This window comes from Miscanthus floridulus, chromosome 3 (genome assembly GCF_019320115.1).
Source record: "Miscanthus floridulus cultivar M001 chromosome 3, ASM1932011v1, whole genome shotgun sequence".
NCBI lineage: Eukaryota > Viridiplantae > Streptophyta > Magnoliopsida > Poales > Poaceae > Miscanthus > Miscanthus floridulus.
Genome location: NC_089582.1, coordinates 151601834 through 151673541, shown reverse-complemented (window position 1 = coordinate 151673541; position 71708 = coordinate 151601834). Strand labels below are relative to the sequence as shown.

The 71708-nt window shown below is 44.4% G+C and overlaps 3 protein-coding genes and 1 long non-coding RNA gene across 8 annotated transcripts; 1 reads left to right on the top strand and 3 right to left on the bottom strand.

The window, feature by feature from the left end:
• Positions 1-47867: 47867 nt before the first annotated feature.
• LOC136547573 (uncharacterized) lies at positions 47868-49272 on the bottom strand. Its single transcript, XR_010781590.1, has 2 exons — positions 49001-49272; positions 47868-48101 (listed from the first exon to the last, which is right to left on the bottom strand). It is a non-coding gene; the product is annotated as an uncharacterized lncRNA (long non-coding RNA).
• Positions 49273-49482: 210 nt separating this feature from the next.
• LOC136547572 (protein FAR1-RELATED SEQUENCE 5-like) lies at positions 49483-55141 on the bottom strand. Of its 5 annotated transcripts, none has more exons than XM_066539524.1 (8): positions 54816-55141; positions 54557-54707; positions 54081-54188; positions 53863-53985; positions 52583-52693; positions 52105-52272; positions 51457-51736; positions 51208-51357 (listed from the first exon to the last, which is right to left on the bottom strand). In XM_066539524.1, exons 2-7 carry the CDS (start codon positions 54595-54597, stop codon positions 51475-51477), a joined length of 813 nt encoding a protein of 270 aa, XP_066395621.1. In that variant the 5' UTR covers positions 54598-54707; positions 54816-55141; the 3' UTR covers positions 51208-51357; positions 51457-51474. The 5 variants fall into 5 exon arrangements, with proteins under 5 accessions (XP_066395620.1, XP_066395621.1, XP_066395623.1 ...); XM_066539526.1 differs by having other exon boundaries at positions 52105-52263; XM_066539527.1 differs by lacking the exon at positions 54816-55141 and adding an exon at positions 54291-54450 and having other exon boundaries at positions 54557-54695.
• Positions 55142-55789: 648 nt separating this feature from the next.
• On the bottom strand, positions 55790-62265 carry LOC136547571 (aldehyde dehydrogenase 22A1-like). The gene is made up of 14 exons (XM_066539522.1): positions 61941-62265; positions 61782-61810; positions 61182-61283; positions 60845-60972; positions 60641-60763; positions 60126-60279; positions 59263-59366; positions 59102-59180; positions 58232-58327; positions 57998-58135; positions 57356-57571; positions 57082-57273; positions 56565-56708; positions 55790-56463 (listed from the first exon to the last, which is right to left on the bottom strand). The coding sequence occupies exons 1-14, from the start codon at positions 62050-62052 to the stop codon at positions 56299-56301; spliced, it is 1782 nt and encodes a 593-aa protein (XP_066395619.1). The 5' UTR covers positions 62053-62265; the 3' UTR covers positions 55790-56298.
• A 960-nt stretch (positions 62266-63225) lies between these two features.
• On the top strand, positions 63226-64603 carry LOC136544715 (uncharacterized). The gene is made up of 3 exons (XM_066536778.1): positions 63226-63367; positions 63725-63981; positions 64382-64603. Exons 1-3 carry the CDS (start codon positions 63226-63228, stop codon positions 64601-64603), a joined length of 621 nt encoding a protein of 206 aa, XP_066392875.1.
• Positions 64604-71708: the final 7105 nt, after the last annotated feature.

Sequence of the window (71708 nt, the reverse complement as noted above, 5' to 3'; positions counted from 1 at the left end):
CCTGGCCTCCACAGCTCCGGCCGTGTTCACCACCGCCACAGCCACTGTGGCGCCCTTGCCTGCGCAGCAGCCTGCACCTTCCACAGGCGCCTTCGGTGAGTGGATGGCGACCTTCGACCACCTGCAGCGCCAGATGGACGTCCTCGCGACCCTCATGCATAATATTGGCGCACAGCCGGCGTCGGTGCCCTCATCCGCGGGCGCGCAGTCGGCGGGCCTCGTCCTCGGTGTGCCGGTGCCTCCATTCACAGGTGCACAGCCAGGCGATCAGATCGCCACTGCGGCAGCAATCGTGCAAGTGGCGCTTGCGCAGAAGAGTGATTGTCAGTCTGCGATGGTGCGATTACAGGCTGCAGCACGCGGCCTCCTAGTGCGGCGCCGACTGCGGGAGATGCGCCGGCAGATGCATGAGGCGGCCTTGACGGCGATCGACCTCGGCAAAGGGGGGCACGACCTCGCCCCGTCGAACAGCCAACAACAATCGCGCCGACCCGTTGCTATCTCCAGGCGCGAGCATGGTGCTGTTCCTGTAGGCGGCACACTCCAGTTCTATGGGAGTGATGATAGAAGAAGCGCACTCCTCGTTGTCACCGGTGGAGACGCACTGCCTAGCGCTGCCGCGTTTCGCTGTCGGCCGCCACGAGGTCGTCTCCGCTGGTCGCTGTTGCGATTGATTCCAGACAGCCGTACCCGTGCAACCCTCTCGTTTCGATGGTCTCCATGGGATCCAGGCGGCTACACGAGCCTGTCCAGCACGCGGAGGGTGTCCGCCGCATCTTCATGATTCAAGAATAAAGAGTCGAGTTTATTTGAAATAAGCCGAGATATAAAAGGCTTGTTCTTAGGTGTTCAGTTTGTGTCTAGTGAAGCCATAGTTAGCATCATTGTTAGGTCGCAGCTCGAGGACGAGCTGCATGTCCGGGTGGGGAGTAGTGTTAGAGGAGTCAAGGGCCTATTGGGCCTTAGCCCATTAGGGTTAATTAGTCGCTTGCTTAGGAGTCAAGTAAACCTCTTTATATAAGGAGAGGAGATGTATCAATCTAATCAAGCAAGAGATTAGAAGGAAATCCCTTTTCTCTTGCCGGCCGTGGGCGAAGCCCCGCGGCCGGCCTCCCCCTGCGCCCCTAGCACTAGCCGCCGCCACCACCACATGAACAGTACCCGTGGATAATGTAGCGTTGTGGGTACTGTATCACGCACATCGCCGCCACTTCCCTCAACTCGCTCCTCTCGATCCCAACAACCCCAACACCATCCATAACAACCTACCACCTCAGACATAACTTTCCAACATTGCTTAGCTACCTCACAGTCAAAGAAAAGATGGTGAATGGATTCTTTCTCTAAACAGAACAAGCAATTTTCATCTTCCACTTTCCTTCTTTTTGTCAGATTATCTCTAGTTAAAGCTCTATTATTAATCACTAACCACAAAAAGAAATGGACTCTGGGAGGGATTTTTAAACTCCAAACAGCCGAGACATGAACTGTTTTGATACCTCTAAAATTAATAATTCTATAGAGAGACTGAGAGGAGTAAACTCCAGAAGTGTTAAAATTCCAGATCATCTCATCCTCCTCCTCATAGAACTGCACAGTAGCTACAAGCTCTACAATATCCAACCAAGACTGATACATCTCATCAGACATGGTCCTTCTAAATGTACATTTCAAATTTACTCCATCCCAAAGATCAGCTAGAGTTTTACCCTTTTCATTGACTATCCTGTAAATGGGCCAAAATTGAATGGTCAGGCTAGAGGAGCCAAGCCAATTATCCTCCCAAAATCTAATTTTTCTCCCATTGCCTACTTTCCATCTATAACCCATCTTAGCAGCTTGAGCAGCCCACATGAACCCCTTAAAAAAGCTAGAAGCCCCTACTGTGCTAGATTGGAAGATGTTGGGGTTGGAAGTGTCATACTTATAATCAATGAGCTCTTTCCAGAGCTTTTCTTTATTTAAATTGTACCTCTTAAGCCAAGAGGCCAGCAAACTGATATTGAGATCTCTAAGACTTGGTAGACCTAACCCCCCATGTTCCTTACACATAGACACTAGTTCCCAATTAGCTAAGTGGTATTTGTGATTTTCCACAGAGTCATTCCACAGATAGTTACCCATATGAGTGTTGAGAATCTTTATAGCCCACTCTGGGAACTTAATGAAGGATAGAAGGTACACTAGAATACTTGCTAGACATGTCTTAAGTAACATGGCTCTAGCAGCTAGGGAGAGAAGTTTACCCCTCCATCCTGAAATCTTCTTTAGGATCTTGTCCACCAGAGGCTGGATATCATCTCTTGTTAAATTATCATAGTGAAGAGGTACTCCTAAGTATTTAATAGGAAAAGAACCCAAAGAGCAGGAAAACAAGTGTGCTAGCCTATGTGCTTCAGATGATTCTAGATTCAAAGGAACCAATTCACTCTTATGGAAGTTAATCCTCATACCAGAAATCTGCTCATACCACATAAGAACCCCTTTAAGATTTCTCAAAACTACATCATCTGCTTTAGAAAAAAAGAATAGTGTCATCTGCATATTGCAGAGAAACTATGCCACCAGGTCTAAAATCTTCTAATAGGCCTTTAACTAGCCCTTGGTTAGTTGTCTTAGCTAACATTCTAGATAGGCCATCACCCACCAAATTAAACAGGAAAGGTGACAGAGGGTCACCCTGTTTGAGCCCCTTCCCAGTCTTGAAATAAGGGTTGTCTTCTCCATTAAGAAAAATGCTTATAGATCCACCAACTACTACTTGCTTAATCCATTTAATAAACTCTGGGGCAAAGTTTCTAGATTCTAGCATTTCAAAAAGGAAAGACCAGCTGACTCTATCAAAAGCCTTTTCATAGTCTAATTTCAGAACAGCTCCTTGTTCACCTGACTTGTTGATACTATGAACAATTTCATGAGCTATAACTACACTTTCAAGAATATACCTACCTTTAATGAAAGCAGATTGGGTAGGAGCTACAATCCTTTGCATGATAGAGCTTGAAGGGAACATAATACCTCTGAAACGTAGATCAGGGGATAAACATCTTACTTAGATGGAGAAACTGATTCCTCTACTTCACCCTGGCGCAGTTGCGCCGCAGCCGCGTGGACGCCGGTGTCGTGGGAGCTCGGCGTGGTGGAGTCCAACGTAGTGGTGGCGATGCAGAGGCGACGGTGACGCGAGGTGCTGCGGTCCGGTGGTGACGGCGAAGTCAGTGGGTCTTCCCGTCACTGGCAGCACCCTCTTTAGATCAGGTTAGGTTTTAGCTGTTGGTGGGTCACGGCCGCTCAGGACAACCTCGTAGTTAGAGCTCTGGTCCCCACCTCTCTTTATAGTGCTGTGCGATAGGAGCCCACCAACAATGGAATGGTTGAACGCCCCCGATCAGGGCGTTGATCCAAGGGCCCAATTGGTCGTTGAGCCAATTGGTGGGGATCAAACTAACATTCTCCCCCTTGATCTCACCTTACATCTTTCAATTTCATATCATTTACTTTTGTTCATTCCATTACAGATTAGCGCATAGAGTATGTTTCATCGTCACGGTCAATTGCCGATAGATTTAACAACTATAGTACACCACTCTGTTCTGAAATAGATACTTAACTTTGGGCCTTCTTTTGTCCAGGAATTATAGGCTTTCCCTTAAACCCATGCCGACTACATGTTCTCTGAACACGTTGGGTGGTAAGCCTTTTGTAAGCGGATCCACGAGCATCTTTTCGGTACTTATATGCTCAAGACTTATGACATGATCCTGGACTTTATCTTTCACAACATAATACTTTATGTCAATGTATTTGACAGCACCACTTGACTTATTGTTGTGAGCATACTATACTGCTGGATTATTATCGCAGTATAACTTAAGTGGTATATAGATGTCGTCAACCACCTTCAAACCGGGTATGAACTTTTTTAGCCAGTTCACCTGCCCCGTTGCCTCATAACACGCTACAAACTCGGCATACATTGTGGACAATGTAGTGACGGGTTGCTTTGAGCTTTTCCATAAAATAGGCTCCCCCTGCGAGAGTGAATACATATCCAGACGTGGATTTCCTCATCTCCCGCATAATCAGAATCTGAATATCCCACTATATGGAGTAATCTGATCTTCTATACGTCATCATGAGGCTTTTCGTTCCTTCGCAAATAATGCAAGACTTTCTTTACTAATTTTCAGTGTTCTGTTTCAGGATTGCTCTAGAATCTGTGCAAGTAACCCGGTAACAAATGCTAAGTCAGGGCACGTACATACTTGAGCATATTGCAAGCTTCCGACATCTGAAGCATATGGAACCGTTTTCATTTGATTGATCTCATACTGATTCCTGGGGCATTGAAAATCCCCATATCTGTCGCCCTTGACTATAGGAGCAGGTGAGGGACTATATTTATGCATATTGAATTTCTTTAAGATCTTTTCTATGTATGCCTTTTGTGACAGTCCTAATACCCTTTTACTTCTATCTCGGTGAATCTCGATCCCTAGAACGAACGAAGCTTCACCAAGATCTTTCATATCAAATTTTGAGGACAAAAACTTCTTTGTCTTCAATAGTAGACTGACATCACTACTAGCAAGTAAGATATCATCCACATACAGGACAAGAAAGATAAACTTCGCATTCTTAAACTTTGCATAGACACAATTGTCCTTTACATTCTCTTTAAACCCAAAATTCCTTATTGTCTGATCAAACTTTAAGTACCACTGTCTTGAAGCTTGTTTTAATCCATAAATGGATTTCTTTAGGCGGCATACCATTCGTTCTTTTCCTTACATGATAAAACCTTTTGGTTGTACCATGTAAACATTTTTCTCTAAGTCCCCGTTGAGAAATGTCATCTTTACATCGATCTGATGTAATTCTAAATCGTAATGTGACACTAATGCCATTATAATTATGAAGGAATCCTTACATGAGACTGGAGAAAATATATTATTGTAATCAATGCCTTCTCTTTGCGTAAAGCCTTTTGCCACAAGTCGCGCTTTATATCTCTCTATATTCCCTTGAGAGTCAAGTTTTGTTTTGTAGACCCATTTACAGCCTACTGTTTTGGCTCCTTTAGGAATTATTTCCAAGTCCCAAACTTTATTGGCATTCATAGATTTCATTTCATCTTACATACCCTCAAGCCACTTTGATGAATGATCACTTCTCATGGCTTCTTCAAATGAGGTGGGATCATCCTCCATTTGAAATTCCTCAGTGTTGTATACTTCATAGTCAGCAAGGAATAGCTGATTTTCTAACTCTTTGAGACCTTCTAGGGGCCTCCACATTTGGCACATCTTCTGTTTGAGGCTGTTGTTGCTCCCCTTCATATGTGGCAATAGATTCTACAGGATCCTAAAGAACAGGTTCCTCATCATCATTCATAGTTGTCACAGGCAGAATAACAACAGGTGCTGGCACCACAGTATCTTGCACTGTCGGTGCAGCGATAGCAGGTAGTGAGAAAAATGGCTCAAGAATCATCGGAGTGGGTGCATACACCTGCTTCTCTTCAAGGTCAATTTCTTGAGCTACCATGCTCCTCCTCATCATTTCATCCTCTAGGAAGACAACGTGTCACGTTTCCACAAACTTTATATGTCTGTCTGGATAGTAGAAACAAAAACTTTTTGACTTTTCTGGGTAGCCAATGAAATGACAACTTATTATTTTGGGATCTAGCTTCCTAATGTTTGGGTTAAATACTTTAGCCTCAGCAGGACTCCCCCACACACGTAAGTGGTTTAGTGAGGGTACTCTTCCTGTCCACAACTCATACGATATTTTTGGCACCAACTTACTTGGTACTCTATTGAGAATATGAATGGCGGTTTTTAACGCCTCCATCCAGAGGCTCAATGGTAAGGTAGAGTAACTTATCATACTGCACACCATATTCATTAGGGTACGATTGTGTCTTTTAGCTACTCCATTCTGCTGGGGTTCGTCCGATGTAGAATAATGGACTACTATGCCATTCTCCTATAAGAACCTTGCAAAAGGTCCAGGAACTTGGCCATATGGGGTATGCCGACCGTAGTACTCCCTCCCATGGTCGCACCTGACTATCTTAATCTTTAAATTGTATTTGTTTTCAACTTCTGCCTTAAATATCTTAAATTTATCAAATGCTAATGTTCTTTCTTTTATTGGATAAATATAGCCATAACGGGAGTAATCATCTATGAATGTTATGAACAAATCATAACCATCCACACTCTTTACAGGAAATGGACCACAAATGTCTGTGTGAATAATCTGTAAAATTCCTATGCTTCGTTTGACATCTTTCTTAATTTTCTTTATATACTTTCCTTTTATGCATTCTCTGCATTGTTCTAAATATGAAAACTCTAATGGAGGAAGAATATCATTCTTAACTAGTCTTTCTATTCTCTCCCTCGAAATATGGCCTAAACGGCAGTGCCATAATTTTGACGACGCATCGTGAGCTCTCTTTCGTTTCTGTTTACATCCACAGATGAGGATACATTCTCATTGTCACACACAACATTTTCATCATCGCATACAACATTCACATCGTCACGTAGTGATAACAAATAATATGTGCTATCTTATACCACCATTTCTAGAGTACCTCTCTGTCACCAGCTGCTTTATCAGCTGGGTAGCATATGTCTTTGAAGAGCCAGTGAACTGACTCTTTATTCTATTGAGGTACTCGATGACCGTGTCACACTCTAGGATTGAGCCTACAATTACAGGCTCAATCGTGTTCTTTATCACAGTCAAACATTTCTTATTGGTAGTGACCCACTTCCTATGCACAAGGTATAGGACATCTTTTGGGATTCAAAATCCCTCTCTTTAGTTGTCCAAGCGGCATCAGCCTCGTTTGTCTCCCTCACCAGGTGCCATAGGACTCAGTGGGACACGGTGAGGTGACTACCCAAGTCCACCTCAAGCCAAGATGAAGGCCAGGTCAATATTTTTCTTTCCACTCCTGTGTAGTTGTCACCTTTGAGAGTGGGGATCTCTTTGATACAACCCATCAAGTTGTATCCGCCTTAGAAACACAATTCATATAGAGTGAGAACATAACATAATAATAACAATTGCATGCCTTGATTCCAACGTTGGTCAAAATTAAAACATACAATTATCCTCTACACTAATTCTACAGTCACCGTTGGGCAGAAATAGAATTAATGCATGAAATCATTAAAATTACGATATTATTATTAACAACGTTGGTCAGAAAATAACAACATCATAATCATGTCAAAATATCTTTTTCTCAATTAAATATCACGTTGGTTCAAAATAACTAGAGAATAAACAATTTCTTTAGCAGCGGAAAAAACTAATTCAATTTAACTAATTTTGCCCACAAGGAAAATCTCTTTTCTATTTTCTTTGAGCCATTTATCCATTTTCTAGGAAATAAAACTTTTACTGGAAAAGGAAAAGAAAAAACTGACTCATTTCTTTCACTGTCTTCGGCCCAACTGGCAAAGCGGCCCACGGGCCGCGTGCGCGCTCTCCCTCGCGCTCCCCAGCGTCTCCAGGCCACAACCTAGGTCTGGACTGGGAAAGTGGCCCAGCGCTCGTGCTCGCCTGGGCCAAAAGCTAGCCCGACGGTTCACAGCCGCTCGATCAAGATCGACGGCTCAGCTTCTTTTTCGCGTGAACAAAAATAGCGGTTGCAGCTGGCTCCCCCAAAACCTGAGCTCGATCTCACTCCCTCCCTTTCCTCTCTGATCGCCGCGACGGAGAGCAGAGCGTAGTGTTAGAGACCGGAGCCGAGAGAGAGAGAGAGAGATGGCGCCGTCGTTTGCGGCGGCGAGACCTCGCTCCCCCCACGTGGCCAGCCCCCTTTAACCCTAGCCTCACTCTCCTCCCTCCCCTTCTCTCACTTCAGCGGCGACTGAGAGCGAGAGCGCAGTGGAGTATGGCGTCGTCGTCGGCCCCCTCGCCGGCGTGCGCGCTCCCCAATGAGTGAGCGTGCCTCCGTCAAGCGAACTAGAGGCGGTGCCCTTCGTCGGAGCTCGCACGGCTCGGCCATCTTCACGCGTGCCTGTGAGGCGGCAGCGTGGTGAATAGCGAGGTAGGCCCCTTCCCCTTTTTCCCCTTTCTCCTTTTCTTCATCTATTTTTGGATCTTCTTCAATGTTCTTCTCGGATTTCATCCGATTGGGGGTTAGGGTTAGGGTTACATCAAGTTAGGGTTAGGGTTTGACACACTGGAGTCATTGTTCATCTTCCCTATCGAGTTCTTCGTGGGTTTGAGCTCGGATTCGGGTTCTTCTTGAAGCCGAGTCTCTCTTCTTACTCCTTTCCTTCACCCAGTTAGGGTTAGGGTTTCACTAAGGTTAGGATTAACCCAATTCATTTTTTCTTTCGGTTTGGGTTCGGTTGAACCCTCTGATCTTTTCTTGCCACGTGCCGGCAAAGATGGCGGTGCGGCACCTTTCCCCGCGCGATGGCGGTGGTGACCGAAAGTTGAGTGATGCCCGCCACCCCCCGGTCTCTTTTGATTTTCTTTTACCCGGTTAGGGTTAGGATTTCAATCCGAACCAGATCGAACCCTCTGTTACTCTTCGATTTCTTTTAATTCTCTACCCCATACTAGATCTACACACTGGCAACCTGGCTCTGGTACCATTGAAGGGAACAGAGTACCTCTAAAACATAGATCAGGGGATAAACATCTTACTTATATGGAGAAACTGATTCCTCTACTTCGCCCTGGCGTAGTTGCGCCGCAGCTACGTGGACGCCGGTGTCGTGGGAGCTCGGCATGGTGGAGTCCAGTGTAGTGGTGGCGATGCAGAGGCAACGGTGACACGAGGTGCCATGGTCCGGTGGTGATGGCGAAGTCAGTGGATCTTCCTGTCGCTGGCAGCACCCTCTTTAGATCGGGTTAGGTTTTAGCTGTTGGTGGGTCATGGTGGCTCAGGACAACCTCGTAGTTAGAGCCCTGGTCCCCACCTCTCTTTATAGTGCTGTGTGACAGGGGCCCACCAACCATGGAATGGTTGGACGCCCCCAATCAGGGCATTGGGCCAATTAGAGGAGATCAAACTAACAGAGCTAAGTCTAAGTGTAAGAATTTTGAAAAAAATCTTAAAGCTACAGTTAAGAAGACTGATTGGCCTGAATTGCTTCATGTTAGAAGCATCACCTACTTTAGGAATCAAGGTAACTAAAGCACAATTCAGTCTATATAGATATAGCTATCCTTTGTGAAAAATCTTCAAACATCTCCACTAAATCTTTTTTAATTAGCCCCTAGAATTCTTGGTAAAACAGGAAAGGGAGGCCATCTGGTCTAGGGGCTCCCTCAGGGTAGCAACTGAAAATAGCCTCCTTGATCTCAGTCTCAGAAAAAAGGAGCTACTAACAACCTATTCTCTTCATCAGTTACTTTATCCCTCTCATCCTACAAGTTTGATCCTAGCCTAACACCTACATCAGGCTCCTTAGCAAACAAGTTTTTATAAAAGTCTACTCCTATTTGCATCATACCCTTCTGATCATAAACTATTCCTATAGGTCCCTGAAGACATTCAATTCTCTTTTTCCTACTTCTTTGGTTTGCCACAGCCTAAAAATAGACAGTATTCCTATCACCTTCCAGGAGATTCCTCTCCCTAGATCTCTGTCTAGCCTTTATCTCTTCCAAAGCCCAAATATTCTCTAGCTCCTTCTCTACAGCTCAAATTTCTATAGTTTTTTCTCTTGTAAGCTCTCTAATTTCAGGAAGGTTCTCTAGTTTACTAATTTTTTTCATAAGTATAGCCTTATTTTTGTTAAGGGCAGCAACCTCATTAGCTGCCCAGCCTCTGACCATTCTTCTTCTAAGCGTTCTAATTTTAAACTACCATCTATCAATGTTTTTATTGCACCCAAATGGGGTGTTCCAAGCTTTTTCTACCATCCCCCTAAAGCTTTCTCTAACCACCATTTTTCAAATCTAAATCTCTTCTTCCCAAAGCTAACATTATCTCCTAAAGTAAGTGTAACAACCCAAAAATCCATACACTAAAAATACCAACTACAAAATTTTTCTTAGAACTCCCATGTGATGATGAGTGTCATGTATAGTAACCCAACCTAAGAGATACATTAGGTCTAACCCCAACCCAAGTTAACACATAAGCATGGCATGTCATTTGTTAATTGTGTTTATTTAAATGATAACAAATAAAGTGTTGCATACCTTGATTGATTAAAAATGTGATTTGGATTTGCATTTGAGTTATGATATGCTTAACAACTCCAATGAATATGGTGCACCAATTTGGAAACCAATTTAAAAATCAAAATGGAATTCAAATAGAGAAGAAGGAAAGAAAAACAAAATAGAGAAAGGATGTAGGCCTCGCAAGCCGCCTCGGCCTGCTCGGCCCGCGCCAGCCAGCTAGCCCAACTGGCCTACCAACCCTTCCTGTCTTCCCAGCGCGCGCGTGGCCCATGAGCCGGCCTAGCGCGTCGCCCACGCCCGCGCACCCGTCTGCCTCACTCGCAGCCACTGCCTGCTGGACCCCGCATGTCAGGCACCCTCGTCTATAGTGTCATCTTCCTCACCCATGCCTTAACCGCCTACGCGACTAACGCTCGACAGCGGTGGCAGTGGCGGGCCAGGGGGTCACGCCCGAGGCATGGCCCTGTCCCCTTGGCGCCGCGCCCATGCAACCACGCACGGCCGTTGGATGAGATGCACGCCTCCGATCCTCCTCAATCTCTAGCCGTCGAACGCTGGGCTCCATGGCCGAGCTCGGCTATAAGAGCCCTGATCCTGGTTGCCCTAGCGCTCGTCCCATCGCCTCGCCGCCACTTGGTGGCCAACCACTATACATTGAGAGTAGAAGGCTGAGGAGGAGTTCAAGAGAGGAGAACGGAGCCACTGCCAGGAGGAGGACCGGGAGCACGCTGAAGTTCGGAGCACCACCGCGGAACAAGCCGGAGCGGACGACACTACACGGCACTGCTTCCGGAGCTACATGGCCGTAACTCATCACTACACCGCCATCCTCTCTTCCACAGCACCCATGGTGAGCCCCCGATTCTTCCCCTGCTCGCCGCTGGACCTTGCTACTTCAGCCATGGCGCTCCATACCATGAGCGCGTAGGCCAAGGCCATCCTCGGTCTCTAGGCACACAAGCACAGCACACTCACACGCACGTCGCGACCACCCCCGAGCCCTTAGACGCTGTAGACCTCTCCAAGTCCCACGGACGCCGTAGCTAAGCATGCATGCCACGCTCACGACGCTGCCACCATGGCACAGCCACCATCGGAGCACCAGACCACCAGTCCAAGCACCAGACCACCAGTCCAAGCACCAGACCATCGGTCCGAGCACCAGACCACCGGTCTAAGCACCCGACCACCGGTCCGAGCACTAGACCACTGTCTAGAGCACCGACCACCATGGCCAGTACTGCTGGGAGCGCCTGGCGCCTCCTTGACTCACCGTCCTGATCATTGAAGCCACGGGTAACTCACGCGCACGCCGTGACCACCCCGCTGGAGCCCCGTAATGACCTACGCGCCTCACCGTCTTCACCAAGTCGCCATGGCCGCCGGGAAGACCCTACCGGCCACCTAGAAATCGGAAGTCCTGCCCTGAGCTTTGGACACCCTCACCGCGCCCGCATGGATCCGTAGGAGCCTACACTCCCCACTGTGACGCCCCTCCGAGGCCATAGCCCCCACACTAACACCGCCGACGTGATCAGAAGACCGCCACCATGGCCAAAGCCACCGGAGGCCCTAGAGGACCCCTTGACCTGCCCAACATGCCCGCTGGAGCATCATGACGCCCATGCACACCACAGAACCGGCCAATGCCGCTGCACCCGCGCCATTCCCGCACGCCGATTGTGCTTGAGCCACCGTTCGCCGTGACCAGTGACTTAGGAAGCACCATCCGTCGCCCTAACCCCACCGTTGCAGTCGCCATGGCATGGGGAGGCTTTTCCCCACCTCAATTGGATGCCTGAGCCATTGCGGGAGCTCGCCGGTGAGCACGTCGCCGGCGGGAGCGCGTCGTGGAAGAAACAGAGGAGAAAGGGTGAGTTGAGCAGTGCAGCCCTACACCCGGTGCACATGAGCCGAGCCAAGGGGAAATGACGATGGACTCGGACCACCATGGACCCTGCCTTAGGTCCATGAACCGTGAACTTAGGTCCACCGTGAGCCGCGCTCACGCCCACAGCCAGGAAACGAAGCCTAGTAAGAGCCCAACTGCGCCACATGGCAGCGCCACAGCACGCCACGTGTCCGAGTCAGCTCGGCCCTAGACCGGCCCAACCCGAGCCCACCAAGGCCCGTTTGAGACCCGGCCGTATTGACTGTTGACCGGTCAACGTTGACCGTTGACCTAGCCCCACATGTCAGTGACACGGACACTCGGGACCCACATGTCAGCAGCCCTGGCCCCACACGTCAGTGACCCTGACCGTTGACCATAGACCGTTGACCATTGAATCGACGTTGACTGACGTTGACTTTGACCGGACCCACCTGTTAGTGACCCAAAAGCCCTGGTCCCACCTGCCGGACTGATGATGTCATGCTGACGTCAGCTGGACCCCACCTGTCAACTCGGAACCGAGACGATGACGTCATGCTGACATCATCATGCCGCGTGGACCAGTCACAGCGTGACACGTGTCAGCCCCGAATTAATTCAGCCTTTTCCATTTTCAGAAATGAATTAAACTTTGGAAATTCATAACTAATCCATACGACCTCAGAAAAATATGAAACCAGGACCAAAATTCATCTAAAATCGAGCTCTACGCAATGAACCCATGTTTGAGTGCATTTGGCTCTTTTGAATTTTCAATGCTTTCTTGTGCTACTCTATAGATGTCGCTAACACGACTATAATGCGAACGTTGCAGACTCGGAGGAGAACCTGACGGACGAGGACCGTGAGTACCGTGAGGAGAACGGAGATGACTACACTGAAGGTGCCACATCCCATCCGATCTCGTAGCACCTATTACGCATGGCTAACATAGAACTGCTATCGCTTTACTTTACTGCTACAGTCATATTATGATAGGACTTGCATGGTAGTATGCTTGCTTGAAAGCCTTTACCTTGATGCAACCTTACCCCTGCATACCCGGCTATTAGGCTAGACACACGCTTCCTGCTTTATATTTCATTACTTATACTTCTACTACGCTTATACTATGGGCGTGGTGGAAATTGGTGTTATCTGGATTACGAGGAGAGAGTGCTGCGTGTGTGACTTGGGTGTGTGGAGGGTGAGGGTTGTGTCGACCAAGTTGGAGTATACGATGAGCCTGGGGCAAGTCTTGCCATGGGGTGCTACCTGGGCACCCCTAGAAATGGATACCTATGGTGGGTAAAGTGGTATATGAGGTGGTCCTAGGTGTGAACCTGTGATGGGAGGAGTCCGGGATGGAGGTGCTGTGGTGGCACGATAAATGGAAACCCTAATGAAGACATTCTAGCTTGGTCGCCCCTAAGGACTTACTAGTACTCAGATTCACCGGGAAGCCTTACGTACCACTCGCCCTATATGGTGCGGGACGGTCGGACTACTTGGTAGGATATTGCCACTACTGCTAGGTTGATAGCAGACAGTGTAAGGAGGTATGAGGCGTGGGGATTCCCCCACACCCTTCCGAGACTTCATGGAGACCTTGTGGACCCGGCTCATGACTCATAGTTTCAGCCACCCTAGACTAGACTTGGGGTGTACCAGGGCTGAATGGTAGGGTGGCATTATCCTAGGCTAGCAAGCGGTCGGAATCAGCCTAGTTGACGATGGTCAGCGAGGAAGGCGGATCTTGTGGTTATGTAAAACCTCTGCAGAGTGTATGGTTGATCGATCGATACATGTGCTGACTTATCGGCTATGGACCTTTCCTGGGTTTCGCTTAAACTAGATAATGAGATGAGTCATTCTTTCTCCCCCTGTGAGAGAGTGTCGGTCGTAGCCAGGGGCTGCAGGCCTTGAGACAGTGCCGAGAGGGAGTTGGCCTATCGACTGAGCGATGGTATGGTATGGTGATGATACGGAGTTGGTGGTATATCGATCCCAGGATCAAAACATGGCTCGGAAAAGGGAATGGGGTGGAATGTGTGTGGGAATGGTGTTAAAACTTGACAAACTATTACTATTTACTTGATATGATAAATGCATAGGAAACCCCAGCTTTATAGGTTCCTTTGACTATGTCCAACTTGCATCCAATTTCCACAAAGCAATGCTCATAGGGATGGGAGTGGCCAGTACAAATCGTACTGATAAATTTTGGCACACAGGTTCTGCTGAGGAGTATAGCTCCGAGGAGTTTGACAGATGAGGGGTTCGTGCCTACGCTCGAGTTTGGCGATCTTATCCTCAAGCTGTTCTGAATGAATGCTACATATTGATTTCGCCAATGCGGCGATGTAATAAATTATGTAATTCTACACTATTTGTACTCTGATATTATCGTTGTATGGATGTGATATTCGACTGGAATTTGGGTAATATGATCTTCAACGGTCTTATTACACTTCGATGCTGTGGATTTCCCTTCATGGAAATCGGGGTCGTTTCAGTAAGAAGAAGAGGATTATGATCACTAGGTAGTCTATCTAAATCCTTAACACTAGCTAAAGGAAAAGCAACCTCCCAAGCAATTGAGACAGATTCTACCAATCTTAGCTAAAATAGGAATATCCTGATTATTAGTCCAAGTGAATCTCTTATTACTAGCACTTAACTCAATGAGACCCCATTTATCTACCCAACTATTAAAGCCATTAGCCCATCTATGGTTAATCAAGCCATTGCTCTTGTCACTAATGAATCTAACAAGATTAAAGTCTCCTCCAATTAAAAGTGGACCCTGCCAACTATTCATACCAAACTCTAATTCATCTAAAAACTCCTGTTTATGCTCATCATAAGCAGAGCCATAAACCACAATGAACTTCCAAGAGAACCATGTTTTCTTACAGGTCAACATGACACTAACCGAGTAAGTGAGAACATCTCCTACTGACAGGGTGAATAAATCTGCATTAGTTCCAACCAGGATTCCTCCTATAGAACCTTTAGCTTCTAAATGATACCAATTAAAGGAAGTGTTCTAGGTCAAAGAATTTAACAGACCACTGGATAGCTTATCTTTCTTGGTTTCCATAATCCCCACAAAGCCAACATGATGGTCCCTATTCCTACTTCTAAGAGCAGGAATTCTATCAATTTTGCCTAAACCTCTAATATTCCAAAGTAAGCCTATCATTTTCTATTCTTCTTCTTTTTTCCTAGGGCCTACCTTGGACCAACCCTGTTCCTGGTCAGATCCATGATCATCAGGATTTCTAGCCTGACATCTTTCTAGAGAAATTATGATAACACTACTGCTAGAAGCAAGATCAGAACACTTCTCTTTTCCAGGAGCATTGTCCTTGCTACAACTAGAAAAATTACAATTAAGCTCACTAGAAGCATTACTACTGCAGTCAAGCTCTAACATATTATCCACTATATCATGATTTCCATCCCCTACTTCTAAGCCAATGTGCTTGGTAATGGAAAGTAAGATAGGTTTAGAAAGAGTTGAGAATTTTGGCAAATTACCTGTTTTGTCATCCAAATTCCACTTCCTTTTAGCTTCCTGTGCTTTATCCATCACAAATTTTCCACTGTCTATGTTCCTAGCACTCTTTCTTGTTGGAATAATAGGACCCCATTGTAGTTCCTTGGACCCTTTCTTTCCTTGCTGCATCTCCCCATCTAAATCTTGTATCTTTGTCTCATTCCCACCATTCTAAGAGTTGTTATAGCCCTTATCTTCATCAGAAACAATCGTACTAGACATAGATTCCTGGATACCAGCTCCACTATTCTCTGTCAGATCAGAAACAATCCTCATAGTGAATTCCATCTAGCTGTTGGTCTGAGACTATCAATTCCCTAGTTTAGCACACAACTGATGGTAAGAAAATCATATATCTATTTTATCCTTCTACAACAATCATGAACTAAAAATCTTCCTTGATGTTTACAGATACCAATGTTGAGAGTTTAGAGCCAATTCAACCAGATACCATTAGTGCATCATTAGTCATTTCTTCTTCTCAGATAGAAGCTATCTCAGAAAAGGTATCATATTTACTTCATCATTTATCTTATTATCAACTGATTCAATCCTCCTAACAAGATTTTCCTTATATATAGGTACTTAATCTTCTAGCTCTGAGCTACTCTTTCAACCTTGAAGAGTATCTGGATGAAGACAAAATTAGCTCGGCTAAAGGATATATTGCCAATGCTTGAGAAGAATATATCCGATTTGGTCTAAGATGCAGATTCATTGCAAAGAGTCTTCTTAGCCATTAAGGATAATTTATCCCCAGATCTTATCAAAGTCTTGTCACCTTTATCCATCATTGAAGATCAAGCCCCAAAGGTGAAAAGGCTTAGAGGAACCTATCTAATCATGAAGCTCTATTGGCCAAGAAGAACTCCAATAGACAAGAGACCAAAGAGCTAGCACAGCTGATCGACAATTTGAAGAACTCCCCCCTTAGGATCGAGCCGGAGCTGAACCAACTAGAAAATAGGCGTGCAGAACTTGAGAAAGAGTTGGAGAACATGAAGGCTGCCATTGATCGCTACAAGTCCAATCTAGCCCAAATACCCAATGCCATTAAGCAGAAGAAACAAGAACTGCTGACCAAGGTCAAAGAAGGTAGGGCCATCTGTAGCAGCCTTGAGGATATTCCTGGATCAGCCGAAGAAGACAAGCAACAAATCATAGAAGTCAATGCTATACAGCTAAAAGCATTGAAAGCAATCCAGGATGTTCTAAACTTGTAATCTGCATACTAACATGTATCTTGTGTGGAACCAATGATAACCATACTTTCTGTTAATCTATTGTCTTCCTTGTCTCGGCTAAAGAGCCGATTTGAAAATAGCCAATTCAAGACCTCTGACCTTAATCCAATTAAGTTTGAAAATACGACCTTTATTAAGAAAACTCTTCAACCTTCTGTCCTCAGTTATCAATGCCACATTCTCCTCGGCATTAGTGAGGTGACACTTTGCCTTCTATTAATTGAGGTTGCCTTTTACACTTTTCGAGATATCTACCATCCTGCTTCACGGTTACAAATACCAGCCGAGGGTTCCGGCCTCAAACACATCTATACTCTCAATAGCCCCTATTCCCTTGCACTTCTCCACCCTTGCAAACTCTATAGCGGTTTCCTTCCCCCTTTTCATAGATCCAATCAACCTTATGGCTGGCGAGGACAACAGGGGCAAGCGCACGACAGAGGAGGTTTCAAAGGAGAACCTGCCGATGAGCCAGCGTCTCCACCATATGAGGTGAGATCGATATCTTCTGCTCATGGCAATGGACTTCTCTAACTTGTTTATAGGTTTGTCTTGAATGACAACCTTCGTTCGCTTCCTCCCAGGGCTGGCGAGCCCTCCAATGCCGCATCTGATGCTGCCTCCGTGCTGGACTCATCGTCGGACTCTTCCGATTCCTACAATGGCGACGACGCCTGACATTTCCTCCAGGAGTGGAGGGTAGCTTAGGACCGTTATTCCAAGGCAACTTGGGAAAATAGTCAACTTGAGATCTGCCTCAGGGCCTCTCAAGCCACCCTTCACGTCATCGAGGAAGAGGCCAGCGCTGCTCAGGCGCAGCTGGCTGAGTCTGACGCCATGGTGGAGGGTAAGATGGACTTTAATAACACCTTTATTTTGATTTCCACTGTCTTTGCCCTGATATCTTCTTTGTTTTTGTGATCGCCAGCCCTGATGGTGTAGTTGGAGTCCCTCCAACTGGTGGTGAACATGGCTATGGCAGCCGTCAATGCCCGAGGCCCCCTCATCAACGCCCGCCTCCACGATGTCCCGACCTATGTCCAAGAGATTGCCCTTCATGGCGTCCATCGTGGCGCATCAGTGGCGCTGGCCATGGCGTAGGTCTAGACTGGGTACGAGCTCCATGCCATGGAGACCGGTTTCCCAATGGGTGACGGCCCCGAGGAGCATGAGGAGTTGGTCGAGGGATTTGTCGACACAGTAGAGGACATTATGGACATCACATCCGCTCAGGATGTGATAAATAATGTCTTTGATTAGTTTGTATTTAGGGCGAACTAATCAATGAATAAAATCTTCTATTTTTTTATGATCATATCTCAGTGTACTTCTATAATGTCTTTATATACATCATGATTGTTTCTATGTTTGTTTTTGTTCTATAGGCGATACGTCTCGTATTGGCTTTCCCTTTTTTTGGGTTAATTTTGAGCTAAAGACGATACCCTTGTGGTACCGACTATTAAAGCTGATGACTGAATAAATCGGTTGTCAAATGTTGATCCAAACGCTAGGAGAATATTCCTTCAAACATTTTCCATCGATCGCTACTTGATAGGTTGCACCAAAACTCTTCAGACCAAAAATTAAACAATTGACCGATCTAGGCCAAGCATCTCATTAAGTAAAACAATCTTTAAATTTCTTTTAATAAATCTATCAACTCTGGCTTGTATTTAGGATCCAACTTAGCACTCATATACATTGGTCTAGGCCTATCTCTAGGACCAATGTCTATCTCCTTTAATCCACCGCTCGACGCGAAGCCATGCCCTAGCTTACCACCTGTGCCATCTATTGGATTATCCATTAAAACAAACTCTTAGAGCCGATTGCTTGGATCGACTGTTGACTTTCATCATTCATCTTAATGAAGCCTCCTTCCCATAGCTTGCTAGAAAAACACTCGAAGTCTTCCAGTTCCCAATACATTGGATTGGCTGTTGCGATACTTACAGAATCATCAGCATGAACCAGCTCAACATCGTCTCCATGCCACTGAATCAAGCATTGATGCATAGTCGATGGTACACAACATTTTGCATAAATCCAATTATGACCAAGGAGTAAACTGTATGACACTTTTCCATCAATGACGAAGAATGTGGTGACAAAGTTTTACTTCCGATTGTCAATTCGACGTTCATTGCCCCCCTAGTCTTAGATGCATTACCCCAAAATCCTTAAGCATCATGTCGGTCTCAATCAAATCTCCTAATCTCTTGCCAAGCTTGTGAAAGGTAGTGTAAGGCATAAGATTAACAGAAGCACCTCCATCCACCAACATTTTACTCATCGGCTTCCCATCGACCAAACCTTTCACATATAAAGCCTTTAGATGCCAATGGTTGACTGGCTTATCGAATATAGCCTGCTGTATCACTATCAACTTGGCAATTATCTCCTCATATTTCAATTCTTCAAAATCTAAATAGACTTCTTGATCTACTAGAGCTTTGAATTCTGATGGCAATAGAGAAGCCATTTGAATAGTAGCCGATGGTTGACCCCTATCGGTTGTTTGTTTAGCATGCCACACTTGAGGTCTACCAGATGCCTGAGTTTGTTCTAGCTCTCTATTCCTTAGGCGTTGCACCCTTCTTTTTTGGCTTCTCGTCAAACCTCTTAGACACCATTGTCCTTCCTACCAAACATACTCTTCCTCATCATCTTCTTCTTTATAATCAGCCCAATTTTGATCAACAACTCGCTTCCCAAGCCGATCATGAACACTTCTACTTTTTAAGCGCCGATCCAAATCATTATGATGATACTCTTCTTGAGCATGGATAGACTGGCGGTTGGCTTGAGATTGCCTAAACTCCCAATATTGCTCACTACATTCTGGATAATTATTTCTAGTAGGCAATTTTAAACCTTCATTCCAACAATGTCTGAAGAAAGGACAATTCCAATATGATTTAGCTTGCTTTCTTTCATACCTTTCTTTCTCCTATTGATGCTGGTATTTTTTCTCTTCTAGCCAATGCTGATAATCTTTTTCCTTCTACCACTGCCATTTATTCAACAAAATTTGAGATGTGACACGTGGCCTTATTGCCCCGTCTCTTGATGTCTCTCCCTGCTTGTATCGGCTCTTATGTTGGTCACAACGCCTTCTAATCTCTCTATATTCATCAGCCAATATTTGCATCTTTGGGTCAACAGTTCTGGTTTCTTTTGTCCTAGTTGATGTTAGGACTTTAGTCTTTCCTTTGAACAACCTAGCATCAACCATGTTCTGATCTCTTGGGAAAGGATTATCATCGACTTTCATCTTCTGAGGTGTATCGAATTTGAGCTTCCCTTGCTAAATAGCCTTCTATATTTGTTGCCAGAAAATTCTGCACTCATTAGTAGAATGAGAAGTAGCGTTATGAAACTTGCAGAACTTCTTATTCTTTAACTGATCAGGAGGCAACATAACATGATTGACAGGCAACTTGATCTATCCCTTCTCAAGCAAGAAATCGAAGAGCTTGTCTAATTTTGTGATGTTGAAATCATAGCTTTCTTCAACTCCTTTTCCCCAAGAATTTAGCACCATTACTGTTTTATTACCCCAATTCCATTTGGCCGTAGCAATCTCTTCTTCTTCTTCATCCTCATCACCGTCATCAATTAAATATGGGTTATAGGCTTCAGCAATCATGGTGTTCTTCTAGAATCGGGTATCCCTGCGTATACTCTATAGTAGGCTATTGAGTGCTGCCACTCATTGAGCCAACTGACCTAAATTGTCAAACTCTTACCCAAGCAGCTTCTCTCTCCATGTTGGCAACATTCCTTGAATAGCTAAAGCAACTAGCTGATCATCAGTTAGATTTAATGAGAAGCCCAAATTTTTGGTCTCTCAAAATCTCTGGAGAAACTCGGTGCTCGATTCTTTAGTTCTCAGCCTTATGGTCGTCAAATCGGTAATTTTCTTTTCTCGTGTCCTAGTATAAAAATATGTATGAAACGTTTTCTCTAGGTCAGCCCAATTAATAACAGAATTGACTAGTAATGAAGAAAACCAAGTGAAGGTTGGTCCTGATAGGGATAAGGAGAAGAAATGAACTCGATGGGCCTCTTCAATGGATACTTCGCCCAACTGTGTAAGATAACAACTGACATGTTCTATTATGCTTGTGCTATCTTGGACAATGAACTTAGTAAACTTTGGGAGCCTATAATTTGTAGGAAGAGTGACCAAATCATACCACTCTGGATATGGATATTTGTACAAAAAGGTCTGCCCTTTTGGTTTCAAACCAAACTGATTCTTCATCATCTCGGTCACTCTGAGCAATAACTCATCAGCACTTGAATCTGGATCTCCCTGCAATTGTTGACCCATCTGTGGATTAAAATTTTGGGTACCTTGATACCCTAGATTTGAAATCATATGAAGGGTATTGTAATATATGCCATAATGATACCCTTGTGGAATATCTATTTGCTGGGTCCTTTGCTGGTTTGCTGCTTGGAGTCTCTAGTTATAAATGTTAGGATCTATATCTCTACGAATCCTTTGAACTAATGGTGCTATTATTTGAGCCAATGATGGTATTTGGCCTGATGTGCCAAAATTAACCATTTGGTTCTGAACTTGTCCCGTCGGCTGTTGCACATACTGCACTGCTGATCCAGGATTATTTTATACTTGATTGGTGATGGTGTCTTAAATTTACTCAGATGAGCTCTGAATTGCCTAGACATCATCATTACTAGTTAGTGCTGCTTCTTGATATCTAGTACCGGCTTGATTAGTCCCCTGAGTCGACGGATGTGGAATATTATAATAAGCCGACCCAACCTGGTCAATTAGAAATCCATGAAACACCTCTTTCATGGTGTTGTAGAATGTGTTCAAGAAAACTGTATTATGGTTCAATATGGCATCATGAATAGATTTGTTTATAGCCTCCACGAAGAAACGCCTATCCCCAGCTTCGTCTGTGTCTGACTTCCCATGCAATAAAACTCTTGGTAGTGGATATTTATGAACAACTTTATTATCACATGTCTTGGTGTAGGACAACAAACACTTGTTCTGAAATTCTTTTATAGCTTTACTAATGATATCTTTATCCTCATCTGGTAGGTCTTCATAAGGCACCATAAGGATGTCACTGTTGTTGCGAGTTGTCATGATGATTGTGGGGGTCCCACCGGGTGTGCCAGAACGTGTGTCGATGCAAAAATATGTCAATGCGCTTGGCACACAGCAAGCTAGAAGGATCTGCTTGATGGAGCAAGGCTAGAGATCCACTTGGCTTTAACATAGGACCAGTCGACCCTACGAATTCTCAAAGGCATGCCAATCAATTTGACCTACAATTGATAAGGAGAGAAAGTTTATCAGTAATTTAAGGTGAAACATGTCGGTCTTGCCCAGACAGTTCCAAGTGTGCCACTTCGAGAGCAGCCAGATAGGAAAAATTGGCTATTAAGGACAGTAAAGCTTGTGGGTTGCGATTGATTTTATGATGACAAGTACAATGCACGCAGATGTAAGTAAAATCATCAGCTAGGTGGATATTACCAGTGTAAAGCATTGAACCGATGAATCTAACGAGAAAGTATATAACATGCAAATAAATCGACTGTCTAGTACAAATGGATCTACAAAGGCTCTGAATCTAATCTGTTACTATCAGCAGTGAGGTTCAACCAGATTGATGGCAGCTATTATGATAATAACAAACTAAAACTGAGGAATCCATAAAACCGTCTATACAGTGATAGGTTTTCTGAAACCCATGCTATATGTGTGAAAGTATAAGCGAATTGACTGAAATAGCTGATTTAGGTAGAAAAGGGACTACAGTATGTGAATAATAGGCTATTTAACATCGACAAATCTATGAACTCATCAGACCTAACCTGTTATCTTTAATAGTGGGATTCGACCAGATCGATGGTAGCCATGATAAAGACAACAAATCAACCCTTTAAAATGAACGGATCTATTCACATTTAACAGAATCATGAAGACACACTGTAGGCGTTAAAGCATAGGCAATCGGCTATTTAGCTGATGCGGGCATAGCAAATAGCCAGGGTCATGCCTGGTCAAAAGCAAATCCAGCAGGTAGCATCCTTCGATCTAAAGTACTAATAGTGGAGGGCGACTGGATTGATACATCCATAATAGCGAGCTATGGACCAGATTCAACTAGCTAGTAAATGTTCTCAAGATCAGACATGCCTTGACCGCGTACTATGCGTGACCAAGATCAAAACAGAACAACCGATGAAACATAATTCGTCGTTTAAAGTAAGAACCATCACAATGTAACATAATAAATGATGGATTAAAAGGATGTGAGGCTGATCTAGATCGATCTCGATCGAGCAGGTTGATATTGCTGAAAACTAATGACAATAAGAACATCAGCAAGATAGGTAACTTAATGAATCTACCAGGAGGATGCCACCCTTAGTGCGGTGCAAGGACCTCCACCCAAAAACCACCCTGACAGTCGGTCCAAAAAGAGCTGAAACCCATGACAAGAGAGTAACAAGTCTTTCCTGCGCCCATACCCAAGTATGTGCTTGGAATAATAAGTCTGTGACTTGACTAGAGTCTAATGCAACGGCCGGTCCTTAACCAACACAGACAGGGAAAACAGTGTAATCAAGCCATGCCCCGTTGGCCGCAGGACACAACCTCTTACACCCACCAATACCCAAACCATATCCCTGTCCGGTCACCATTTTTTTCTTTCCACCATTTATATTTTCCAAGTGATAATAATACAGTAATATATTTCCTATCTCTCGCGAGTGACAGGCAATCACTCGACTTCTACCGGAGTCCTGTAGCATAGCATTCTACACGATCCTATCATACTAGTAAGACTCATAGGATAAAGATTTATATATGCAAGTGGGTTTCATTCAACTCCTTAAAACTTAATACACAAATATAATTTATAGTGCAGAAAAGTAGGGGTTATGCACCGGGGCTTGCCTAGGTAAGATTTAATCAGAAGTTAGCTTTCCATCATGGCGACACGATCTCCAAAAGCACCATTTCTCCAACAACTCCCGATGACTCCATGATCCATCACCATCACTATTTTAGTATGCAATATGATGCAATGCAAAGACGTAATTAATCGACTGCAATCATGACTCGTAAAATACGATTTACGCCTCTCAAATTAATGAGCAAGTTCTAACGACGACCATACTTAGGCTACATATTCATGTTGTCGAACAAGGCATTATTTCCCAACAAATATTTTAGTTATAAAATTCTAAGGTGTTTCTTTATTTCATTCTATCGATTTAATCTTTATTCAAAATAGGGCATCATTATCTATCTAGCAAACTAATTATTCTAGAGTTACAAAAATTACAGTGAGCAGATAATAATATTAGTAATTTACTATAAAATTTTTAGAGTTAATACTATCACCGATTTATCATGGAAATCCCAACAAGTTCACCTTTTAACAATATTAGGCATGTTAAAATAATTAGAGGAACCCTAAAAACATACCAAACGTATGCGAACAAAATACACTATTACATAGATCATGATTTTAGAAACTTAACAAACTTAGTTTCATAATTTTTGGACGTCTACACAAATTTATATTGATTTTACAAGTTTATTCTCAAAACTAAATCAGCAATTGCTTTATAAAACTAAAGGGCCAGCGACCACCAAGTCGGCCCAGCGGCAAGGCAGCCTAGGCAGGGCTCGGCACGCACGCGGCGTGAGCGGCCCAAGCGCGGGTGGCACCAGGACGGCCCAGACGGACACGCAGCCTAGGCAGGCAGGTGATGTGGATGGCCCAGGCAGCAGGCAGGCCACAGCCCAGCAAGCCAGCCAAACAGGGCGCGCGACGCCCATTTTTGTAGAAAGGACCCCATGCTTTACTCTATTCAACTCGAGGTCTAGAGTACTATTTAAATGAGTCACGTATTTTACACCTATAACCCTGAACAAAATTTCTACTTTGTTTCTTACCCTTCTCCCTCTCTCGGTGAAACAGAGGAGCAGAGGAGCACCGGCTCCGGCCGATTCCCATTGTGGAAGGCACGGTGGCGGCGGGAAACCCGCCGGCGAGTTGCATGGGACCCCACGCGGGGAGGCGCACGGCTATGATCGGGCTTGCCTGCCCATGACGTGGACCGAGGTAGACCAGCCACAATCACCAATGACCAGCTAGCCGCAATGGCTGTAGCAGGCCACAACGATGGTGCTCTAGGGCGTGGTGGCGCAGCGGACCCGGCCGTGCACTCGATCATCGATGACGTGGCCTGAGGTGGCCCACAGCACGGTGGCCACGCACGCATGCGGGCGGCCACAGGATGACGACGATGGAGGTGAAGTGACTTAGTGGTGGGGGTGCTTCGCTGGCTCCAGGCAGCAGGCGAGCCGACGCAGGTGAGCAGTGCACACTCGCGGTGCTCCTAGGTGGTGGCGGGGCGTCGGTGCGCGGGGCACGGGAGGATTCACTCGCACTCGCGAGGGCCGCACGGCGAATGGCATGCCACAGCGATGCTGAGAGAGATGGTGAGGAGCAGGCGCTAGAGATGGAACCCCACGGTGGGCGTTGGTAGCAGGGTGGCCCATGCGCGGACCACGGTGGGGTTAGTGGTGAGGCAGCCACGACGGAGACATGGTGAGGAGGCAACGCTATCAGTAGCGGCCGTGTGGCGCGCAACTATGGACCAACCGACAGGCAAGGCATAGTATCTAGCGGAGCGAGAGCTCGCGATGCGGGGAGGAAGAGGAGGGGCAGCGCTGTGAGCATGAGCATGGTGTGAGCCGGCTCAGTAGAGGTAAGCAAAGGGAGGGAAATGAGCAAGCAGCGGCTCAACGATGTTGGCAGCAGCTCAGGCGGCTGCATAGCAGTGGAGGAGCAGGGAGGGAGTCACGCACAGGCGCCATCAAGCTATGGGGCTTAGAGGCAGTGAGGGCACGGCCGTGCCGGAGTGCAGGGCGCGCACAGGCAGCATGAAAAGCGACAGCGGCAATAGCAACTCAGCCTCAGCGGCAGAGGAAAAAGGGAGGGGAAAGAAGCAGGTTTGGCTTAGGGTTGACCCTGTCTTGACACAACACGACTGAGCGGTGGTGGTAATGGCTCTGAGCTGCTTGTCTAGTAGAGGGAAAAGGGGAGTAGAGACAAGCAGAGGCAGACTAGGACGAGTAGAGGCCTTGATGGTGCTACGGGGTGAAGCGACGGAACTAGCAGTTAGATGGTGGCGCTTAGCGGGGATGGTAGCAACTTAGGCTTGCCCATGCTGCGAAGGCGTGCTACCGATAGGGTGCTCCCATTGAGCACTGCTAGTACTATGAGCTGCTAATGATGCAAGCATATTTGCTCTATGCGCTGGTGGGTTCAACAGCTCGGGTAGATGGAACGAATGGTTGAGAGTGAGCAAGGCGAAGTAGCTGAGGTGAGCGGCCGAGATCATTCGCTACAGTTGCTGGTTTACTAACAGAATGCCAACGACACGTCCCCGACGCGACTACGACCTTTCGAACATAAATCCAATTTCTCACCGACTCAACAAAAATTTCTAGTTTAAATCTTGGATCCGATTTCTAAGCTATCAAATATACTATTGAGCAACTTTTACTCACCAAAACAAAAGTTGTATTTTCATATATTAAACTTGCGCTCTAGATTTATTCAAGTACTAAATACAAGTTATATTTTATTTTGTTTATAAAAATTACTTTTCATGCTTAATCTAATAGAACAAATCGTCCGCTATCTATTTGCTAGAATTGTTGTCCGACACTCCTAAATATCTTTATGCACTGAGTAATTTAATTTGGGCGTTTATTTGAGTCCACAAAACTGAGTCACACAGGATTCGCTCATCACTTCAAGTATTTTAAATCAAAAATCCGAGAAACTCATTTTGGAAATTTTTCTTAGGCCTAAATGTCGGTGCTAAATGAGCTCGTAACACCAGAGGTGTTACAACCAATCCTCCTAAAAAGAATCTCGTCCCGAGATTCAAAGTAAGAATCGAAAGAGGGGAAATGCGATTACATTTCATAAATCTAAAATTACACAAAGATTACATGACGTCGAACGCTAAATCACACCGGGATTTAAAGTTACATGGTTAAGAGCAACCTAATACAACCAAGACTTAATCCAGAAGGCAAGATAGACAAGGGCAATGGAGAAACAATAAGATAATGATTATCCAATACATGGCGTAGGTCCAATAGATCTAGAAATAGGAGACTGAGAACTCGAACATCGTGAACCCTAAGACCGAACTAACCAATGGTAGACTTGAACTTCTCTAAAACCGGATCCTTTCTTCTTCCCAGATTACACCATCATCTCAGACTAACAAACCTAGCTCCACAATAACGTCTGGATCTCGTAGCTCTGTGTCGGGTTCAAGGAAATGGGGATGAAGAAGACACAAAAAGTGGAGGCGGCGTGAGTGGGATACACAAAAGGTTCACGCTGTGGGGATAAACACAGCCATGGTGCGCTCCCTGCGTAAGTGAGCGGAGGAGAAATAAGGAGGGGAGATAAGAGGGTGTGCTCGATGAGGGAGGCATGCGGGCGGTCATGTCCCCAAAAGAAGAAAGAAGGGAGGGGGAAGGGGGTCTGATACAGGGGACGAGGGCGTGGGGGTCGAGAGCCGACCGGATGCCGAGAAAAAAGGAAACGCATAGTACACGAGGACGACTAGTGTGGCATGATGCCGTGGCCATGCAAAAACAGGGTGCTAATGGGCCTAACACAGATGACATCTGCAGGGCACGTAGCAAAATAACCTGGCATGTGTAGCGCGGTCAAACTAAACACATGGCTTGGAACATGACATCCACTCAGGCTTTTACAATCACTCCCGACTATCCATGACTAACTTTTCCCTACTACTCTTCTTTTTATTTTCCTTCCTTATCCACCATATGTACCAACCTCTGTGTGAACTGAGAGCATGACATACACGCTTCCTCCAAAACCACCTCCTTTTGTTTACCTTGAGAGAACACTATTTCATCAACCCGTTGTAGATTTTCCATTTGAACACCCGAATATTTCCAAGGAGAATATTTGTAACAAAAGCGGTACGGTGGTGTAACTTGATAAAGGTACTTGGTCAACAACCTCGATACCAGCGCATGCTGAGCAGCATCACCATGTGGCAGTTGTTCCATAGGGGGCCCTCGGTTTCATCGCGGCACCATAAGCTATTAACCAGGCAACTATTACCAACTTACACGTAATGAAGGCGGTGGGGTCATAGACCACAGAATAAAAGGAGTATTGCAAGAGAAGATTCAAACAATAAGGGTTCCCTTCACAACAAGGGACAAGGAATTCAAATCCAATGGTGGATTTGATTTAAAGAGATTCAAGTATTCTGCTAGGACATCCACAATTAGGCGATATAGTGTCCTATGTTCTCCATTCATGATTAGTTTGCTAACCTTTGAATGGTAACTTCTCTTATAACCCCCTTAATATCGTCCTTAAAAACCGTAAGCACGTCTACTAAGACCTAAAGGCAGATGGACGCAATCACACAGCGGAATAAATAAAATGCATATTCCAACAGTCTCATACGGGTACATCATACAGGCATCCAGTCTCCCATTCACGACACATCAGTCACCTTCCCTACTGGCGGACGATCTCAACAACTACGGACGAAAAACAACGGTAAGAGTACAACACCGGAGGACAGCGACAAGAAGCACTACTCCTATAGGTACAATATCCTAAGACAACTAATCTACTCTGGACCACACATCTTCATTCCTGGGGTCGGCGGATTCTTCTACCGCCCTGGCTATGGATCTGCCTCTTCTCTTGGTAGTGGCTGGGTGAGAGGAATCAAGGGTTCTACTTCAAACACTTCTAAGGGTGGAGGTACTGGCAGCACTATAATACTGGTTCTCCACCTTTCTGGTGGGTGGACAGGAATCCCCTCTAGGATCAAGGAATCCTACCTTTTAGCAGCCAGCGTCCCCCGCTTAGCCCTGGTGACAAGGAAGGCCTCTCCCAACTGATGGACATGTCAATCCTTAGCCTCCTTTAAGGCTTTCAATATGGCAGTCTCTCGACTCTCAGCAGCTGTCGCACTGGCATGTGCTTCAGCAAGCTGCACTTGGAGCATCCTTGAGAAGATCTCAGTTTTCTTGGCTCGATGGAGGCACGTCCTCAACTCCAAGGCTTGCCGATCATACTGCTCATCCAAAGCAAGCAGGTACATGGTCAAGTGCACCATGGTTGGACTATCTTCTTGCGCATCCTGCCCTTGCAAAGCCTCCATGCGAGCCCTCCATGCCCGTCGATTCTTGTCCAAAGGTGGAAAACTTCATGGGGGTACGGGCAATGGGCTCTTCATAGATCTAGCAAAGGTACCGCAAGGCTTTGCGGGCCACAACTTGGTAGGTGTCGATGAAGCGAAACCCAGTTGCGGTCACATTCTAGGCTTCAGTGATGTTGAGAAACTCTTCACTCTTCTCAATGTAGACGGTAACCTCACACCGCTCGGTGCCATGCTTCTCATACTCACGGCCCTCATACTTGGGACGATCTTTGACTTTGAGCTTTTGTAGGGTGGCATGTAGGATTCTGGGAAAACTCTCAATGTTTAGGCAGTAACTACTAACCTAGGCTCCTACCATTCTAGGCGATGGTTGTGAGGAAGGGCTGAGCAGAAAGCTTGCTTAAAGGAAAAGCTAGACTAGCTAAAGTGCGTTGAGTGGTGGTACCAATGGCTAAGCCAGGATCTACTTATAAAGGCGGAGCATTCAGTGGTCCTGGCGCGGTCCACCAGGGTTCCTACGTGGGATCACTATGAATGAATCGACCAAATTTTTCACGCATTCGAGGCGAGCGTGGTCCGAGGCCATTACTGACTAGTACGACTACAAGGCAAGTGTCCAACAAAAGTGCAGAAAAGAGTATAGGGAGACGTGGGTCACGACCAGCGTGAACCATGGGCGAATGCGGAGCATGATGCCACAGTGCAGAAATAACTCCAAAACAGGAATGAGTCAGTCGTGCACAATACGACACGCGTGGAATCTATGGAGGGCGTATCTGCAAGCAATACGGCACTACAACGCACCAACAGGATATGCATGAATGCATGTCCTATACATCCTTCCATCATTGCCTACATATAGGGCAATCATTCTAAGATTTTTGGCACATCGTTCTCTCCCTGTAGCTAGTTGATACTATCGAACTATGCTTAGGGTCAGTGTACCTATAGAAAATTAATTAAGTCTACCTAAGTCAGCAGGGTGCCATCTATCATGGGTACATAACCATAGTAATAGGGCTACTTATATAACTTCGCAATAAAAATGTCCTACACTTTGAAAAGAATTTGTTGTCAAATTTTACTTTAGAAAAGGTTTTCAAAGCTTTATTTCCTCATTTATGCTCTGATACCACCTGTGGCAGAACCGCCTAATCTAATACCTCCTAGGAGTACTTATCTTCCATTAGACACTATGTACTCAAGGGAGAACACTAAATTACGTAGTCCCGTCAGGCACACCCTAAGGGAGAACAAAAAAAATCCACATTTTTTCATCAGGATCACAAATGAGATAATAAAGCTTACATCATTATTAACCATTTCTTACATCACCTTTAATACAACATCAGAGTATAATATTTATTACTTATATTAGCGGAATATGATCATGCTATCAGAGTTATGAACAATTAAATGTAACAGTGGAATATAAACATGTGAACAGAATTACAGTGGAAATAAACATCTATTCATAACATGATGAAGCATTGATATATAAACTATGACAACAGATTATAAAACCTCCATTTATAAAAATATTTAGTGAGAGTTATAATTAAAAACAATGATCACAGCGTAAAGAAATCATCTCTGAGTCCACCAGGAGGAATCCACACACAAGAGTCAGCTCTAGCATCCGCCTGTCACCTGTAATAGGGAGAAATAAAATTCTGAGTACTCAATTGTACTCAGTAAGACTTGTCCGACAGGAGAAAAGAAAAGACTCCAAAGATATGCAAGGCTATCTGGCTTGTAGGTTTATTGTATCTACAGGAAGCATTACTAAGTGTGCGTCCTTATATTGATTTTTTTAGAGTTAATACTATCATCGATTTATCACGGAAATCCCTACAAGTCCACCTTTTAATAATATTAGGCATGTTAAAAAAATTAGAGCAACCCTAAAAACATATCAAACCCATCAGAACAAAATATACTATTAGATAGATCATGATTTTATAAACTTAACAAACTTGGTTTCATAATTTTAGGACGACTATACAAATTTATATTAGTTTTACAAGTTTATTCCCAAAACTAAATTAGCAATTGCTTTAGAAAACTAAAGGGCCAGCGACCACCAAATCAGCCCAGCGACAAGGCAGCCCAGGCGGGGCTCGGCGCGCACGCGACGTGAGCGGCCCAAGCACGGGCGGCACCAAGCCGGCCTAGATGGACGTGTGGCCTAGGCGGGCAGGCGACGCAGATGGCCAAGGCTGTAGCCTAGCAAGCCATCCCAGACAGGGCGTGTGGCGCACATTTTTGCAGAAAGGAACCCACGCTTTACTCTATTCAACCCGAGATCTAGAGTACTATTTAAATGAGTCACATATTTCACACCTAGAACCCTGAACAAAATTTCTACTTTGTTTCTTACCCTTCTCCCTCTCTCAGCAAAATAGAGGAGCAGAGGAGCACCGGCTCTGGCCGATTCCTGTCGAGGAAGGCACGGCGGCGGCAGGAAACCCACCGGCGAGTTGCACGGGGGCCCACGTGGGGAGGCGCACGGCTACGACCGGGCTCGCCTGCCCATGGCACGGACCAAGGCGGACCAGCTATGAGCACCGACGACCGGCTGGCCGCAACGACAGCAGCGAGCCACGGCGACGGCGCTCCAGGGCACGGTGGCTGTGCAGCGGACCTGGCCATGCACTCGGTCATCGATGACGTGGCCCGAGGTAGCCCACGGCATGGTGGCCACGCACGCAAACGCACGGACATGGGATGATGGCGGCGAAGGTGAATCGACTCAACAGTGGGGGCCTTCGCCGTCTCTTGGCAGCAGGCGGGCTAGCGCAGGTGAGCAGCGCACGCTCGTGGTGCGCCTAGGCGGCGGCGAGGCGCCGGCGCGTGGGGCACGGGAGGATTTGCTCGCGCTGGCGAGGGTCGGGCAACGGACGGCGTGCCACGGCGGTGCTGAGAGACAGGGCGAGGAGCAGGCGCTAGAGACAGAACCCCATGGTGGGCGACGGTAGAAGGGCGGCCCGGCGTGGACCACGATGGGGTCGGTGGTGACGCATCCACGATGGAGACATGGCGAGGAGGCAGCGCCATCGGCAGCGGCCGCATGGCGCGTAGCTACGGACCAACCGACAGTCAGGTAGGGCACGGTTGCCAGCAGCGTGAGAGCGCGCGACGCGGGGAGGAAGAGGAGGGCAGCGCTACGGGCACGAGCATGGCGTGCGTCGGCTTAGCAAAGGCAAGCAGAGGGAGGGAAATGAGCAAGCGACAGCTCGGCGATGTCGACAGCAGCTTGGGCGGCTGCGCAGCGGCGGAGGAGCGGGGAGGGAGTCGCGTGGGAGCACCGTTGAGCTACGGCGCTAAGAGGCAGCAAGGGCGTGGCCGCGCCGGAGTGCAGGGCACGCACGGGCAGCATGAAAAGCGGCAGCGGCAGTAGCAACTTAGCCTCAGCAGTAGAGGAAAAGGGGAGGGGAAAGAAGCAGGTCTAGCTTAGGCTTGACCCTGTCTTGACGCGACGCGGCTAAGCGGTGGTGGTAATGGCTCTGAGCTGCTTGTCTGGTAGAGGGAAAAGGGGAGCAGAGACAAGTAGATGCAGATAAGGTCGAGCAAAGGTCTTGATGGTGCTACGGGTGAAGCGACAAAACTGGCAGTTGGATGGTGGCGCTTAGCGGGGATGGCAGCAACTGAGGATTGCCCATGCTGCGATGGCATGCTACCGACAGGGTGCTCCCTCTGAGCACTGCTAGTACAATGAGCTGCTAATGATGCATGCATATTTGCTCTACGCGCTAGTGGCTTCAGCAGCTCGGGTAGATGGAACGAACGACCGAGAGCGAGCGAGGCGAAGTAGCTGAGGTGAGCGGCTGAGATCGTTCGCTATAGTTGCCGGTTCACTAACAGAACGCTAACAACACGTCCCTAACGCGATTACGACCTTTCGAACATAAATCCAATTTCTCGCTGACTCAACAAAACGTTCTAGTTTAAATCTTGGATCCGATATCTGAGCTATCAAATATACTATTGGGCAAGTTTTACTCACCAAAACAAGAGTTGCAGTTTCATCTATTAAACTTGCACCCCAGATTTATTCAAGTACTAAATACAAGTTATATTTTATTTTGTTTATACAAATTGCTTTTCATGCTTAATCTAATAGAACAAACCGTCCGCTATCTATTTGCTAGAGTTTTTGTCCGATATTCCTAAATATCTTTACGCACTGAGTAATTTAATTTGGGCGTTTATTTAAGTCCACAAAACTGAGTCACACAGTATTCACTCGTCACTTCAAGTGTTTTAAATAAAAAATCCGAGAAACTTGTTTCGAAAAATTTTCTTAGACCTAAATCTCGGTGCTAAACGAGCTCGTAACACCAGAAGTGTTACAGTATGTCCCTGTTAATAGAGACTTAGGGAAGTGTTAAGATCCAAAGAGATGCAATTTTTTAATGGTACATAACACAAGTTTACTCTTTTAATGGTACATATCCAAACATGCGGTCTTTTAATGGCACAGAGCCAATTTTTCCTTTCTTCGCAGCTTTTTTCTTCTCCCGAGACACGCCGCCGCCGCCGCACCATGTAGTGACTCAACCTCGCCGCGCCGCCACTCCACCAAGGCGCGCCGCCGATCCCACCTCGCCATGCCGCTGCTACACCTCACCGGTCCACCTCGTTGCACTACGGCTCCACCACGCCTACACCGGCGCGACAGGGCGCTGCCGTGTCCTAGCAGCGACCAAGACAGGCGGTGCGCCGCAACGGCGACAGGAGAGGCAAGTACGACGGACCAAACATGCAGCTAGGCTCTTGCTTTTGGCTTAAACAGGACAGGCTTTGTCTTGGTCACAATCCCCTAGCTCTTAATTTCTGATTTTCTTGCAGCATTGGTATTTTTTAACTTTGTGTGTCAAATGCTAGATCTGGTTCGTGTGTCCTGGTTTCCCAGGCAAGCAGCTCATGTTCAGAGTTTTCAGATTTTCTCGAATGAATTTTCAATAATCAAATCTACCACTGTGTTATCATCACATTGGTAGTCGTCATGTCAAATTTCTTGATACTATTTCCTTAAATGTTCAATTCTCCTGTTTTTATTTACTGCTACCTGCTACTGAATCTCAACCTGCTACCTGCTATTTAATCTCCTTATTAGCCCTATGTCCCAAAAAATCTCCTTATTAGGTTACTCCCTCCATCCCAAAGAACTTGATGTTGCAGGATGTTTCCTTACCATGTGGAGTTCTGTTCTAAAATACCAATCTGCCTTTATCGCCGGGGTAAGATGTTGCTTTATAATATAACATATCAATTCAGAATCAATGGTTTTATGATTGGCCGGTCTGTCTGCAAATTGAAATACCACACTTTAAAAGTTTAAATACCAGACTATACTCACCAAAGAGGTGTTTTTGTTTACAACATTTGAAAGTTGCACCTTTCTGTACATTGTTGAAGCCCGTATTTTCTTCCCAACAAAATTAGTTTCATGACTTACATGGATAATGCATCTTGACTGCACATACAGATCCATTTTTACTGATAGCTGTTAGGTTGATCTCCTCTGACTCGGTCCAACGACCGAGTCAGGCCTGGATCCCGCGCCCTGATCGGGGGCCCCTGTTGCGCAGCGCCATAAAAAAAGGTGGGGCCAGGGCACTAGGTAAGAGGTTCACTGCCGCCGCCACAATCCCCACCTACAAACCCTAAGCCGATCTAGAGGGGGCACTGAGCGACTGGAAGCGCCACGCTTCCGCCGTCGGACTCCACTGCTGCCCTACATCAACACCATGGCCAGCTCCTCCACCAAGCATGCTGATGGTCGGTAACGCCTCCCGACTCTCATCCTCTCTCTCTCTCTCTCTCAGTTTTAGTTCATGTTCTAGGGTTTACTATATCCTAAATGCAGGTTTATACCCGCTAGATCTACTATTACTCGGTCTTAAGTTCTACCAATGGTATCAGAGCCTACCTAGTGTGTAGATCCAGATCGGGGTAGAAAATTAAAAAGAAATAAGAAGGAGATGAAAGATTTCGAATTTCTCAAACCTTAACCCTAACCCTAGAAGAAAGGTCAGCGAAGGGAGGGACCTACCCGGGTTTCCCTCATCGCCGCATACACGCGCGCAGGGCGCAAAGGGCACCACCGCTGTGCCACGCACGTCTCCGGCCGCATGCGTGCGTCGGCGAAGGGCGCCACGGCGGTGCCGCCACCTCCTGCGTCGCGTTCGCTCTTGAGACCTCGGGTGCGGCGGCCATGGTGTGCAAAAAGAGAGAGAAAGGGGAGGGACAAAATGGACCTAGGGTTTGGGAGACGGCGGCCGCGAGCAGTTTTGATCTCGCGAAATCAATGCCCGACCGTCGGATGGTGATGAACGACTAAGATCGCTTGGGCTCGCTTCGGCCCAGGTGGGATTGGCAAATCCGGACCCAGGCCCAAGTTGCGACCTGAGCACGGGGGAGGCACCGCGCGCGTGCGCAGGCGCTGCTGGGTCGCGCGCTGCTGCTGCGTACTGGTCCGCGCGCAAAGCTGCTGGGCCGCGAAGTGTAGAGGCGCGCGCGAGCGCCTGATGGGCTAGGCTGAATGCACAGTAAATTCACTGTTTAAGTTTTATTATTTTTCAGAAGCAGTTTTGATGATTTTTGTCAAGTTTTGGTGTTAAATCTCTGTCAAAATTTGAACCAACAGGATAATTTTTTTTCTAGAGAGTAGGTGAGTACAGTAAAATGCTTCTAAAAAGTAGATAAATTATTTTTTCATGTTTCCGCTACAAAGTAGATGTTTATTATCTTCTAATTAAATTTGAACCAATGGGAGGATTTAATTTGAAGAGCAGTTAATTTTATTCAGTAAATTATGATATTGTTATTTTTCTGACCAACATTGATAATTGCAATATTATAATTTTGTATACATGCGTTTTTCCATGCATTAATTATATTTCTGCCCAACGGTGATGTAAAATTAATGTAGAATAATGTTGTATGTTTTAATTTTGACCAACGTTAAATTAAGGCATGCAATTATTATGTCATATTTTCTCACTATCTCTGGTGCTGTTTTCAAGACTCAACCCTATAGCATTCATCTCGCACATTCCGCCTCTTGAAGGGGGCAACTATCGTGTATGGTGAGAGAAGTATGAATTAGTACTTGCGCTGTCTGAAAATGACCTAGCGCTTACCTCTCTGTGTCCTACTGAGCCAGTGGATCCGGTGAGGGAAGAAAATGAAATTGATGCTGATTTCACTGTTTGGCAGTGAGATCATGCAAAAGTAAGAATGAAATACGATCTTGATCATAAGAAATAGGACATTTTGAACCACAGGTGCTTGATGGTGGCTAAGTCCACTATTTTTAGATGCAATAAGGGGGTCAATAGTAGATTGTGACACCGCCACTGAGTATCTCAAGAAAGTGGAGAGCCAGTTTACTGGCTCTTCAAAGGATTATGCCAGTACCCTGATAAAAAAGTTATTCAATGAGAAATACTCTGGTGGAGGGATAAGAGAACACATATTGAAGATGAGCAACCTGACTTCCAAGCTCAAGCCAATGGATTTGGGGCTCAAGGATGAGTTTCTGATTCATTTGGTTTTTGCTTCATTGCCTAAAGAGTATGAAACTTTTGTGATTAATTACAACATGCAGCCCGACAAATGGGATATTGAGAAACTCATTGCAATGTGTGTGCAAAAAGAGGAGAGGCTTAAAAGCTCACATGGTGACTCTACTAACCACGTGAAGGACAATAAAAAGAAGAATTTTAACAAAAATACCAAACTTCAAGGAAAAACCCCTCAGAATGACCACCATCAGAAGAACAACAATGTTCAAGTTGACTAGGATTAATGCAAATGGTGCAAGAAGCATGGACATTACTAGAAGGACTATCTAGATTTTTTGAAGAGCCTTTTGAAGAGAGGTGAGGACATTATTACATTCATAGATGAGTCCTTGTATTTAAGTTATTCAAAATCTACTTGGTGGATTGACTCAGGTGCAACTATTCATGTTGCAAAATCATTACAGAGATTCCATACGAGGAGGACCCTATAAAGAGGAGAAAGAAGAATTAAAGTGGCAAATGGAGTTGAAGCTGAAGTTGAAGCCATTGGAGATCTCTCTCTAGAATTAGATGATGGTTTTGTACTTCAGCTTTCAGATGTCCTTTATGTACCCTCTTTGCGTAGAATTTTGATAAGTGTTTCACGTCTAGACGATGATGGATATGATTGCCATTTTGGTAATGGCAAATGTCAGATTGTGTTTGATAATAAGTGTGTTGGTCTTGCCTTCAAACAAGACAAACTTTATTTGTTATCACTTTCTAAGAATGTGAATGTTGTGAGCACTGAGAATGAGAATGCTTCCTCGTCTATGAATGCAAGAAATAAGCATAAGAGAGTTCATGATATATCATCGAAATTATGGCACTGTCGTTTAGGCCATATTTTGAGGGGGAGAATAGAGCGATTGATTAAGAAATCGATTCTTCTGCCATTAGAATTTTTAGTTTTAGAATAATGCATTGATTATATAAAAGGAAAGTATGTTAAGAAAATAAAGAAAGATGCTAAACGAAGCGCATGAATTTTAGAAATAATTCACACAGACATCTGTGGTCCTTTTCCTATGAAGAGTGTGGATGGTTATGATTCATTTATAACATTCACAGATGATTATTTTCGTTACGGCTATATTTATCCAATTAAAGAAAGATCAGAAGCATTGGATAAATTTTAAGATATTTAAAGTTGAAGTATAAAATCAGCACAACTTAAAGATTAAGATAGTAAAATCCGACCGCGGGGGAGAGTAATACGGTCGACATACCCCATATGACCAAGTTCCTAGACCTTTTGCAAGGTTCTTATAGGAAAATAGCATAGTTACCAAGTACTCTACACTGAGCGAGCCTTAGTAGAATGGAGTAACTGAAAGACGTAACCGTACCTTAATGGATATGGTGAGAAGTATGATAAGTTACTCTACTCTACCAATAAGTTTATGGATGGAGGCATTAAAAACCGCCATTCATATTCTTAATCAAGTGCCAAGAACCCTCACTTAACTATTTACGTCTGTGGGGTTGTCCAGCTGAGGCTAAAGTCTTTAACCCAAACATAGGGAAGCTAGACTTCAAGACAATCAATTGCTATTTTATTGGCTATCCAAAAAAGTCAAAAGGTTATCGCTTCTATTGTCCTGACTGACATATGAAGTTTGTAGAAACAAGACATGATGTGTTCTTGGAGGATGATATGGTCAGGGGGAGCATGATAGCGCGAGAAATTAATTTTGAAGAGAAGCGGGTATACGTGCCCACTCTGATGGTTCAGGAGCCATTCTTCACGCTACCTGTTGTTGCTATACCAACAGTGCAAGACACTATAGTAACAACACCTATTGTTAGTTCTCCAATAGCAACAATGAATGAACATGATGAACCTTTCATTCAGGATCCTATAGAACCCGTTGTCACACATGAGGAAGAGCAACAACAGCCTTATATAGAACAAGCATCAACTAACAAGGCCCCTAGAAGGTCTCAAAGAGTTAGGAAACCAGCCATTCCTGATGACTACGAAGTATATGAATGTGAGGAATTTCAAATGGAGGGTGATTTCACCTCATTTGAAGAAGCCATGAGAAGCGCTCACTCATCAAAGTGGCTTGAAACCATGCAGGATGAAATAAGTCCAATAAATACCAATAGAGTTTGGGACTTAGAAACAATTCCTAAAGGAGCCAAGACAGTAGGCTGTAAATGGGTCTACAAAATTAAATATGACTCTAAAGGGAATGTAGAAAGATTTAAAGCGCGACTTGTGGCGAAAGGCTTCACGCAAAGAGAAAGCATAGATTATAATGAGGCATTTTCTCCAATCTCATGTAAGAATTCTTTTAGAATCATAATGGCGCTTGTAGCATATTACGATTTAGAATTACATCAGATGGATGTAAGATGGCGTTCCTAAACAGGGATTTGGAGGAAAATGTTTACATGGCACAACCAAAAGATTTTGTTGTGGAAGGAAAAGAATGTATGGATGTCGTCTGAAGAAATTTATTTACAAATTAAAACAAGCATCAAGACAGTGGTATTTAAAGTTTGATAGTACAATAAGGAAGTGGGTTTCAAGAAAATGTAGAGGACAATTGCGTTTATGCTAAGTTCAAGAATTGAAAATACATTTTCCTAATCTTATATGTGGATGACATCTTACTCGCTTGTAGTGATGTTAATCTACTACTAGAAACGAAGAAGTTCTTGTCCTCGAATTTTGATATGAAGGATCTTAGTGAAGCTTCGTTCGTTCTAAGAATAGAGATTCACTGAGATAGAAGAAAGAGGGTTTTAGGATTATCACAAAAGACATACTTAGAAAAGGTTCTAAAGAAATACAGTATGCAAAATTGAAAGCCTTCACCTGCTCCCATAGTCAAGGACGATAGATTTGGGGAATTCTAATATCCCAGGAACCAATATGAGATCGATCAAATGAAAGTGATTCTATATGCTTCGGCTATCGGAAGTTTACAATATGCTCAAGTGTGTACACGCCCTGACTTAGCGTTTGTTATAAACTCGGAGTCCAGCTCTTAATCGGCTAAAGCAGATGAACAATCAACCCAAGTAAGTCATCAAAGCCAAGTATTGCAATCAGATGTCGCTGACTCGGGAAAGGAGATTATTGGATCAAAATAGTTCGAAGCATGAAAAATCATATTCTGAACTTGGGGGACCTGTGTTTACACCAAAATTTGGTAAGCTTATTCTGAAAAGAAAGAGATCGGCTGATGATGTCAAAAGCAAGAAAGTCTCCTAATTAAGGGATATTTATGGGCCAGCCAGGAAATATTATTTAACATATTTGAAAGAGACATGACGTCCAGGTGCATATCACGATGAAAGAAACAAGGACACGTATCAAACAAGGAAGCTTCATCAGCAAGGATTCTGCATAAGGGAAATTAGAGTCCATGTATCTTGATATTTCTTTTTGTTATCTAGTCATGTTCATTTAGGATTCTTATCAGCCCAGGGTAAAATATAAACCCCCGGCTATTGTATCCAAACATTTCTCAATCAATCAAAATAGTCTTTACCTTTTTTGCTTCACGTCAACCCTTACGAGTAGGAGTAATGTAGCTTTTCGACGAGTTCTTCAACAAGCAGGGCTGCATCGATCCAGTTGACCTCCGGCTTGTCTGTGAGTGTCATCATGGCTTATACTTTTATTTGTAAGGCTGCATCGGTCCGGCCAACCTCTTATGAGCTTTAGTATAAGTTAGTTATCGATCCTTATCTAGTTTAAGTACAGCTACCATCGGTTAAGCTCGACCTCTCGAATTAGATTAAGGTTAAGTTATCGGCTCTACCTAAGGGTGGCATCCTCCGGGTAGATTCATTAAGTTACCGATCTTGCTGATGTTCTTATTGTCATTAGTTTAAGCAATATCAATCTACCCGATCGAGATCGATCTAGATCGGCCTCACATCCTTTTAGTCCATCGTTTATTTTGCTATATTGCGATAATTTTTACTTTAAACGATGGATTATGTTTTATCGGTTGTTCTACTTCGATCTTGATCGTGCATAGTATACGGCCAAGGCATGTCTGATCTTGAGTGGGTTTACTAGCTAGTTGAGTCTGGTCTATAGCTCGCTATTATGGCTGTAACGATCCGTTCGATCCCCACTGTTAGCACTTTAGATCAGAGTACGCTAGTTGGTAGATTTGCTTTCAGCCAGGCATGACCTTGGTTATTTGCTATGCCTGCATCGGCTAAATAGCCGATTGTTCGTACTTTAACACTCATAGTATGTTTTCATAATTCTGTTAAATGTGAATAGATCTGTTTACTTTAAAGGTTTAATCTGTTATCTTTATTATGGCTGCCATCGATCTGGTCGAACCCCATTGTTAAAGATAATAGGTTAGATTTGATGAGTTTATAAATCTGTTCATATAAAATAGTCGATTGTTCACATGATATAATCCTTTTTTTACCTGAATCGACTATTTTAGTCAATCCGCCTGTGCTTTTACACATATAGCATGTTTTTCATGAACATGTCAATATATAGATGGTTTTATGGATTCTTTTGCTTTAGTTTGTTATCATTATCATAGCTGTATCGATCCGATCGAACCTCACTGTTGATGGTAACAGATTAGATTCAGAGCGTTTGTAGATTCATTTGTACTAGACAGTCGATTTATTCGCATGTTATATCATTTCTCGTTAAACTTATCGGCTCAATGCTTTACATTTGGTTATATCCATCTGCTGATGATGTTTCTTTATATTACTTATATTTGGGTGTATAGTACTTGTTCTGTCTGGATTAATCAATCACAATAAATCGCTATGACCCATGAGTATCGATTATTTTGAATTCGTACCATCATCATTGATATTAGCCGATAATCTTCAATTCAGCGATCCTTGCTTTACTGATATGCTAGATATCGACTATTTAGTCGATAGACCCATTGAATCGGCTATCTAGCTATATATCAGAACTGTCTGGTGCAAGACCGGCATGTTCCACCTTAAACTACTGATTATTCTCTCACTGTCAATTTCAGGGTCAAATTGACTGGCACACCTCCGGCCTCAAAGCCGACCGGTCCTGTGTTTGAAGCCAAGCGGATCTCCAGCCTTGCTCCATCAAGCAGATTCTTTCGGCTTGCTGTGTGTCAGGCGCATCGCCACGTTTTTACGCCGACAAGCAACATGTAGTGATACCACATTTTTTTGTTTCAAAGAGAAGTAATGCAACTAGGACCTGATTTGCCAATTTAACTCAATCTTCAAGATGAATTAGAGATGAGTTTTTGAAGGTTATGTTTTATGAATCTCACTACATTTTTTTGTGAAAATAGGAGAATTGAAATATCTATTCAAAGATTCATTCTTGCTTTTGTTCCTATTATGCGACATGTATATGAATATCATACTGAGTTAAATATACACTTCCTTGATACAAGTGAATGAGCATGTAATAGAGATCACTCCAAGGACAGTGTTCTTGAAGGTCATGGAAGCAATTGGTGCAAAAGCAGGACCTATTTTCACGTGCACACCATGTGGAAGTTCACATTTCAAGGTGTGTGTTGAGCTTGATGTATCAGGCGCTACTTTCTCAGTTGGTAAGCCACCTCCAGTTGCTAAGGTGGAGAATGAAATATGTGATTCTCTAGCACTAGCAGAAACCAGCGCTATTAGGAATGCTTTGAAGTATTTGGGTCAGGCACACTTCATTCAAGTTCGCAACTATAGTAGCAGCATAATTCAGATGTTTCTTAGGTTAGGTTATGATTGGGGTGATGTCGACGATTTAGACTATTTACTTAAGATGTTGATTGAGCAATGGGACTTGTCACTCAAACATTTAGACTACAAAGTGATTATGGATGATAATCATGTTGCGATTACTGAAGCTAGTCAAGTCTATACAACCTTGGATGATTTTATAATCTGTATCATCAAGAGGTATAGGGGCATGCCTGTTTATGCACGTTCAGAACTAGAGAAGATTCAAGATGAACACCTGAAATACAATCAAAATTCAACTAAGAAGCGCAAAAATTTCCTATGGCAGGTTAGCGCAGCACCTGTACATCTTTGAAAATGTTTATGCGCAATCGATATGACCTTGAGATGCTAGTTTTCGCTAATGCAGAATATAAAATTGTACTGTTGCAGGGACATTATTTGCAGTCTGTTTGGTTTTCTGAAAAGGATGTGTTGGATTATGTCCTTTCTTATCTAGGTATAGGCAAAGCTGAGTACAACAGTGTTCCGAGCGACAATGGTAAGGTGGAGGGCGAGGTAAAGTTTTCATTTCCTTGTATGGTAGAAGGGAGATGTCACATATTGGAAGTTCATAGCCGAGCTGTAGCATCTTCTAGGGCTGAGGAAGTTGCTGCACGTGCAGCGTTGCTATTCATGGAATCAAAGTTCAATGTGAGGATTGTTGATCTGAATTATGCTGGTCGTCGGACTGCTGAGAAGGAACATAAGTCCATGGAATTTATAATATATAGGTTGCTTGAGGTGGCTCATCAGATGAAGACTCAGTTCAGTAACATGGTGGAATGCATTGCAGGTGGATGTGCGGCATATAGTGGTGATCCAAGATTAATGTTTGGAGGTCCTCTGTGTCAAGAACAAATCGTGGCTGTTGAGTTCTGCTCCAAAAATGTAGAAGCTGTTCGGGCTGATTGTGCCACGCGCGCTGAGAGTGTTGCATCCATGTTCCAGGAAATGGAAAAGCTAAGCTATAGTTTAGAGTGACCGTAAGGATTAATCATAGCTCGCGTTGGCTGCACCTAGCACTATGTGATATTGTGGGGGTATGCCCCCCAAGACATGGGCCGCACCATCGGAGGTGGCTCGGCCCACAAGATCATGGCATGCACGGCGTTGCTCGACGTGCACCGCAAGACATTGTATAGTACCAAATAGGATACTTACCTTGTAACCCTACCTCCTCCAGAGTATATAAGGAGAGGTAGGGATCCCCTAGCGGATAGGCTACATCAAGCAACTTGGTCGTCCAGATCAATACAATACACCAAAGACACATGACGTAGGGTATTACGTCGATCAGACGGCCCGAACCTGTCTAAATCGCTGTCTCTGCGCCTTGTGTCACCATCCAGTTTCTGATCACGCGCACCCCCACCGACAAATCTACCATCGCGGGATACCCCTCGGTGAACTGCAGAGCATATTCTGTCGACAGTTGACGCGCTAGGTAGGGGTGTGCGCTTGATCCATGGCGAGCCGGATGGACCTCAAATCAACATCGCGTTCTCGTCAAACTCTAAAGTTTATACCTGATGAGAGGTGGATGTTAGCAGTTGAAAATTTTCCTTTCTATATCTATTTTTTCATACATGGAATTTTTTGATTCGTACTTGTGGTATAGTTAGATGATTGTGGCCGCAATGATTTTGGAATCTGAGAAGGCTAGAAGATGTTTATCTCTGTCAAAACTGGCTTCTTGTATCATGTGCACTAGTTTTCTTACGAAAACAGGCACGAGTCCCATCCAATCGTTTTTCCCTGAACCATAGCCGCCCATGTGGCCTCTTTGCCTATTCCTATTTCTTTCGTACAAAAAAACGTGAATCTCGTTTCTCATGGAGTCAAAGAATCTTAATAAGTATCATTGGATTAATTACAGAATGTATTTTCATAATAAACTAATTGGACATTCAAATGTAGATAATATCTTCTATAAATTTAGTCAAACGTAAAATTCTTTGAATTCTCGGGAAACGAGATTTACATTCCTAGGACGAAGGGAGTAGTGGAGTACGTCGAATTCATTGTCAAAGACACATTGCGAAGTGGTGCGCTCAACATGAGATTCTCTTAAAAAAGTTTCACTTTATGAATTAGAATAACTTCATTAAACTGTTTGGCTGTAAGACTAAATTCTAATTAAAAATATTTTATACAAAGAAATATATAAATAAAACTATTCTTAAAAATCATGATTTTTATGGGTCACAAACAACTTAAATAAAAAAACTTAACTTGTTTCAGTAGAAAGAATTAACTAAAAATTATGGTTGCTAAACAAAAGAGGGCCAAGAAATCATAATCATGCGAAACGAGCAAACAGATGTTTCTCCTTGCTGGGCATACAAACAAGAAACGTTTCTAGTGATTCTCGAGTAAAATGTTTCTCATCTAACCCATTTGGCAGTGATTCTATCGATTCTAGCAAGATCTGAAATGTTTATGGTTGCAAAAAAAATAGGGCATTAGGTACACATGTCGCGCCATTTTGCAAGTCCATTTTATAATACTCCCTTCGTTCCAAATTAGAAGACGTTTCACCCCTGGGTTTTAGATTAATAGCTTATGATTTCTTGTAATTTGGAACGGAGAAAGTATTGTTCTCTACGGCCTTTTCCAAATTCATTTAGGTACACATGTCTCTACGCCCTTTGTGCAAAATGTGCTGCAAGTATATTTCCCAAACATCTGGTGCCCTAGCTGTTCTACATTTTAGCTTAACTGGAATGCAGCTTGTACTAGTTGCTTTGATTGGGTTTGGTTGCATGTGGTTCACCACCTTGTTGCTTGCTCACAGGAACTTTATAGAATTTCTTTAATTGTGTTTGATTTCAATTCAACATTTATCATTATGTTAAAGGATGATGTAACTTGGTTCCTATTTTACAATACTGAATATGTATCTTTGTTTTATATATTAGATCAGAGTTGGAACTATATTTTTAGTTAGCTGGTACACTTCTGGTAAAGTTGTAATTGTTCCTTCCTATCAATTCTAAATTACTTAGAAATTTTCAATTCTACCTGCGGTAGAGTTATTTCTTATATGCTGATAGATTTACATTTTAGCCTTTTGTTGAAGACCTTAGCTTTGTGTTGAAGACCTTGTAGTAATTCGTTTGTGTACACTTTATACGAATTTCATGGTTCTCCTTAAGCATTTATTCTACTTTGGTCCTTTTTTGTGTCATTGGAGCTTTCGCTTTGATCACAGCGTAGGTAAGCTACTTGTTTGTTTTGAAAGCACAACTACTTCATATAAGTTTTTAATTCATGATCGATTCCAATTAAACATTTATCATTATGTTAGTATGTCTAAAGTTTATGTTTGATGAGAGGTGGAACTGTTATTTTAGCTAGCAGTTATACTTGAAAATTTTCATTTCTATATCCATTTTTTCGTACTTGGAAATTTTGTATTCGTATTTGCGGTATAGTTATTTATTTATTCTTATGTAATTTTATTTCAAGGAAACAGTGTTATTTTTAATTGCATTTTCAATATAGCATTTAGATTACTAGTAAAAGATTATATAAAATATATTTGAATGGAAATAAAGGGCGGGCCTGGTGCAAGCGGTAGAGTCTTACCGCCTGTGACCGGAAGGTCCCGGGCTCGAGTCGCGGTCTCCTCGTATTGCACAGGCAAGGGTAAGGCTTGCCACTAACACCCTTCCTAAGACCCGCACAGAGCGGGAGTTCTCTGTACTGGGTACGCCATTTTTTTATATTTGAATGGAAATCCAAAGTATTTAAATTTTTTACCAGAAATTGTATGCTGGTACTTGTGCTCAGTCCTTGTAAAGATTGGTACTTGTGCTCGGTCCTTGGAAAGATGTAATACTTGTGCTAAGTGAGTACATGAGTGGTCACGCTTGTGCTTATACTGACAACTATTTAAGCTGTAGCTTTTTTTCGCGCTTGTGCTACCAGATGGTTACTTTGCTCATGTCATCTTCACTGCAACGCCACTGGCTGAGACTAAGGCGGGCAAAGGAGCAAATGGAGACGCCAACTATTGATTGACAACTAAAGTATCGATGAAGGATGTTACAAGTCGAGAATTAGTTTATACCCAAATTCTGAGAAACTCCTGAAGTCTCGTATAAACCCAGTGGCTACACTTCCACTATTCAGGACTTGTAGAGTAAATTCATGGCCACTTCTTTCGAAAATTGAACACATGAAATTTCATGTGACCCCAGTGGCTGCACTTTCACTCTACAAGACTTGTACAATAAATTCATGGCAACTTCTTTTTGTTCATTCGTGCGATGGTTTTGGCAAAAGAAAATGTATATTATCAAGGGAAATTTAAAGAAGTAATAAAATGTCCAGAAAAAAATCCTGGCTGTAATGTCAGCCTAAACCACAAATTTACTACTGGAGTATTCCATTGGGTGGCCGGCACCGATGGAAGTTTTCGTTTTGACAAATTGTACCAATCTGGTGGTCACACTACTGGGGTCTGAAGAAAAAACTTGACTTGTACCAATTGCTTGAAGCTCATATGCTAGCTTCAAATCATCAATCTATTCCAAACGAAAATCGATCATTTTAGCCATAAATATATAATTTTTCTTCACATAACAGACCGTTTTTTATCTAGAAGATAATCGCCATATATAGCTTAGCCAACCAGTAATTCACCATTCGACACCTTAGATAGGTTCAAAAACTACCCAAACAACAATTTAAATTGGAAAGTGAATAAATAGAACCGATGTTCATGATTAAGTTAATATATGAATTTCAAGAGAAAGTATGAATTTCCAGGCGACTGCAGCCTGCTCTTACCTATACTGCTCTTCACGCCAGCAGTGACAGTAGACAAATACTGCTCGTACCTATATATGTGATCCATCAGTTACACAATTAGTCTGCGGACAGGTACAATCAACAGCTGCTGGCGTGATGGTTGATGAATTGTGTGCAATCCACGCAGGCAACAGAGAAAACCATTGTGTCACTAATCTAGGATTAAGTACAACTATAATCATGCTATCCAGCTGGCAGGTTTCAGAATTGCCTATTTAGCATTCTGAAAGCCGAACACCTACAGCCTGTTCGTTTGGCTGGGCTAGTTCGTTGCTGGTTCGTGAAGAAATACTGTTGGCTGGTTTGTGAGAGAAAAATACTATTCTGGCTGAAAATTTATGATCGTTTCACCCCAGCCGAACAGCTTCAGAGTGTAACTAGTTTCAGAGTGTCTCCTTGGAACCACAACAGCTTCAATTGGCTCATATAATCCCCCTTGTTGTGTACTAAAATACAGAAATACAGGTTGAATAATAAAAAATCAGAACGAGACTCTATGAGCTCATATCATTCCAATATATATATATATATATATATATATATATATATATATATATATATATATATATATATATATATATATATATATATATATATATATATATATATATAAGAACGGACTCACAAGAATCTCCAGATAATAAGCTAATTATTAATTTCATTTTTTGCATGCACCAGAAACTCATAAAAATGGTAGTGTAAAGACATTATCAAATAAACAAAACATGTTCCAGAATGTGACTGAATAAAAAATTGAGTCACTTCTTGATCCACCAGGGTACCAAAAGGTCCAAAATACAGCAATCCACAGATTTGGAGCGAACTTCTCTTCACTTTCCACCAGGGTACCAAAAGGTCCAAAATCCAGCAGCCCACTGCAAAGATTCAAATGACCAAAAAGGAGAAAATTTCTAGTGAACTTCTCTTCATTGCAATATGAAAAATATATGTCAAGAACTGAACAGAAGTGTTCACAATTTGATCTCTCATACAGTCATAGTCTACCTGCAGACTGAAGAAGATGATGCAATGAATAAAAATAGATACCATTATGAAAAAAAAGTTCAATCCAACATAACAATTACATCTTAGGTAGATTAGTGCAGCACTTCACTAAAAAGTTACAAAACAAGCAATATTTTCTTTTACAATTTATAAATCTAGTTTCACTCCAACCTAACTTTGGGAGATGCAACTTTTTTTAACACAAATTTACATGCCATTTTCTGTAGTCAAAATGTGCGCACCTCCTTCATTATGTCAGACAAAATAGCTACATCAGGTAGTATTAAGTAACTTTGATGCAATGTATTTTTTCTGATGATCAGCCAACAAATTATTTGAGAACCAGATGAGCAGCTAAGTAGTGTACACATTAGTAACAAGCACAAAAAAAAATCAACACAACTACAGGTACTAGTGTTTAGAAACAACAAAAAATTGAAACAACAATTGCATAACTAATTAATGAATTTTGAAATGGAAAATCTCAATGCATAGGCTAAGCACATGGAAAAAATCCTAGTGGTCCAGTCAACAAAAGAAATCTGAAACAACGATTCTAGTAGTAAAGCAGTACACCATTTCCAAGTGACTTTAGCATTACAAAAATATGTTGCGAATATAATTGAGAAAGCAATTAGCCAATCGAGTGTTTTGTAGTTCAGTTATAACTGAGGCAATAGGACATTACCTGAATAATACCTAGAGATGACTTACAAGCATAGTTTGCTGTAAAAAAAGGTTGAAGAACTTGATAACAGTACTAGGTTACCTCATTCTCACTCCATATCATTTTCTTCACCAATAGGACCCAATGGATTGTTTCCTGGGCAGCACCTAGCATCATGGTTATTGCTGCGACACTTTTTGCAGTGCCGTGATTGTTTCACGGCTCCTGAAGCTTGATATCTGGTGCGCTTCTTACGAATCTTCCCACTTTTAATCCTGACTTCTGCTTCGCCCTTGGGACGCACATTAGAAGGCCTGCCCATGGTACGGTTCAGGAGTGGAGGCTTAATTGAATTTAAATTGATAGCAACACCGCTTCTGCTATCAACTATCTGTAAAGGTCTCCCCTCACTATCGGAGAAGACGTCACTCCCAGATGTTCCTGCTCTAAAACCTTCTGATCCACTAGATCCATACCCAACCTGGCAGGTAGTCCTAACAGCATCCTTTTTTCTTGCAGTTTTTTCAAGATACTCGTCGCATGTTTCATTGCAAAGTCAAAGCTCTCCGAATCAGAATCAGCTAGTTTCGCTACTTCTCTGAGAGTGCTATCTAGCATATGACGCTTGAGAACCTTTGACTGTACTGGACCACTGGGTTTCTCAGATGGCAAGAGATGAGTTGGCTCCTTGAAACGCGCAGATTTTGTCCATCTATTCATGATGTGTATGGCAGGGATCTCACGAACTCCTTTCTGAACCATAACCCGCAACCAAAAGAACGTATCAAATAAACCATAGCCAAAGTAATGAAAATGTGGATGTGCTAGCAACAATGTGAAAATTGTGATACTTACAAGCAATGCATGGCAACAAAGAATGCCAAAATGGTTATAAAGACCACATTCGCAGTCATATACACCAGATTCTTCATCAACTGAAACCTTGAAATCAACTTTTGACCACTTTTCCTACGTTCACTCTCACCATGGACAACTTTGTAAACACTTGCTTCCTTACTGTCCACAACTATGTATGCAGTACTTCTACCTAGTTCTTCAAGGAATAGATGATATGCTGCCCTAGTGTACAACTTAGCTGCATGACGCTCAATAGGCCAACCAAACTTCAGTCGAATTTCGCGCTGCATAAATAAACATATAAGGGATTAACCTTAGCTTCAACATAAAAAACAAAACTGAAAATTGAAAGCCTTCAAGTAGTAACCTGTTTGGTGTTCTTCTCTTCCTCATGATCTGCTTTCTCTTGCTCAGTGACAAGCTTGTTAAATTGTTGCACAAATAAATTCAGTGGGGAGTTCCTTGGGACAAAATGCTTAAGAACATTATTTGCAGATTCACTGCGTTGTGTGCTAGTCATTCTTGCACAGAAAATATCTTTGAACCAAGCTTTCGCCCACATGGACCTTGATTCAAAGGCCCTAGTAATTTCTGGATTTCCAGAAAGACCATATTTAGCAACCATAGCTGCCCATGAATCCTCAAATTCTTGCTCTGACAGCATATGGTTCACCACCTTGTTGAAGTCGTCCGAAAATTCTTTGTGGTTATTGAACATGTGTCCCAGCATCTCAACAAGCTTCTTAAGGACATGCCACTTGCACCAACGGTGTTTTGTGTTTTTGAGCACTTGCCGTAGCGCTGCTCCCATAGCTGCAGCTTGGTCTGAACATTATGTTCATACATATGTCAAAGAATGCAATAAATAACATATTGAGAGTAATTCAAAAGTAAAAAAGGTACATACCAGTCAACATTGTAACCGGTGCTTTTCCTCCCATCATTTCAACAAATGTCTTGAAAGCCCAAGCAAAGCTTTCAGTTGTTTCACGTGTCAACAGAACTCCAGCATATATAACACTCTGAAAATGGTTGTTGACCCCAACAAACATTCCAAAAGGCATATTATATATATTAGTCTTATATGTGGTGTCAAATGTAACAACATCCCCAAAATGACTATACATCCTCCTGCTATTTCCATTGCTCCACATCAAGGAAGTGATCCTACAGTCCTCGTCCATCTGGAAAGAATATACAAAGTTTGGATCCTCATCGTGCATCTTCATGAAAGATAACATAGTCTTCTGAATATCATCAGCAATTAGGTCTGCAGCAATTTCTGAGCACACAGTTTTCAGACGCTTCTTGCTGAAAGTAAGGTTATTCATAGACCCAGACATGCTACCCATGATGCAGTTTACTTTGCTCAGACTGACGTTGTTCTCACGCAGATAACGCACCATGTCCTTGGTAGCCTGATCAATGCTCTGATGTGACTTAAGATGTCGTTTCTCTCCACAACTCTCAACCAATTCATGGTTGTGCTCTGCAACAAATATGGAAACATAATATTCATTATTCTTGTTCCGAAGCAACCTAAGACGAGCCGAGCAACCACACATTGTTGTTGAAAATTTTGTTCCAGAACCTGGTTTCCCCTAAAAAAGAATATGGAAAGAGTAATTTCAGTTCCATATGACAGTGAAGCAATTATCTACATATCTCTTATCTAGATGGGAGCAAAAGAAATCTCTTACCGCTCTTTGGCATCTGTACTACTGCATATTCCTATCCTTTGTCCCATCAGCTTTTTTGTTTCCATTTTGGTTTGTACCTTTCCGTATGCTGAAACCAACTTCCCATGAGTAAAGATTGTAGAACTGGTATGCATCTCCTAGTGATGGGAAGACAGCACCAACTTTGGGCAGGAACATATGTTCTTTTGTGCCATCGTTGGACTTCCTCATTGCTTCTTCTACAGCACCCATAATCCTTTCATTGTGTGCTAATGGACTTGTCGTCCCCCACCTAGCTATCCTACATTTTGTAAAACAGACCATATATGAAACAAAAAATAACATCTAATGCTAAAGAAATCAATAAATTGTTCACTTCAGTAAATGATTGTGTGAACTCAAGGTAAATATGCTTAGATTTCAAGGGATATAACCAAATAAGAATAGACATTTATAAATATGCTTAGATTCCAAGACACTTTCATGCAACAAATCTATATTGACTAACCATCATCCAAAAGAGATGTAATTCTAAAAGTGTACAGTTCCATTTATCTTCACATGGTTTACAAAAAGATAAATCAATAACAAAAAATGCATTAAACAAATCAATTCAGTAGAGGCATCAAGGTAAAATACTATTATTACATAATAGTGCCAAGTACTTACGGTTTACACGGTCCATCTTCAGCAGAGGAGTATCCAACCACCACATCAAGCTCATTGTGCTGTATTGGTTGGTTCAAACACACAGTATCCGATTTATTGCCGTAATATCGATTGTTGTTATCCTCTTCCAAATCAGCAACTAACTTATCCCCGTGGATTCTGTGAAAGCTTTGTTTTAAATATTAGTACTTTTTATTTGTGGATCCATCAAGTTATAAACACTTTTTAAATATTAGTTCTTTTTATTTGAGATATGGAACACAATGCCACTGAGGCACTGACAGTGAGATAATAGATTGTTTGCAACCTCATTTTTGAACAATTTAACCCAAAGAACTACAAATGGAAAAAATCTAAGCCTCAGGAAGCATACATCCAGAATATTTTCACATGATATTGTGCAATAAAGTAAACTAATCAATGTCAAAATCAAAGTTGCAGGACCAAGTATTCCATGAAATATTTTTAAAACACTAACCTTGGACATGTATCATCTTCGCAAGAAGAGTATTCGCCTGCTATTTGATGCTCAAATGACTGGTTCTCAGGAACAGCATCAGATTCATCGCCGGGGTAGTCCTCGGCAAAACTGGTGAAGATAAATATATACTGCTCATAAATTTACTGCTGAATATATATTATTAACACAATCGAATTAAATACAATAAGTAGTGCATAAATTGCATGTTAGTAAACCATTGGCCGGATAGGTTTTACTATCCCATTTGAATGGGACATCTCAAAATGCATTCATTTTTACAACAACAACAACAACAAAGCCTTTAAGTCCCAAACAAGTTGGGGTAGGCTAGAGTTGAAACCCAACAGAAGCAAAGGTTCAGGCACATAAATAGCTGTCTTCCAAGCACTCCTATCTAAGGCTAAGTCTTTGGATATATTCCATCCTTTCAAGTCTCCTTTTATTGCCTCTACCCAAGTCAACTTCGGTCTTCCTCTGCCTCTCTTCACGTTACTATCCTGACCTAGGATTCCACTACGCACCGGTGCATCTGGAGGTCTCCGTTGCACATGTCCAAACCATCTCAACCGGTGTTGGACAAGCTTTTCTTCAATTGGCGCTACCCCTAATCTCTCACGTATATCATCGTTCCGAACTCGATCCCTTCTTGTATGACCGCAAATCCAACGCAACATACGCATTTCCGCGACACTTAGCTGTTGAATATGTCGTCTTTTCGTAGGCCAACATTCTGCACCATACAACATAGCAGGTCTAATCGCCGTCCTATAAAACTTGCCTTTTAGCTCACTGCAAAATGCATGGCTGGGAGCTCACTGCCTTGTCTGTTATAATCTAGCTCAATTCAAATCCACAAGGAACGTTTGCCTATTACCTTGCCTAGCCAGTTGTCTCCACATTGGAACTGAGGTACTAAGCTCTGTCTGAACTGAATTTTAATTAGAGCTCTGTCTCTCCAGCACCAGGAAAACATTGTTACTTGTATAGTTAGTACTAAGCTCTAGTTGCGTCTCACTTTAACGATCTTTCCAGAAAACTAGTATAGTGAGGTACACGTTGACCCTCAACTGATACATATGTTTTGATTGAAGCCTTCTTTTTTTCTGACAGAGAGAGGCTCTAGTTTTCTGACAGAGAGAGGCTCTGGACACACATTAAGTTTTGCATTTCAGTATCGTCCGATCGCACTTAAAAAAGGCTCTAGTTTAGGCAACATTAACTGCATTAATGAATTGCAGAAAAAAGAATTGAAAGGACCCCATCGTTAGAAAACTAACCTTTCACGCTGGTCATCCTCACTTGAAGAGTAACCACTTGCTATTTGTTGCTCGAAGTGCTGCATTGGCAGCTTTTCAAGATGAGTATCAGACTCATTAGCAGGTCGTACCTCTTCATATTTTCTGCAACAGTTTGTTTAAGCATAAAATTTAGTTAATCACTTAATCTGTACCACTACTGACATTAAGCAGTGAAAAAATGAGAGAGAAAAAAATACCTACTGAAGTCCATGGAAAATGACTGGTCAACATTAGAATTGGTAGATGGGGTAAAATACTGATATTGATTGCTAGAAGAGACGTGGTTGTACCAAGATGCCAAAGAACTGCAAATTGATTCAAACAGCATGATCAAAGTAAAAGATGGAATAACCAGAGAGTTATAGATGTAAGCATGCTACAAACTAGTAATAGAATAAAGGGCGTACCCAGTACAGAGAGCTCCCGCTCTGTGCGGGGTCTAGGGAAGGGTGTCCATGGCAAGCCTTACCCTCGCCTGTGCAATGCGAGGAGACTGCGACTCGAACCCGGGACCTTCCGGTCACAGGCGGTAAGACTCTACCGCTGGCACCATGCCCGCCCTTCAAACTAGTAATAGAATAAAGGGAAAAACATGCTGTAAAACTAAAAATTAAACAAAACAAAAAATACCTGAAAATAGAAAGCTGCATTATGTGCTCAGAAAGATTCAAACCTGTTTTGGGTGAGTCCATCTGGTGGAACAACACTCGCCATTAGAGCTAGGCACTAGGATGACGCGCCAAGCCAAGGCACAGATCCAGTGCATTTTTCCTGGAGATATTCTCCGATGCCACCAAAACCGGAGGGCTCCATTGAACCAAAACCTAGCACAACAGGAGTGCCAAATATTAATGCACAGGCCGGAACTTGAACCAAAGACTAGCACATAGATCTGGGCGGAAATAGAAATCGAATTTTGAACAAAACTGTACCTGTGGGCGGATCTAGGAGGATCTGGCAGAGAGCGGTAGGGAGAAGGATTCAGGCCAGGAGACTCAGGTCAGGCGGCGGTGCGGTCGGAGAGAATGTGCGGCGGTGCGGCGCCTTTGTTCCATGGTGCTTGCCTATCCTGCCTCCGGTGAGACCGAGCGGCTGGCCTAGGTCACCGCCGGCGCGCCGCCCTGTGCTGATGCTGCAACGCAGTGAGGTAGAGGGAAGAATGCGGCTTGTTTGCGAGCTGGTGCTACGGCGTGCAGGCGAGCTAGAGGAGGCCGACGAGGCGTCGGAGCCCGCGACGGTTCCTCGTTGGCTTGGCAACAGGCAGGTGACAGGAGAGCGCCAGGTGGCGGCCAGGTCGAAGTAAAGGAAATAAAAAAACAAGTTGTGTATACAGACGTTACAGTATGTCGCAGGGTATTCGATGTTAAATTCATTTGTACTGGAGTTGAAGTAAAGGTGGCACGAATCACGAGATTGTTATGAGCCGTTTGCTTGTGTTATGAGCCGTATTTTCTCAGCTCTCACGACTTGCTTTAGTTATGAGCCGTATTTTCTCAGCTCTCACGATAAATCAGCCAACAGTATTTTCAGCCAGGGCTTATCAGCTAAGCGCACAGGGCATACAAGTGTGAGGGCATATAACCTGCAGAGCAAATTTAACTTTCTAAGCTGGATCCATCTTTCTCCGCGTACCGACTGTCCTGGAACAACGATCATCCTATTTCCAAGTTCCAACCAGGAGAGGCATACAGCTAGCTATCTCTGTCCTTCCAGATCCAGCGAAAGGATCTACCAGTGGGACAAAGGAACTGTGCTCCTATCTCAAACAAGAAAGCAAGCAAGCAAGAAACAAATTGTGCTCCTATACAAGCATAAGAGAAGGCTGCAGGGCAATTAATTACGCGAAAGCGCACTGCTACATGTTCGACGGCATTTAATCCCAGCACATGCCACAGCACACCCTCGCCGCTGTTGACACACTGATATTTATCACATGACCACCCTCAGCACCGATGGTGTTCAGAGTAGCGTTCACAAATCACAACAGCAGCACCCCTCAAAAAAAAAATCACAACAGCAGCACATGACAGTTCCTAGCACATTCACGGTGGAATTTCATTTCATTGCCCAGGCATCGGGTGTTAATAAGCAGAAAAAAAGGTTCTGAAACCCAAAGCGATTGAATACAAGCTCCCAGGCTCAAGATTGTTTCAGAGAGCAAACTCGAAATCAGAGGTCTCAATTGTCGATTTCAATTTCCTCTCGTCATGAAAGGAGGACTGCTTCTAAATTCCAATTTCTCAAGGCCGATTACTAGCAGACAGTACCGCCAAACCACTGAACCTACCTCCCCAAGAAGCTTGGGGAGGATACAGCTTCTAAAGATCAGATTACCGATGGGAGGAATCACCATAAGAGAAAGAGAATTTGATACTCGACGACACTGAGATTCAACTGAACCCCTCAGTATTCGCCTCATCGCCTTTTCTTTGTCTTCGCATTTGAAGCAGGGGCAGAGTTCTGCTCGGTAACCATCTTTATAAGATTCACAAGGGACCGCAACCTGTCCCACACGCTATAGCCATACAAAGTCTCCACAAGCAACTGCTGGAACTCAAATCCATGCTCTGAGACAGGATACTGCAAAAAATGATAAGCAGCTAACTATCAGGTCCGCAAGAACCAAGTAAAACCATGCAAATCAGACTATTTATTATATCGTGGGGATTGGGGAAGTAGACCTGGATAGGTTTCGGGATCACTGTTTTAATATATGGCCATAATCTATCTTCTACAACAGACTTCACAAGGCAGCAAGCTCGCAAGCCTTCTACACCAGCAAATCTCCCAAATCCACTGTCTTTAACACCACCGAATGGCAAAGACTGCAGCCAGAAACACAAGTAAGCATACTTGCATTGCCAGTGTAACACAAAATGTAAAAACATTATAAGCATGATGTGAATATTGCATTACTTAACATAGAACGCTAGACACTACAGGATGCGTGAGCCTACTAGAGGAAAATTGCAAAAGATATAGCTTCTTATCATCAGCACAATGCTTCAATTCTGTGTTATTCCCTCCATTCCAAATTAGAAGACGTTTTGCCTTTTCTAGATACATAACTTTTGCTATGCACTTAGATATACACCATGTCTAGATACATAGTTAAAGGATTGTATCTAGAAAAGTCAGTCTTATAATTTGGAATGGAGGGAGTACATAGGACAGACAGAGCATGAATTACACACTTACCTGACACATGTAACTTGAAGCAAAATCATTGATTGCTGCAACCCCACAGTGTATTTGGGATGCTATTCTGATGGCACGCTTCTGGTTGCCAGAAAAAACAGCACAACCAAGACCATACTTTGAGTCGTTTGCAAGTTTGATAGCCTCTTCATCAGAACTGAATTTCATGATTGGCAGAATCGGTCCAAATGCCTGTTGATCAGCAACTGACAATGTTAAGATTAACACTAGTATCACTTGTACTAAAGAAAATCAAAGATTGACTCCAGTTTACCTCTTCTTGCATAATTTTCATTGTGTGATCAACATTAACCAGGACAGTTGGAGGGAAAAATTGATCAACTGCGTCTTCCCCAAGATTACCAAAGCTCCCTCTGACGGCAATTTCGGCACCTTTGTCTAGAGCATCATTAACAAGACTCTGAAGTTTCTCAGAGTGCTCCATCATACAGATTGCACCCATGTCATATCTGCCTGATAATGGGGGACCCTAGAAAAATAACAAAGGGGCAAAACATGAGTGCTATTGCAAAAGTGTAAGTGTCAATAAAACAATTGAAAACATAATTCAATCGGTATCTAAAGATGTTGCTGATAGACCTATGGGTTATCTACTGAAACTGTTTAGGGTCGCCTATTAAATTAAGATAAGCTGCAACTAACAAATTTCATGTAAAACATGAAAAACAAAACAATATGGAATGAAGAGGTTAGAAATGTGAAAAGTATACCCATAGTCTCATGTGTTAATTCACATATTTGCATTTGTTTGTAAGACACTATGACATAGCAATAACAGATAATAATACAGAAATGACAGCACAAGGTTGTGATCCTGTAAAGCAGTACGACACTCAGAAGGTAAGGAAATAAATTGGCGCAAGGTAATTGGCTGCAAAATATGGCTGTTACTTACAACACATATAGATTTGACTATCTTCACTACTTGTGAAACAAAGGAAGAATATATGTCGTTGTGAACATAAAATCTTTCAGCACCAGCGCAGTTCTGCCCACTAGATTGTAGAGCAGCTCTAACGGCAACTTGAACAACCTTCAAACAGGAAAAGACAACAGATTAGGTCCAGTACACTGCTAGGACTCGAAGAAAATATGATGTTCATGGCATAGGCAATATAAACTCCCTTACACTGGGTAAATCTACATCTTCACACACAATAAATGAATCCTTGCCACCAAGCTCAAGAGTTACAGGTATTAGAGTCTCTGATGCCCTTTTCATGATCTGTAATAACACATAAAACTGAAGACTTTAGAACAGAGAAATGATAGGGCCATAGACAGGAAAAACTGAAGACGGCGTTATTCTTCCACCAGCAAGGGCGTGCAGACGAAAGGGAGAACAGGATGGCAATTGTCTGATGAATCTTGCTTCGTTGGAGATGGAGGAGTTTTTTGGAACTGTTCAACAGCCTGTGTGCTGATACTGCCAGCTGGGCATATGTAATAAAGGATAGTCAGGGTGCACTTGGTTAAACTCTCGGTTGGGCGGGTGCCGGTTTAAACTTCGGTTATCATTAGTTGGTTTTGGTCACTAGTTTTGAGCCAGTTGGGTGTTCATTTCAATGCGGTCTTGCGTTAGGCCCGGTTTTTCTTTCTCTGTTTGAACAAACTATTGTAATTTCGTTGCTTTCGAGTAATGAAATTCGGCTATGCCATTGTGGAAAAGAAATTCTATTGTAATACTTGTACCTAAAATGGCAGAAAAGTATATGCTAGCAGACAGTTTTTGGCAACATAATTCCTTTACAAAATAGATGCACATTGTGCTGCAGATATAATATCTAATATACATGTTTAGTCCTTAGGCCTGCACTTTGTGGCAATTGGTCATGGTCTATCTGGGCAGCCAAGGAGGATAACTATGAGCAATCAGTTCACTTAGCAAGCACAAAAGGCATGTTCATAGGTTAGACAGAATCCACCAAACCATATACTGAAAAATAAGAATATTAATCGCATGAGCTTAAGCAAACACCACTTCAGATGAGAGGTATACCATTTTTCCAACACCAGGGGATCCCACAAATATTATTTTGTCCACTGATGATACAAGAGCTTGGCCTGTTTCCGCAAAACTAAAAACAAACAAGAAAAACAGAGTCCAGGTAAGCAATGTGCATCTAGCCTGTAAACTATAGAAAGCTGCATTCATCATACCCAGTTATTATGTGCACCAGATTCTCAGGAGCACCAACAGCTGAAAGAGCTGCTTGTATGATACGAAAATAAAAGCAGCCTGACCAACTCGCATATTCTGAGACCTATAAAAGGTCAATTTACCAATCAGAATAATCTTGAATAATGTCTAATGTACATCAGAAATCAGATGAAACATATTTTAGAGCACACCATAATGTCTATGCATGGCAGAAAGCTGTATATAACATATAAATACATTTAGCTTAGAAAAACAAGAAAAAAGTTAATGACACAATTGTACGCAGTGTTGCCACACTACATTCTTTCTTGAACAACTCAGGAGAGCTGTGTGTCATTTCATTATGGAGAGGAAAATAACAGAGAGAGAGAGAGAGAGTCAATTCTATCAGCATTCAGTATAAATGAAAAGATCCATCCAATGAAAGCTTGGTAGAGAATGTTCTGCGTTTATTTGAGAAGGGTGCTTTCTATGAGCCAACATATGTTCAATACGCAATTTACTACTTTCTAGAAGATTATTTTAGGTTAACTCAACAAAAGGATAATTAGAGATACATCACATAAATCATAGCCCTCAGCATCAATGGCGGCACATAAAACAGGAGATATCAAGATTGCTGAATAACAAAAATTGATCTATGAGACCACGATGTGTACATGAAAATGGTTTGTTAAAGAACAGACTAGACAATGTAATTTCAGGGATTTAGACCTTATAATATTTATAATTAGAAAAAAAAACAATAGGCTCCAGAGCTAGGGCCAAGCACCAGTCAACAAGTCAAGGTAATAGACTATTAACAAATAAACAATGTGCAAAGAATAAAAAGCCTCATTCTGGTGCTAGATAATGATGCTACCTTTATAACTGCTGCATTACCGGAGAATACTGCAGCCAGCATTGGATTAAAAACATTATGGAAGGGATAATTCCAAGATACAATCGCACCAATCACTCCAAGAGGGTAAAACTCAACTTTTGCTCTCTTATGCAGCATTGATCTCCCAGTAGATCTGAGCAACAGAAAAAGCAAGCATCCCAACAATTTATTTAATCGGAGGCACATAATAAGAAAAGAAACCACTACTTTTACTTTGTAAAAAAAACATCATGTTAAGTAACAATACTACGGGGGCATCAAGAAAGGAATACAAAGTTCTAGGCAACACCGCAAGAGTGAGCATAAGTTGCAGAGTACCAACTATCCCAGATTTTATCATGTAGGCCCATTATCTTAAGTACCAAACTTTATTTTGCCTTAAGGTGTTCAATTCCCAGTGTCACCCGTACAAGCAGTTATTCACCTCTACCAGCAAGGATACAAGGTCCTAAGTTACTTTTCCATCATGTAAGAATAATTTTGAGGATTCTAACCTGTATTCAGGTTTCAACCACTTCTCACCCTCGTCCAAAAGCCAGGTAATCTTCTCACATGTGGTCATTATCTCGCCTAATGAAGCATCAACCATAGTCTTTCCAGTGTCCCGAGACGATACCCTACACAGCATAAACAGATTTGAGTTCATTTCTCCAGATGTCAAGACGTGTGAAGAAGTTCGACAGAAGTTGGGACCTTACTCGCATATGAGATCCTGATGTTCAAGAATATACTTGAGAAGGATTCGAAGAAACTGGCGCCTTTGCTTGAAGCTGCTTTTTGCCCATATCTTTTGAGCTTTCCTGGCTTGTGCAACATGTTCGTTGACCTGATTACCCAGAGAATTGGCCACAATCAAACCCAAATAAAGAAACGTTAATGAAGTTCGACATACTGAAAGAATACTGCATCTGTTCCTCAACTATTCGCCGGTTAAATCAACAAGGGGTGCACCAACCCTCTAGATAATAGACAGAGGCGGAAATGACAATGCATGACTAGAGGGACCTTAACTAAAAAAACAAGGCAGCAACATACCTCATCAGGAGTCAACGCAGGGAAGTACCCCAAGTATTTCATGGTCGCTGGTTCATAGCATTGGACCTTGTCAGTCTGAGCTGCTTTACCCTTTCTCGGTATCTGCAGCAGTGGACAAAGTTAGAATGGATGATACATTCTGGCAATTGATAAGCGCAATGAGCTGAAAACAAATTGCCATTCTGAGGACAGCTATTGTCATGGCCACAACAGGACATTTCAAACAAATGTCAGTGATTCAGCATCAGGTGGAAGCAAATCACTGCTACACTTGCAGAGAAAGCCATGCCTAGCCCTTTCTGAAACCTATATGAGTGCAGATAAGACTCAAAGTTACCGCAGGCAGGTACCGTCCTCTTATCTTACATACAGTGCTGATTGCTGAACCACTTTGAGGCTAAGATCTAAACCGCATTAATGATGGAAGTTTAAACTACACTAATGTATTACATGAGTTACTTGTTGAAAGCAGATTAACCGGATGCAGCGGTGGTAGTACAACAGAATCACAATGGAATGGAACATTGCTTTGCTTCCCAGGCTACCTCAACTCAAATCAAGAGCAACTAAGTGGACAGGCGCAGAGGGGCAGGGACTTACGTAGATGAAGCTGTCCTCCTTGGCCAACACTGCGCCAAATCAGAAACACACGGAATCAATAAACCCTCACAAAGCCCTGCCCAGACTTATAGAATCCGAAAGAATAACAACGGCAGAAGTAGTATAGTAATGAGACGAAAACGGGAGAGGGGGCAGTACCGTCGGAAGCGTCGACGTCGATGGATGGGACGGTGGGCGGGATGAGGAGGAGGAGCAGGCGGCAGAGCGCGTATGCGGCGGCGAGCACCAGCAGCGGCCACCAGAAGGCCATGGGCGAGCCGGCACGTGGCGACGCCTCCCTGTCTAGGGTTCGCGGCGAGCGGCGAGCGGCGAGCGGCGAGCGAGGAAGCCTGCGGTTGCTAGGGACGGCGACGGCGGGATTGCATCTGATCAGAGAAGAAGCGAACAAAAAATGAGGAATCCAACCGGACCGGATCGGAAGGGCTCTACACTACCCCCACTAGACTAGTACTTTATTCGATTCCGGCAGCGGCGGAGCCAGAATTTATACTCAGGGGACGGTCGTCAGGAATTATATTTAGAGGGATCGGTTTGGTCTTTTTTATTGTGATAATTTTATTATCTAGTTATATTATCTAGTTATATTTTGTATGATTATATTATCTAGAAGATATTAATAGGTATATATGACAAGAATTTTATATAATCTTCCTCTTAATATAAATAAAAAATATTAAATCATACTACTGATTTTTTTTTTTTGTGAAACATTGGGGGGGCCATGGCCCCTGCCAGCCCCCCTTGGCTCCGCCAGAGAGTGGAGTGAGTGGGAGAGGAGGGAAGAGGGAGGAGGGAGCGGAGAGGCGTCTGACTCGGCCGTCGCCCGTTCCCTTCGAGAAAATGGTAGAGCTACGACTCTAATGCCTTCCAAAAAGTTTTCCTAAAAAGTGATACAGTAGCCATCACATCAAATCTTACGATACGTGCATGGAGCATTAAATGTAGACGAAAAAAACTAATTGCACAGTTTGATTGGAAATCGCGAGACGAACGTTTTGAGCCTAATTAGTCCATGTTGAATACTAATTGCTAAATAAAAACGAAAGTGCTACAGTAGCTAAATTCCTAAATTTCGCCCAACTAAACACAACCTAAACAATGCGCCTAGTAAACACAGGACTTCAAACATCGTCTTCCTAAAAATAACCCTTTAAACGTTTGGCTTCTCGATTTCCATAACATTTGGTATATTAAGGCCATGTTTGGTTACCCCTCCTAAAAGTTTTAGGAGCTAAAATCTAGATAGAATTTACCTAAAGAACCAAACATCTCCTCCTAAGACTGTCTCCAATAACACAACCTATACACGATACCCATTCTCTTATTTGCGTCATGCACAGTAAAAGAGTCTTGACACCCAAAAAATTTTGTGTCTCCAACGACCAACGCAAATCCCAGGCGACAGCGGAAAGGGCAGAGAGAGATGGCGGCCGCGTCCTTCACCGCCGCCAAGGTCCTGGCGCCGGTGGCCGCGAGATCCGGCGGCGAGAAGGCGCCCCCGCTCCCCGCCGGCGCCTCGTCCTCCTTCGCCAGCTGCGCCGCAGCGGGCCGCACCACCCGGCCTTGTCCCCATTTTCGTGCTTGGTTTCGATCACAATTTCCCAGAGTTTGGGTCAATCCCAGGCGATGATTTTTGGGGAATAGGTTCATGCTAGGTTGAATTGCATCTGTGCAAAGTTTAGGCTCGATTCCTTTTGATTTGGTTCGGTTTTCATTGTTTTTCTCTCTCGCGTTGCTGTTGTCCAGAGCACCAAGTTCTGCTCTGTGTTCGTTGGTTCAGGTGTGTGCACCAAGCAGCGATATTGCTCATGTCTCCTCCGTTCTGTGTCTGCAGCACTGGTGTGCTTCAAGTGAAATCGACTCAGGGATTTTCTTGGTCGTCTCTCGCTCTATTTTCTGTTCTTCGCTGGTTGGAGTCGTAGGGACATGGGGCTCTTGCAGCAGCGCTACCAGCGCCGGCGTACAGATGCTGTGCGTGCTCCCTAGAGCAGCGCTTGCCTTTTCCCCTGCTGCCCGTTGGTCCTCCTCTCTCTCTGCGTGGTGTCGATCTCTGGACCTGCTCGCGGGGAACAAGGCCGCGCAGGCCGCCGCCACGCATCCGGCTGCTCCTCGCCGCGCCAGCGGCTCCCCGCAACAGCCCTGCCTGGCCACGCCGGCCGCGTGCACCGCGGACCCGCCTGTCGCCGCGGGCTCGCTTCGCCGAGCCGGCCACAGAGATTTGCGTCATCTCTCTCTCGAGACGCTTATTTGCGTTTTGGATCGGCTGCTATGCAAAATGCATCTTCTGGATGGGTCATCTATTGGAGCGTGATTTCGAGACCCAAAAACACTGTGAGCCATCTATTTTGCGTCTGCGTTACGTTGTTGGAGACAGTCTAAAAGCTTCTAAGAGCATCTCCAAGAGTTCTCTACTTTTTTTCTCCTAAAAACTTGTAGTTTGGCAACTCCTAAAAAATCTAGGGAGGAAAAAAGAAAGTCATCTCCAAGAGTTTCTAATAAATGACATTAAAAAATCAAATTTAGGACCCACATGAATTATGTTGCGCCTTTTTTTTCTTTTCCATCACGGAAAACTACAGGGCGCGCCTCTCGTGTGCTCCGACTCCGATACGGCCGGCTTATCGCCATCGACGCCATCTGCATCTCCGCTGGACCCCGACAAGAACGTGACCCTCTTAGGTGACGGCTCCAAGAAGTCCATCATCACCGACAAGAAGAGCTTCGCCGACAGGATCACGACTTTTAAGACAGCAACCTTCAGTAAGGACGACGACGCCGTGCATCATCATATCGGCGTCTAATAATGCTCTCATCAGCTGACAAATTCTATCAACTGACGCGCCGTTTGGTACGAATAGCTGCGCAAGGCAATGGGTTCATGGCCATCGGGATGGGGTTCCAGAACACGGCCGCCACGGAGAAGCACCAGGCCGTGCCGCTGCTGGTGCAGTCAGACAAGGCTATCTTCCTCAACTGCAAGAAGTGCGAGTTCCAGGCGAAGGCCATGCTTCGGGACGCCGGGCGCCCAGCCATCCGCAACTACCTGGCCGGCCCTGGCGCGAGTGCTTGCGCACCATCTTTATGGAGTCGGAGATCCCAGACTTCATCGACAAGGCGGGGTACCTACCCTGGAACGGCGACTTCGGGCTCAAGACACTGTGGTACGCCGAGTTCGACAACACCGGCCCGGTGCCAGCACGGCGGGGCGCGTCAACTGGCTGGGGTTCAAGAAGGTGATCAGCAAGGCGGATGCGACCAAGTTCACGGTCGAGAGCTTCCTGCATGCGCAGCCCTGGATCGACCCCACAGGCACACCGGTGAAGTATGACCTGTTCACATGAGGACGACAGCCGGTGCACCGGGGATTGGATCAGATCGGAGGGCTCTTTTCACGTGGGGGATCGGAGGAGGCTGGCGCGGTGCGTGGCAGCGACGGCGAAGGAAACAGAGCCAGAGTCGAAGGATACACGCGAGGCTGCGGCACGTAAAGTTACGCGGATGAGGGGGATTTTTTCCAACTCCTAAAATATTAGGAGATTGTATTAGGAGTTGTTGAAGATGGATTTTTTATGGATCTTTCTAAAAACTTAGGATTAGGAGGAGATTTAGAGAACTCTTGGAGATGCTCTAAAAAATTTAGGAGGGGCCAAAAACTTTAGGAGCTCCACCCTCTTCTAAAAGCTCCTAAAGTCCATTCTGGACCCCTACTACCCCTTCTTTATTATCATGCCCCCTCTCTTTCTCCTAAAGGAGGGCTGCATGGTCTATTTACTAGTGCATTTATTGTTTTTAGTCAGTTTTAGGAGATGAAACCAAATACTTTTTTAGGAGGTTTTAGCAGCCTCATAAAAACTCCTAAAACTTTTAGCTCCTAAAGATTTTAGCAGCTTGGAACCAAACAGGCCTTAAGACTCTTTTCTTATCTAAATACATGTATTTGTTCTCCAAAGTGACACATACCGCCGCCAACTACTCTAGGTCTAAGTGTATGGGCTTGGATCAAAACTCTGACACCGGGGAAGAGATTGGCACGTCTCGATGTAACCCGTGGCTATGACGGGCCATACCTAAGGGTTCACATCAAGAACAGCGTCAGACGTGCCGGTGCTGTTCTGTCTAACCCTTGTACGAATGATGACAGGCGTGTTAGTTCACCACGACGTCTATCGGGACAGGATGGAACACCATGACCGGCAGACGACGCCCGCACATGACGCCAGTGACGGACAAGATCGCAACATGGAGTTGTCCCTGTTGACATCTACAGGATCCGTGGGGCCCGTGTGAAGGAGAAAAAGGATCCGATGATCCTAGAAGCTTTCCTCTCTATCGTTCTTCTCCTTTTCCTCTATTGTAACCCACGCTTTCCCTTAGCCTATAAAAGGGAAAGCGGGGCGCCCCATGAAGGGGATCGACCCATAGAGACCCGATCAGAGCCAGATCCGCACAAGAGCATGACACGAACGCATAGCTGAGCGGCGAACGAGCTCTCAGCACCCACTCACTCCTTTCACCAGAGACTTGAGATCATTTCCCTCTCTCGCCCGTTTGTAGCCCCTACTACAAACTTTTAGTCCTAGTAACATGAGCAGAAGCGATGAACTGGACGTATGGACTTTCTACCCGAACCAGTATAAACCTCGTGTCCTCTAAGCACACCATCCGAGCCAGACGCGCAATACTAGAAATTTACTCATCGGTGGCAACTCAAAATACCGACAGTTGGCGCGCCAGGTAAGGGTCTTTTGTGCATCTTGACGTCCACACCAGATCTCAGATGGCTAATCACGGTGTCAGCTGGGTTCCGGGCGCGCACGTGCGGTTTGAGAACCTAGACTTCATCGTCACAACAGAGGAAGAGTTGGCGTAGGCTCTCGCCGCCGCCCAACCTCTCCACTCTATCGACCTCGACACGATCGCCGAGGCACTGTAGTTGCATGCACCGGAGGCCCACACCCCTAGGAGCGACCAGCTCCTCGGCTTTGACTATGGGAGGTTAGAGCGCTAGCTCAGCGTCTTCCTAGGACCCCGACCGTCCCGAGAGGACCTAGGCCGCCTCACCTTCTCATTCGCTAATGTCATGACATAGCTTGTCAGAGGAGAGCTGCTCTCCCTAGAATACCTCATCTGGAGTGCCCCGACAGCGCTCCCGTTTAGTCTATGCAACGCCACAAAAACCGCTGGCCACCTTATGGCGCAGTGCACGCCCCCATCCCATACGGACGATGAGTTCATGGGGATGACCGAATATCATAGAATCTTTCCATGACCTCCTCATAGGAGAATCGGAGTCGCCCTCCAGCTCTGACTCTAGCAGGGGGAGCCATCACCCCTCTCAGGAATGTTTCATGGCAGGTACCCCCGAGGGACACGTTAAAAGCAACCATGAGGGATAGGCTACCTCAACAAATGACTTCAACGACGAGGTCAAGAGGGATGTAGGGGCCCCACCTTGCCTATGGGTGAAGCAGCTAAAGGTGTAGCACCAAGAGCTCGAGAAAGCACGACTCCAGCTAAAGCAGGAATGTGTGGAGCTCGAGCACCATGGAGACGGTCGGCGTGCGTGCGGCGTGGCCCATGACGTGAATCAAAGGATCATCGAGGATGATGAAGCCCTCCCACACTTCATCCGGGTGAGCCAGAACATCGCTACTATGGCGGTCTTGCTCCAGGGGCTTCTAGGGCCTATGACGCCCGAGGATCATCGAGCCTATCATGATATTCGCATGCTACTCGAGCATGTGGCGGCACAGCAGGCTGAGAGCTCACTGTTCCGATGATGCAAGCTCGATGCTAGCCAGCGCATGCTCTCAGAGCAACCCAACAAGGACGTGTCAGTCCACCAGGCACAGCAAGGTGGCAGGCCGCACACCGTGGTCCCGGTGCATGAGCGTCTCGACCTCCACCAAGGCATACCCATGGCGATGCGAGGGAGCAAGCTAGCTGTGGCTACCACCCACGTCGTGGCGGATGCTACGACAGTGGCGAGGACCGAAGCTCGAGCCCTGACTTGCTGGGACCTTAGGCCTTCGGTCGATACATCCTCAACACCGTCTTCCCACCACGGTATCGACCACCGACCAACATCCCAAAAACTCTAGGGAAACGAACCCTAGACTGTGGCTCAAGGATTATCAGCTTGCTTGCCAAGCCAGTGGAGCAGATAATGATGATTTCATTATCCGCAACCTTCCGTTGTTCTCGACCGATTCGACACGAACGTGGTTGGAACACCTTTCGCCCAACCAAATCTAAAGTTGGGCGGACCTAAAAGAGATCTTCGTGGGAAACTTCTAGGGCACATACGCGCATCCTGGGAACCCATGGGATCTCAAAAATTACCGATAGAAGGCCAGAGAAACTCTTTGTGGGTACATCCGGAGCTTCTCCCAGTAGTGCAACGAGCTGCATGCCCAACGTCGTCGACGTCGACATCATAGGAGCCTTCCTGTCTAGGACCACCTATGAGTCTCTGGTTCACAAGCTGGGATGTAAGGGCCCACGAACCACTAAGGAGCCATGCCTTGGGCGAGGAGGTGGTTAGGGCGATTTTCGACCGCCTCAAAGGCAAGGCGAAGCGGGACGAGGACGCCAACGAAGGCGCCTCCAACCATCCTAGCAAGAAGAAGAACAAGCAGCGGCATAAGAGCTCGCTCGTGGCCACCACCGACAGCAAGGGGGTTGGAAGCCCACCGAGGGCACCCTAGACCACTTTGAGAAGTTGCTCAAAGGACCATGTCTGAATCATGCTTTCCCCATTAAGCACCTATATAAGGACTGCATCCTCATGAAACGGTTCTTGTCTAGAGGCTCCAACAAGGGGGAGCATAGGGGGGACCCCAAGCTGGCCGTAGATGACACAAAGGGGAAGGATGTCGGATTCCTGACGCTGCATGGCTGCCTCATGATCTTTGGAGGATCAGTGGCCTATGACTCCAAGTGCTACCAGAAGCTTGCGTACCGTGAGGTCTATACAATCGAGCCGGTCGCCCCTTCCTCCGATGGTCAGAGTCTACCATAACCTTTGATCAGATCGACCACCTAGAAAGCATCCCATAGCTAGGAAGATATCCACCCGTGGTCGACCCAATCATCGGCACGAAGCAGTTCACCAAGGTACTGATGGATGGAGTTAGCGGCATCAACATCATGTACGCTAAAATGCTTGATGCCATGGGCATCGATCGAGCGCGCATCTGGCCGACCGGTGCACCTTTCCATGGCATCGTGCTCAAAAAGCAGGTCATGCCACTCGGGCAAATCAATCTGCCCATCACCTTCAAGGATCCAACCAATTATAGGAAGGAGACCCTTACCTTCAAGGTGGTTGGGTTCCATGGAACCTACCACGCCATCCTAAGATGTCCATGCTATGTGAAGTCCATGGCCGTCCCTAACTACACCTACCTAAAGTTGAAGATGCTAGGTCCATGCAGGGTCATCACCATCGGCACCTCTTTCCAGCGTGCCTACGAGTGCGAGGTTGAATGCTATGAACATGCCGCGGCAATTGTCGCATCTAAGGAACTTGCGACCATCAGGAAGGAGGTCATCAAGGAAGCGCTCAACCCCAAGTGGTCGGCCAAGTCTTTTGAGCCTGTAGAAGGCGCCAAAGAGGTCCTCATAGACCCTAGTGGCTCCAAGGACAAAGTGGTGCCCATTGACACCACGCTTTCCTCTGAATAGGAAAGCGCACTCGTCGACTTCCTCCACGCCAACAAAGACATCTTTGCGTGGAGACCCTTGAACATACTAGGCATTTTGAGAAAAGTCGCCGAGCACGTCTTGAAGATCAGGCTAGGCTCCAAGCCGGTGAAGCAGCGTCTGTGTTGCTTCAATGAGGAGAAACGCAGGGCCATCGACGAGGAGATTGTAAAGCTTTTGGTAGCTAGGTTCATCAAGGAAGTATACCCCCCCTCGAGTGGTTAGCCAATCCTATTCTTGTATGAAAGAAGAGTGGGAAATGGAGAATGTGTGTTAACTACATGGGTCTCAACAAAGCGTGTCTGAAGGATCTGTTTCCTTTGCCACACATAGACCAAGTAGTCGACTCGACCTCAGGGTGCGAAACCCTTTGCTTCCTTGATGCATACTCCAGGTATCATCAAATCATGATAAAAAAGTCTAACCAGCTCACAAGATCTTTCATCACCCCATTCGGATCGTTCTGCTACGTCATAATGTTGTTCGATCAGAAAAATATGGGGGCTACGTACTAGTGTTGTATGCTCAAGTGTTTTGGGGACCTCATTGGTCAAACCATTGAGGCCTACATGGATGACATTGTGGTCAAGTCCAAACGGGCTGACCAGGTCATAGCTGACCTAGAGCAGACATTCGTGAAACTCCAAGCAAATAGCATTAAGCTCAACCCCGAGAAGTGCATTTTTGGGGTCCTAAGGGGTATGCTGCTGAGTTTTATCGTCTTCGAGTGTGGCATCAAAGCCAACCCAGAGAAGATCTCGGCCATCACGAGGATGGGCCCGATTCAGAACATAAAGGGGGTACAACAAGTTATAGGGTGTCTCGCCGCGCTCAGACGCTTTATCTCGTGCCTCAACGAACAAGGTCTCCCCCTCTATCGGCTCCTGAAGAAGGTCGACCATTTTCGAATAGATGCCCGAGGCCCAGGAGGCACTTAACACAGTCAAGCAGCTTCTAACAAAGGCCCCGATCCTGGTCCCTCTGACCGATGGGGAACCACTTCTGCTCTACATCGTAGCCACCACATAGCTGGTCAGCACCGCCCTGGTAGTAGAGCGAGAAGAAGAGGGACATGCCCTCAAAGTACAGCGTCTCGTGTACTTCATTAACTAGGTCTTGTCCGATTCTAAGACTCGCTACACCCAAATCTAGAAACTCCTGTACGCCATCCTTATCGCTAGAAGGAAGTTGCATCACTACTTCAAGTCTCATCCAGTGATGGTCATGACGTCCTTCCCTCTCGGCGAGGTCGTCCAAAACCAGGATGCCATAGGAAGAATTGCAAAGTGGGCACTTGAGCTGATGGGTCAAGGCATTTCATATGCCCCTCGGATGGCTGTCAAGTCCCAAGTGTTGGTTGATTTTGTTGCAGAGTGGATCGAGGTCCAAATGCCATTAGTAGTCGTCGACCAAGAGTACTGAACGACGTACTTTGATGGATCGCTAATGAAAAAAGGCATTGGCGTGGGGCTGGTCTTCATTTTGCCCCTCGGGATACGCATGAGGTACATGGTTCGCATTCATTTCCCCTCCTCTAACATTGTGGCTGATTATGAGGCACTCATCAATGGCCTACGCATCGTCGTTGAGTTGGGTATCCGATGGCTTGATGTCCGAGGTGACTCCCAGCTGGTTATCGACCAAGTCATGATGGAATCAAGCTGCCACAATGCCAAGATGGCCACATATTGCCGAGAAGTCCGCCAGTTGGAGGACAAGTTTGATGGTCTCAAGCTCAATCACATTCCGAGGCATCTCAACAAGGCGGCCGACGCGCTGGCAAAAATGGCATCCGACCGAGATCCGATGCCGACAGACATCTTCGCTAGCAATCAGTACAAGCCCTCGGTCCGCTACAATAAGCCAAAACAAGCTGGTGATGGGCCCACCTACCCTAGGCTCGGGGGCTAACCAGCCGTCGACTCCATCTGACCCCAAAGTCATGGAGGTTAACAAAGATCCAGCGATAGAGCCTGACCCTCTAGCCGACTAGAGGACGCCTTACCTTGACTACCTCCTTTGTGAGGCACTGTCGATGGACAAAACAGAAGCTCGAAGGCTCACACGTTGCGCCAAGTCCTTTGTCCTTATTGAGGGTGAGCTCTATAGGCGAAGCCATACTAGGATCCTATAGCGCTGCATCCCCATTGAACAAGGGAAGTGGTTGCTGAGTGATATCCATGGTGGGGTCTGCGGTCACCA

Bases quoted from the DNA above. Each gene is read 5' to 3' on its own strand.
- LOC136547572 (XM_066539523.1), bottom strand. The intron at 50,582-50,663 runs GTATGTACCTTT...CATAATGTTCAG, and splicing joins ACCGGTTACAATGTTGACTG to ACCAAGCTGCAGCTATGGGA. The intron at 50,041-50,123 runs GTTACTACTTGA...TTATTTATGCAG, and splicing joins AAGAGAAGAACACCAAACAG to CGCGAAATTCGACTGAAGTT.
- LOC136547571 (XM_066539522.1), bottom strand. From the start codon at position 62,052: ATGGCCTTCTGGTGGCCGCTGCTGGTGCTCGCCGCCGCATACGCGCTC. The intron at 60,973-61,181 runs GTATGTTGCTGC...CTGGGTAATCAG, and splicing joins CTGCGTTGACTCCTGATGAG to GTCAACGAACATGTTGCACA. The intron at 58,328-59,101 runs GTATACCTCTCA...GTGTTATTACAG, and splicing joins CCCCTGGTGTTGGAAAAATG to ATCATGAAAAGGGCATCAGA.
- LOC136544715 (XM_066536778.1), top strand. From the start codon at position 63,226: ATGGCGGCCGCGTCCTTCACCGCCGCCAAGGTCCTGGCGCCGGTGGCC. The intron at 63,368-63,724 runs GTCCCCATTTTC...TTGGAGTCGTAG, and splicing joins GGGCCGCACCACCCGGCCTT to GGACATGGGGCTCTTGCAGC. The intron at 63,982-64,381 runs GTCGCCGCGGGC...GGAAAACTACAG, and splicing joins CGTGCACCGCGGACCCGCCT to GGCGCGCCTCTCGTGTGCTC.